At 43.2% G+C, this 72,089-nt stretch overlaps 1 long non-coding RNA gene across 1 annotated transcript; it reads left to right on the forward strand.

Moving 5' to 3' along the window:
- Nucleotides 1-32,848: 32,848 nt before the first annotated feature.
- LOC142827574 (uncharacterized) lies at nucleotides 32,849-39,696 on the forward strand. Its single transcript, XR_012902249.2, has 3 exons — nucleotides 32,849-32,958; nucleotides 37,046-37,141; nucleotides 38,773-39,696. It is a non-coding gene; the product is annotated as an uncharacterized LOC142827574 (long non-coding RNA).
- The last annotated feature ends 32,393 nt before the right edge of the window (nucleotides 39,697-72,089 follow it).

Raw genomic sequence — 72,089 nt, forward strand, 5'->3', positions numbered from 1 at the left:
CCTTTGTTGACCACCCTGTTATGCCTTGTGGGATGAGGTTTACCGGGGCGTTCGACAAAGGCTTTTGAAGTTGACCACTGAGCATCCAGACTACTGTGCTGAGCTGATAAACAGCTGATTGGCACAGCGCGGCAGCCATTTTGATGTAAATGAAGCGGTGATTATTTAAATCACTGCTTCATTTTGCTATGTCTACAAAACTCATCTCCATGGCTCCATCGACAGAGCCATGTAGTATAGACGTACCCTAAGCTATTTGGCGTTCTTCATGTTTGCAGTTTAACTGGTGGCTTAGAGTTATGCTTCTGTTTTGCCTACTCTTGATAAACACAGCTTCTTCTCTGTTCAGACAATGGTCACTTACAACTTACTGCAGCTACAAACCCCACTCAGTTTTTTCCACTTTAAGTTGCTCTTTCCCTCTAGTTGTTGTGTATTTTGAAGCATGTTAATGTCTGTCTATAACTGGGATAAATCGTTCCCTAGAGAGACTATCTCAGTTTCAGTCCATGAACTTGCAGATCCCATTAAGAGGTGAATATGAAGTTGAAGCTTGCAGTTCTGCTGCTGCCCAAGAGATTAAAAAAAAATAATTATTGCCACATTGCATCTGACTTTTATCAGGCCAAAGTTTGGAATTCAGTTGACTTTTTTTTCCAGATTGTGTAAAATAAAACTTTCTGTAGCAAAATCCTTCACTGTAGTCAATGAACTATCCAACTGTAATCAACCAAGTTACACTCAATATGCATTAGGCCTTCTGGTTTTGTTTTCATTCCACCCTAGGGCCTGAGATATGCTGAATGCCTTCAGCTGAAGTCAGTGGGAGTTCTTAGCAATTCTCAGGAGGTATACTGCACCCTGCAGAATTAGGTCTTCAATAATGTAGGAGATATAACAGTGTTTCTGCTGTGCCCTAAAATGTAATTACAATATATCAGGGAGCAAGAAATCTATTTTGCACCTGTTTTATCACAGGAAAAAAAGGCACAGGAGACATTTGGAGAGTGAGGAATACACCTGCATGTGAGTATATAACAAAACATTCTCTATTTAATCACTCGCAATAAGTCACTTTATAGCTGACAAAATTGTTTTTCAACTTCCTGTCACTATTGCCTGATGCATCTAATTAGTCCTGTTCTTCAACTGACAAATATCAGCTGCTCTTACTAAAAGACTGTGTCACCCCCAAGTACAGCTCTCTGGCAAAGTTAAATATCAACTATCCCCTTTTATTTCATGATTATTCAGGGATGCTAATGTCACCACTGAATGAACTGGTCTGTCACTGTCATAAAATATTAACAGCAGAGCTTCATAACCATACTACTTCCAGCAGCAACATATTATTCCCCCTGTGTGCTGTGACTGGCAGCTGGAAACTGTTGGCTTCTAATTAAAGTTTGAAATCTAGAAGCCTCTGTTGATTGGCTGAGCCTTGGTAGGGGGAGTGGCTATCAGGCAGTTTAGGGCTTTATAAAGGAGTGAGTCAGCGACCAGGTGATTGCAAACAGGGAGTTTAGAGTGGGAGTTGGGAAGGGGGCGAGGTACTCTTGTCTTTCCTTTAAACCCTTTTTTAGGGCAGCAGATATGAATGGTGATAGTTCTGATGTTGTTACCTGCATAGCATATGCCATGTTTGTCTTCCTCCCAGAAGAAAGAAGGGGTTTCATCTGCACTAAGTGCAAGCTGGTCACCATTTTGGAGGAAAAAATTAGAGGACTGGAGGCTCAAGTGTCGACTCTACTCAGAGAGGATGAAGACTTCCTCGATAGAAGGCAGAGTTTAATCCTGCAAGCAAGGCCGGCAGAAGAGCCAGAGAGGGCAGTATAAGACGAGGAAGGGAACTGGCAGCATGTAACTTCTAAAAGGAAAAAAAGGCCAGCATGGGAATCCCCCATTCCTACAGAGGTAAGTAATCGCTTTTGGGCTCTCTCCACAGGCTCTGTGATGGAGAATGCTTTGAAAGGGACCTCATAAGGAAGAAATCAGAAAGGAACCACTTCAACTGGAAGGCATGGGATGCATAGTCCTAGGGATGGGGGGTCCACGACCACCACCTCCAAAAGAAGAAGGCGGGTGGTGGTGGTTGGGGACTTCCTCCTAAGAGGGACTGAGCCATCCATCTGCCGGACTTGGATTCTTGAGAGGTGTGCTGCTTACTGGGAGCTCAAATTTAGGATGTGACTGAGAGGCTTAAAAAAGGAATCAAACCTTTGGATCACTACCCCTTCCTGCTTCTCCATGTGGGAACTAATGATACGACCAAGAACGACCTTGAGCGGGTTACTGCAGATTACATAGAGTTGGGAAGAAGGATGAAAGATTTCAGAGTGCAAGTGGTGTTCTCGTCCATCCTCCCTGTTGAAGGGAAAGGATTGGGTAGGGATCGTTGAATTGAGGAAGTAAGTGCATGGTTGCGCAGGTGGTGTCGCAGAGAGGGCTTTGGCTTCTTCGACCATGGGACTCTGTTAGGTGGATCCCATCTCTTCCTAACAATCTTGTGCCCAGAACAAAGAGAGGAAGGAGCATCTTCATGGGCAGGCTTGCAAACCTGGTGAGGAGGGCTTTAAACTAGGTTTGTTGGTGGACGGTGACCAAAACCCTGAGGGGAGTGGGGAAGTCGGATACCGGGAAGAAATGCAAAGAGAAATGAGCAACAAAGGAGGACCCATGATTCGAATGCAGAGGGTAAGCTGATCAACTGGCTATCTAAGGTGTTTGTACACCAATGCGAGAAGCCTGGGTAACAAACAGGAAGAATTGGAGGCCCTGACCCAGTCCAAGAATTACGATTTGATTGGGATAACAGAGACTTGGTGGGATGACTCGCATGACTGGAGCTCTTTCATGGAAGGGTATAAACTGTTCAGGAAGAACAGACAGGGGAGAAAAGGAGGAGCTGCACTGTACGTAAGAGAGCACTATGATTGCTCAGAACTCCAGTATATAGCGGGAGAAAAGCCTGTTGAGAGTCTATGGGTTAAGTTTAGAGGTGTAAGCAACAGCAGTGATGTTGTGGTTGGTGTCTGCTACAGGCCGTCGAATCAGGTGGATGAGGTAGATGAGGATTTCTTCAGACAGCTAAGAGAAGCTTCCAGATCACAGGTCCTGGTTCTCATGGGGGACTTTAATCACCCTGACATCTGTTGGCAGACCAATACGGCAGTACGCAGACAATCCAGGAAGTTTTTGGAGAGTGTTGGGGACAACTACTTGGTACAAGTGTTGCAGGATCCGACCAGAGGCTGTGCGCAGCTTGACATGCTGCTCACAAACAGGGAGGAGCTAATAGGGGAAGTAGAGGTGAGTGACAACCTGGGAAGCAGTGATCACGAGATGGTAGATTTCAGGATCCTGACCAAAGGAAGAAAAGAGAGTAGTAAAATACACACCTTGAACTTCAGAAAAGCAGACTTCGACTCCCTCAGAGACCTGATGGGCAGAATCCTCTGGGATGTTAACATGAAGGGGAAAGGAGCCCAGGAGAGCTGGCAGTATTTTAAAGAAGCCTTATTGAAGGCACAGAAAGAAATCATTCCAATGCATAGTAAGAGAAGCAAATATGGTAGGAGACCAGACTGGCTCACCGGGGAAATCCTTGGTGAACTTAAGCAAAAAAAAAGGGAGCCTACAAAAAGTGGAAACTTGGACAGATGACTAGGGAGAGGTATAAATGTATAGCTCGAGAATGCAAGGGAGTTATTGGGAAGGCAAAAGCGCAATTGGAATTGCAACTCACAAGGGACGTGAAGGATAACAAGAAAGGTTTCTACAGGCATGTTAGCAAGAAGAAGATGATTACAGAGGGTGTGGGGCCCCTACTGGATGAGGGCAGTAACCTAGTGACAGATGATGTGGGGAAAGCTGAAGTACTTAATGCTTTCTTTGCCTCTGTCTTCATGGACAAGGTCAGTTCCCAGACTAATGCACTGACACAATATGGGACGAAGGTGGACAGCCCTTGGTGGGGAAAGAACAGGTTAGGAACTATTTAGAAAAGCTAAACATACATAAATCCATGGGTCCGGACTTAATACATCCGAGGGTATTGAGGGAGTTGGCAAATGTCATTGAGGAGCCTTTGGCCATTATCTTTGAAAAGTCGTGGAGATTAGGAGAGATCCTGGATGATTGGAAAAAGGCAAATGTAGTGCCCATCTTTAAGAGAGGGAAGAAGGACGATCCAGAGAACTATATGCTCCAACTGCGGGCCAGGTATAAAGGCCAGGTATAAAGGCCAGGGAGACAGCTCAGTTGGGGCTGGCCTCCGGGAAGGGAGGAACTCCTGCCCAACCTCCGGAGTCACCGCTGGACCAGCTGCCGGAGCAAGAGCCTCCGGGCTTGCTGCCTCCAACGCTACAGTCCCCGGGCTGAGCGAGACCTCAACACCAACCACGGGGGGCAGCCCACCTAGCCATGGTGGACAACCCTGTCGCCGCTGCCCCACACGTCAGGCTTGCCAATGTCATGGCCACCGCCAGCCCATCACCTGTAGGTGGGGTCTCCCTCGGCCAGTGGGATGGGACAGGAAGCAACCCAGAGCAGGGGGCAGGGAACCCCCCAGTGGGCTTGGCGCATTTCGGGGAGAACTCCCTGCCAAGCTGGTGGTGGGAACCACCCACCACTATTGGGGCCTTGGGTTGGGGCCTGGTGGAGAGGGAGAGCCTGGGCCCCCCCTACCTCATCTTCCCAGAGCCTTGACTAGGCCTCAGGGCCTGCGTATATAAGGGACTAGGCCTCAGGGCCTGCGTGTATAAGGGACTAGGCCTCAGGGCCAGTGATTGTAATGGACTAGGCCTCAGAGCCTGCGAGTGTAAAGGCTCGACCCCAGGGCTGAACTGTGCAGGGTGGGGCACCCCGCGACAGTCTCCCACAACATTCTTGCCATCAAGTTAGGGGAATGTGGATTGAATAAATGGATGGTAAGGTGGATAGAAAGCTGGCTGGAAGGTCGGGTCCAGCGGGTAGTGATCAATGGCTTGATGTCAGGATGGCGGTCGGTTTTGTTCAACATCTTTATTAATGGCCTGGATGAGGGGATGGATTGCACCCTCAGCAAGTTTGCAGATGACACTAAGCTAGGGGGAGAGGTAGACACACTGGAGGGAAGGGATAGAGTCCAGAGTGACTTAGAGAAATTGGAGGATTGGGCCACAGGATGAGGTTCAACAAGGACAAGTGTAGAGTCTTGCACTTGGGACGGAAGAATCTCAAGCATTGTTACAAGCTGGGGACCAACTGGCTAAGAAGCAGTTCTGTAGAAAAGGACCTGGGGGTTACAGTGGATGAGAAGCTAGATATGAGTCAACAGTGTGTGTCCTTGTAGCCAAGAAGGCTAACGGCATACTAGGTTGCATTCAGAGGAGCATTGCCAGTTGATCCAGAGGTGTGATTATTCCTCTTAACTCGGCTTTGGTGAGGCCACATCTGGAGTATTGTGTCCAGTTCTGGGCCCCCAATTACAGGAAGGATGTGGATCCATTGGAGTGGGTCCAGCAGAGGGCAACCAAAATGATTAGGGGGCAGGAGCATAGATCTATGAGGAGAGGCTGAGGGAGTTGGGTCTATTTAGTCTGCAGAAGAGAAGAGTGAGGGGGGATTTGATAGCAGCCTTCAGCTTCCTGAAGGGAGATTCCAAAGAGGCTGGAGAAAGGCTGTTCACAGTAGTGATGGATGGCAAAACAAGGAACAGTGGTCTCAAGTTGTGGTGGGAGAGGTCCAGGTTGGATATTAGGAAAAACTATTTCACTAGGAGGGTGGTAAAGCACTGTAATGGGTTACCTAGGGAAGTAGTGGAGTCTCCATCCCTAGAGGTGTTTAAGTTCCGGCTTGACAAAGCCCTGGCTGGGTAGATTTAATTGGGATGGGACCTGCCTTGGGCAGGGAGCTGGACTTGATGGCCTTCTAAGGTCTCTTCCAGCTCTATGATTCTATGTAAAGAAATTGTCACTCTGGAAAGTGATGCAACAGCTGCTGCTATGATGTACTACCAGCTTATATAGAACGTTATTCATATCAGTAGCAAAACTCGAGGCAATGTGGTTCAGTGGCTAGGGTACTGGTCTTGGACTCTGAATCTCTGAGTGTTGTTCCTACTCTACTACTGACATTCTATATGACTTTGTCCAAGACATTTCACCTATCTCCTTTTCAAATGTAAGCGCTGTGGCAGAGACTGTTTGTTACTGTGTGCTCGCTCTGTGCCTAGTACATGGGGCCTTCAGGTGTGACTGAAATAAAGATAATAAGTAATATTAATGGTTGCAGACTTGGCCTACCATTTTTGTAGGAAAAATTACTAAGACCTGGATCAGAATTACTCTCATTCTTGAAACAGCATTTTGTAGAAGTACATGTTTGCACTTATGATTATTGTGAAGATAAAAATTAATAAAGATCAGTTTGTTTTGTATCTATCCCATGTGGGAAGTAAGTGCAAATAATTCAGCCAGGGTCCCTGCCATGTGTTGTGATGGTTATTTTATTATCGGAAAATCCTATATGTCTCTCTTGAATTGTGCTATATCCCATGGGCATAAAACTAACAAGGAAAAAGGGTGACATAATTTGACATTGGACAGCTTTTCAAGAAATGCTTTTACTTTCAGGACAGTTACAATCTAGCAATCTGAATCAAAGTTACTGAGGTGAATGGAATCAGTGTGAACACAAGAGCTTCCAAACTGGCAGACATAGTGGATATCCAATCATTCTAATTATTTCCAAGTAATTTAGCATATCTCTAATTATAATATGAGGTCATCTTAATTAGAATGACATAAAATAATGTCTAATTAGACACAATCTCCTCTTTCAGATACTCATAATAGATTCTAGTGGAAAACCTTTTGGCTTCTCTTATGGGCAGCTTTTTATTCTTAATTTACAATTTTTTGTAATTAATTTTTTTGAACAAACAGGGCAAATCAATCTATTTGAATCTAATTAACGTTTCTTTCTTGGCTTCCCATTTCACCTCCCTTCCTCCCACCCCCGCCTTATCGGTATGTTGTTCTAATTTATTCATGTTTGTTTGCAACCAGCGCATAATGATCTCTACTGTAGCTGGCAGGAGACTGCGGCTACCACAGAGGTTGCAGCTCTGGGGAGGAAGGTGCTGCTGTGTTTATTTTGTTACAATCTCCCGCTTGCTGCAGGGCCAGTAAAGGTGACAGTAGAGTCATGCAGCAAATGGAGAGAGGGCAAATATAAAAAAAACAACAGAAGGGGTATGTGTGTGTGGAATTAATGCAACCATTGAAAGGGAAGTTGATATGTATCCAAACAGGAAAATTGACAATTGCCTAAAAATTGTATTAAATTATATAAAATCATATAAGGATATGTCTCTCTTCTATGTTACTTTTCATAAGAAAGTCTTTACATATGTGACTTCTAATTTGGAAAAGACTTCTGAAGATAGACAAATATTCCACTTGTACTAGTTAGTGTTTGTACAGCTACTTTCTTTTTCCATTGTTTACATTTCACCATGACTTTACCTGCTCAGTGTGCTCTGTGCAGGGACCAGCTGGCAGGATTTCAGTCTAATAAATGCCCGTCTTGTTTCCCCTCAGGATTTAGCAGTTAGTGGTGAAAGGCAGCATTGTTCAGTGGTTTTGGTCATAAGCTGATAGCCAGCACCTGAGTTGTTCGTGGCCCAGTTCTGTCACTTTTGTTCTCTTTTTTTGTCTCTCTGGGCATTGATATTGTTGATGCCATGGTGGTATCTCAGGCCCAGAGGGTATTTAGGTGCCTGACTCTATCTAAAACCACTGGGAATTAAATGCCTAAATATCTTTGAGGATCTGAGCCTCTGTGCTTTGAACAAACCACTAAGAGCCACATTTTCAGAAGTGTCCTCTAAGTCAGAGTTTCTCTGGTAGGTATAGCAACTTAGTTGCCCAAAATCAGATACACCCACAATTAGTGAGCTCATGAAATGTTGTGCCTTTACCGTGCTATGTCACCTTTTTTGTGCCTGTAAAATGGGGATTATAATACTTACTTACCCTACCTCACTAGGGTGTTGTGAAGACTGATGAATGCTTGTGTAGTACTTTGAAAATCTTAATTGCCAAGTAATAGTAGCTCCATCAGAAGTTGATTTTTTTGTTACACAGGATTTTCATTTTGCCCATATTTTGCTCCTGTTGGGTCATCACATTCCAAAAACTGAAGTCACCTTGTACTCAATATATTCATGATTCAGTAGAATAGGGGGAGTTTATGTGTGCCCTATTGAAAGGCCAGAATGAGTGAGGGAGAGAGGGGATATTTTTGGGGCGGAGATAGTGTATTGCTATTTGGAAACAAAAAACTGGCCTACAATCCCAGCTTTGGGTTCAGGATGGGCTAGTCTCCACTTCCTGTTCTTCAAATGGAAACAATGCTTCAGTCTAATATACATGTTGATCTCATTATGGAGCCGCTAAAATCAATGGAGAGTATGAGTGCAAATTGCAGAGATTACTCTGAATCTGTATAAATATCTGAGGAAACAAAATAATATGGACAAATCATGCTCCCTTCACTCATCCAGGTTGCTCTTACTCATGTGAGCATTAATATTAATATAAAGGGGGAATGTTCAAGTCAGTAAAATGACTAGACTAGCAGTACCGCTCCTAGGAATTTTGCTGTGCTAGGCAAACTGCAGTACATGTGATCCCTATAGACTGTCCTCCATCTTCCTTTTCTTCATCAATAATTATCTCCTCACCTCCCTTTTTGGAAATCTGGGCCATTTGCCCTGTCTTATGGAGGGGAATATATTGTCCAGGCCTTCACTAGTAGCAGTGCTGATGTTCATGACTCAAAGGGAAGGCCCAGGTGACTCAATCCTTCCCCAGCTCCCCACTGCAGAAGGGTGATGCATACAGCATCCATTAGCATGCTGTGCTAGCCAGTCAGTAGGGAAACAGGGCTTCCTTTCCATTACTTCCCATGCCTTTGGGGGGCGGCTTGTGTCTGTGGGAACTATACAGCTGCATCTCTGGGTACAACTGTGCCTGGTTCTGGTCAATGGGTCCATTAATAGAAAGACTTTGTGTACCCTCATTTCCCAGCTGCACAAGGGGCACTCACATTCTTGCCTTTAGAGACTAAGATCTCTATGGCAGGGAATGTGTCTGTTAATAAAGTGCCTTGTAAAAATATGGCGCAATATAAATGTTCTGTAATAATATAGTTTCAGAAAGTGAGATGGGAAGAGATTATTAAGCTTAAATGCATTACTCTGGAAACACTAATTTCTTCTGCTTTGCAAACCTAGAGAGTGTCATGAAGAGTATTTCTATGTTTCTAGGTTTCTAGTAACTACACATACACGTGTATTTGACAAAACGGGAAGATGATCTGAAATTAGAATCTGACTCAGTGATGAGAATGTAATTTGCCAGCAAGCTAAATTAATACCAATGTATTTAAGCCATGAAATTACTTTATCGATTTTTTTCTGTGCAGATTTTACTTACAAAAGAAAGAAAACAACTCAGAATATTATAGTAAATATAAAATGATGGAAACATTTAACGTGTGGCATAAGGAAGTAGAAAAAAGGCAATTGTTTTATAGAAAGAGCCAGGCTGTGTCATTAGTTTTTTAGAATTCCCCATTCACGTGAAGTATTGGGACTGAAGAGTTATTTACCCCAAGTCCACTTTTTAAGAAAAGCATTCCTGTTCAGATATCACGTAAGCACATACTTAAAACTGTACATACACCTAAGTATATTCCTGAATTGAGGCTTATTTTCTTGGTCATACTCCTTTTCTCATTGAAATGAATGAGCAGTTTCCCATGGGCTTTACTGGATGCAAAACAGAACATAAAATGATTTGTTGGAGGTGGCCTTAGTCAATTTCCAGGCAACATTTGTGGTATAGCATCTTCTGAGGCAAACCATCTTTTGCTTTGCCTTTGCCATATGAAAAAAGTGTTCTGTTTGACCAAGAAAGAAGGGACCCTAGGCCATGGAAGACAACTCTGGAAAGGATTATTTAAGAAAAAGTGAAAGCTTGTGTCTTTGACAGGATTGGATTTGGACTCTTTAGAGCATTGGTGGAAATACTAACTACCAGACAAAATGCACAGACTCTTTCACTGCTAAATCAGTGTTAATCTGTCAGTTATCAATATTTAATAAAGAATAGAATACAACTGAAAATGTTGCTGGTATTCATGCTGTGCATTGATTCTCAGGGATTCCTCAGTGATGATTTTCAACCCTACTAATTGTGCACAGATCTGGAGAGCATTTGTTTTGCTTTGAATGTCTTCATAGTATGGGATAGCAAGGTGATGTCATCTGTGAAAGACCATTGCATACCCCTTGATTATTCTGTGATCTTTCTCATTATTTATTCCTCTACTAGATCAATACAACTTTTTTTCACGACAGCTGTCACCTTGATTGGCTTAAAAAATTAGCAGTTTGTAGCACCCGAGAGACTAACAAATTTATTAGGTCATGAGCTTGATTATCTTAGTCATTTCACTGTTATATATTACTTGGCATGTCATATTTTCATAGACACTTTAAATGATGTTAACAAAATTCAGAGGATTCCACAGTGGTATAGCAACCTGCATAAAACCTGTATCCATGGTATAAAAGACTTTTAGGAAACGTTTTGGGCCTGACATATCAGAGGTCCAATATTTTGTGTGTCTTGACAGCATTCATTGCAAGCACAGGAGAGTAGTGAAATCTAGATTTGCCTCTGTACTAGTAAAGCTGATCTCAAGAAACAGAAATATTATCTTCCAAACTAAATTTGAATATTTATTGCCATTGTAAAGTCAGTCTTACTACAGAGCACTACATGTGGAGACTTCAGACCTTACTATCTAAACTCCATGTTTTCATTAATAGCTGCCTTAGACAAATTATCAATATCAGATGGCCAGAAAAAACTGCAAATGAGTAATGCTGAAGGAGGACAAAAGAGAAACAGAAAGGACAGGAAATTCCAAAATGAAAATGGAGATGGCTGGGACATACCTAGAGTAACATAAGTTATTGGACTAGAACTCCAGAGGAAGAGGTGGTGAAGTAAACTAGGGATAACATGAAAAGGCACAACTGAAACAAAACTCAAAGCTATCAAAATGACCTGGGGAGAAGCTAAGACTACAGCCAAAGACTGGTGAAGATGGAAGGCAGTGGTGAAACTGTTGTGTTCCACATAGACTAGAGAGGCATTAATGACAAGAGAATTAAGAGGAATTATAAGTGAATGTGAGGCAAAGTTGACATCTCCGGGTAGGACAACTAACATGCAACAGATTGGTCATGAAACTAGAAATAAAAGAGCAGAAGGTGGGATTAGGAATAAACAGAAACCAAAGCTATTTGTTCAAGGCAGCATATGCAGCCACAAATAAATAAGGGGACAGAGAGGATGCATTCTCTAGGAATATCTGTACTGTAAGTCACCCAAATGCACTTAGCTGGATTCCCCTTTAAAGTGTGAAAGCCTAACTAAATTATACCAATTTATTTTGTTTTCCTCCATTCTATGTAAATTTTATTTAGCTGTAAAGCAGGGGTTTTAGACTGCTAGGGAATTTCATGTAAATTACCCCACAAAGCTGGAAGTCTTTGACCTCTGAGAAGGGGCAGTAAAGAAATGGTGTTGGGACGTACTCAGCTTTGATTCTCAGAGAATTCCTTTCCTAAAGGTGAGGTGTGTGTTAAAGGCTGCGGTCCAGCAAATGCAAAGGAAATGTCTCATCTCCACAGATGAGAACGATGCTTAAGGGGAATAAGATGAAAATATTAAGAGCACTTGGTGCTCCATCGTGGCATTAAGACTGTGCTTGGCATGCTGCAGTTCTGCACTCTGCTTCTCACCATGCAGGAAAAATGTGCAGACTGTTTCGCTCTCTGGTACTGGCTGTCTGAACAGACGAGTAAGGGAGGGAAGGGATAGGAGTGAAACAGGGCTTCAACCCCATCCTCCTTTGGGATTATTCTCCCTCTCAGAGGGGCAGGGAGAGAACAATCAATTTTTCTCCAAAAGTAGAGATTCTGATTCTGATTGCACCTGGCCCTCATAGAGCAGAACAAGATGGAGTGTCTCCCTGCCCCTCCTCCCCACATGTTCATGTGCAGAAGCCCGGGATGGTCACAATCTTGTTTTGCTGACAGCATAGCTATAAACATATACACTGGGTACAATGATGTAGCCACTCACCTATCACAATGCTGAATGTAACTCTGGCATAGATTCATACAAGTTAATATGCATTTCCCTTTACTTTGTCTTCTTTTAAAAGGAGTTTTAAGTGTACATGTGAGTATTCCAAAAGTATTAGTATAAATAATATTTAAAGACGTTTCTGGTCTTCTTATTTAGAATTTCTTCTTGGCAGATGTCTTACAGTTCTAAACCTTCCCAAGCTTGCCAAAGCTGGCTACGTGAGCCATTAATTCCTTCTTCTCCCCTCCCCCCCATTTCCAAAAAAAGCTAGTCACACTTTAGATAAATTTCACAAATGCTTCCAAAACTAATTGAAAAGTCTAAGAATGGTCTAGAGGAGAGTGAAGAGGGACTGAGTGGGATATTAGAATGGGGAAGGGAGCAGAAATATTTGATCCGTTATGACAAAAATAGGGACACAGAATGATTGTGGGGAGAGTCAGGGAAAAGACTGGTGAGAAACTATTAAAAATGGACACATGAGTATAACCCACTGGTGACTGTGTAAACTACCAGCCCCCTTTGTGCCTGATCTACAAAGGATCTGAGTTGTTTAAATCAAACAGTAGCCACTAATGCTTTTAGCTCTGGAGGCCTCAGTTCATTTTGTCTCTGGGATGTCAGTCAAGAAAGGGAGTTGAGACAGTAGGGGAAGATAACATCACAAGATAAATAGTTATTTGTTGCTGGCAGTGCAGGAGGTTTGTCATGACTGGGGAAGTAAAAGTACAGCACTGGTGCACCCTGAATGGGTTTCTATGGCATTTGGTCCTATGGTATATTTTGGCAAGAGGCAAGTTGACCTATGTACATATCAAACAAACAGAAAAAGGGCATTTTATGTAGCCAAGATTGCATCCTGCAGATTGAAGAAAGGAGGCAGCTGTATTGAGGTAAATTCATCTAGTTCTACAGCTGCATCACAGGGGAAGCAGAAGAGTTCTGGCTGCTGTTTTGTCTACTTCCCTGCCTAGCTTTGGGAGGTGTGGCCTGACCGCCTATCAAAGGACTACTCCCCTCCCCCACATAGCCACCTTGGGCAGCACAGGATGGCGGGGGAGAGGAGAACTGACAACCAGTTATGGCTCCCTGGTTCTCTTCCCAGTCCTTCTGCAGGATTACAGGTGCTCCTAGTTTGCATCAAATGACAACAGTCTGGTTCCCTAGAGACTATGCCAGCTGAAAATAGCCAGAGTGAAGTGTTATCCAAACACTCTCCTTCCCATCCTCCCCTGCATTAGTGGTTGAGGGAAGGATGGCATAGAAACCAGTCTATGCTGACTATTCAACTCCTGGGGATTCCCCGACATCTGGGGAGACTCCTATCTCTGGGAAGTCCCCTGAGAAGAGTTGTGCATGGTTTGTTTGTTTGTTTGTTTGTTTGTTTTGCTCCCTTTGCACTGCCTGAACCAAACAGGACAGAGAATGTGTCCCTAAATATTGGCCCCTTGACTTTTAGGAGATGTGGTATGCACACTGCAGAGACTGGATAGTATAGCTCTTTTAGAGAATGCTTAGATTTACCTCACTCTGTGAACCATATTTGGGGTCCTTTCCAATGGAGAGAACAAATACGTTCCTTCTTCACAAATATTTCTTTTGGCTTAGAATTCATTATTCCTCGTTTAACACTGCTGTGTTCATTTTCTTCAGAAACTGAGCTTTGATTTGGGTGCTACAAATGGAGCATATTGATTCTCTAAGTTAATTTCAGAACATTAGATAGCCAATTATGGTTTAAAAGTATTTCTTACTGAATGACTTCACAAGTGCACTTCAGATATACTTTTGGGTCAAGAGCAAGTGTGAGAAACAATGGGAACATTTTGCCTGGGTGAGTCACAATTCCCCCCCTTCTATTTTGCTACAGGAAAAGATTTGTTGAATAGTCCCATAAATGAGAGGACTGGATAACTTGAAACCACACACACACACACACACACACAGAGAATTAATCTGTATCCTAGGTAACAGAAGGACTAGGAACAATTGTACCAAGTATCTGAATTATCAGAACAGTGTTCCATGTCTAAGTGAGCCCTGGGTGAGGTGTTGATTTCACTCTGCAGAGAATATGGATGCTGTGCCAGAACCTGTCAAGGTTTAGAGAAGTGGAGGAAACACCTGCTACACCATGAACATTCTGGGTAGCAGTGGCACTGCTAGTGACAGAATCAGTCCCTTCTGGAGATGATTCAGGCTTCAGAGACACTTGGTAGTGATGACACAAATGCCTGGTAGTTACTGAAAGCAGAATTAATGAGCAGTGCCACTTATTTAGCGTATGGTTTGACAACAGATGCACATGCTGGTAATTAAGTATTTGGCTGAATTTCATTATTTTATTTTGGGACTTCTAAAATACACATCCATTACAACCACTAGGCACATTTACACAGTTTAAAATCTTCCCAAAGTCACTAATGTAACAGAAGTAGAAAAATCAACTTCAGTGAAAACAAACCTGTGCCAAGCCTTGAGAGAGGTTAGCTCAAGCACTATTTGAATTAATTTCAAGGTTCAGGCTGAGAAAAACCGTTAGGAGTTGGGCAAAAGCAGAAGAGACCAAGTGACCCCACCCACCAACTTCAACCCCTCCAGGGGAAAACTCAGATTTCTGGTATTTCCTCTTGTAAAAAGCAAACTAAATTCTAACACTGTCTGCAGGTGTACTAATGGAAATGCTTGTGCAGGTGTTTAAAAATGAAGTATTTAATACTGCCAGCCTGGGTTGCTTTTATGTGTATGTGCAAGTGTAGACCAGTCTTTAAACTTTTTACCCTTTACTGTCTCATATTATTTTTACTGTATGGGGCTTATGACGATTTATGATTTTGCATACAATCAGCGAGTTTAAGAAAAAAGTAAAGATATTATCTATGTAAACTTATGTTACTTACCATTTAAAATGCCATAATCACCTGTGATATAGTGAGCTAATTTATCATAGCAACAAAAGAATATGTATAGGGGACTTTAAAAAAAGAGGATAAGTTCTGGTGAGGCGTGCCTTTAATTTCTCATGCAAGTATTTTTTGCTTGGGTGGGTGTTGCATTAGTTATATATACAGCTCATGCATTAAGCTGCAGCTAAATGTGAGAAGAAATAATAATAGCTCTTCACATTGAGGTTTCCTCTTTTTTCAGTTCAGATGGTTTAAGACTTTCGACTATTATTTTCTGAGAACTGGGGAAGTATTTTGAATACCTCTATATGTAAGTAGTCATTGGGTTGCCACTAAACTGAAGTGAAAATAATGCTGATTTTACTAAGGGATTGAGTCAGATTGGACTTTCACTGTTTAGCTCTTTATTAGCAAATCATATTGCTTGACCAGCAGGTTAGTAAGATAAATAGATTTATTAAAAAAAAACCCTAGATGTAACTCTTTTAACATGGATGAAGTTATAGCAGATGTGAATTTGGCCCAGCGCTATGTTAATTCACAGGAAAGGTTTGGCATCAGTGCAGATTTGGGATAAAATAGAATGTAGTCAGGAAGTTTTTCCCTATAAACAATAGTGCACAGTCACCCATATTGAAACTGTAATACTAATGGAAACTAGTGACACTGTCCCACTGTACCAGAGGGCAAGGAAGGGATGAAAGTAGGTGGAGCCATGGCTCTGCACACATTCATCTGACTACAGTGGCTGGGGAGGAGAAGTCAGCGTGGTGCACGCACCTAGGCAATCTGGAAGTCGTTCTGCCTGTTTGAGTTAGAGTTCATGCTTTCTGTGAAGTCTGCTCCCAGACTGCTGCACTGGACAGCACAACATGGGGAGGAGGTGATCAGCCCACCGCAGTGAAAGAACAAGCTAAGGACTATTTAGAAAAGCTTGACATGCACCTAGTCTCTGGGGCCAGACTATGATGAGAGAACTGGCTCTGTGGATATGGGGAAAGTGATGGACATGATATTCCTTGATTTTAGCAAAACTTTTGATATAGTCTCCCACAGTTCTCTTGTCAGCAAATTAAATAAGTATGGCTTGGATGAAAGGACTAAGGTGGATAGAAAACTGGTGAGATCATTGGGCTCAATAGGTAGTGATCCAAGGGCTCACTGTCTAGTTGGCAGCCCAGGGGTTGAATCTGGGGCCATTTTTTTTCAACATCTTCATTAATGATCTGGATGATGGGATGGATTGAACCCTCAGCAAGTTTCTGGTTGACACTAAGCTGGGGTGAGAGGTAGATATGCTAGGGTAGGGACAGGGTCCAGATCTAGACAATCTGGAGGATTGAGCAAAAAGAAATCTCATGAGGCTCAATAAGAACAAGTGCAGAGTCCTGCACTAAGGACAGAAGAATCCTAAGCAGTGCTACAGGCTGGGGACTTACTGGGTAATTGGCAACAACAAATAGTTTGGTAGCATTTTATAGACTAACAAAACATGTAGATGGTATCATGAGCTTTCGTCGGCACAGCCCACTTCTTCAGATGACCAGGCTGTGCTCACAAAAGTTCATGATACCATCTACATGTTTTGTTAGTCTATAAAGTGCTGCCAGACCATTTGTTGTTTTTAAAGTTTATCCTGCACAGACTAACTCAGCTACCCCCTGAAGTTTCTGGGTAAGTGGCAGTTTTGCAGAGAAGAACTTGGGGATTACAATGGAGGAGAAAGTGGATATGAGTCAGCGATGTGCTTTTGTTGTCAGGAAGGCAAATAGCATATTGGGCTGCATTAGTAGGAACATTGCCTGCAGATCAATGAATGTGATTATTCCCCTCTATTTGGCACTGGCGAGGCCACATCTACCTGTTGTGTCTAGTTTTGCCCCTCCCCCCGCTATATAAAGGATGTGCACAAATTGAAGGGCTCATCTAGACTACATGGAACAGTTGAAAGAGGATATGCAAATTCCACGGCTTTTTTGGCAACCCCCCCTTTGTCGAAAAGCCACTCTTCCTCAAAAAATGAAGTTTACGCAGCTTTTCGACAAAGGTAAGTGGGTTCGCCGAAAAAGCTGCATCTAAACTACTTTCACTTTTGAAAGCTCTGCTTTTGAAAGTGCAATTGGAAGAAGATATGCAAATTCCTGTGGAATTTGCATATCTTCTTTCGACTGTTCCGCATAGTCTAGATGAGCCCAGAGAGAGTCCAGTAGACCTCAACAAAAATGATTAGGGTCTGGGGTCTGTGACTTGTGAGGAGAAGCCGAGGCAACTGAGCTTATTTAGTCTTCAGTAGAGAAGAATGAGAGGGGATTTGATAGCAGACATCAACTACCTGAAGGGGTGTTCCAAACGGGGATAAAGCCAGGCTATTCTTAGTCTTGGCAGATGACAGAACAAGAAGCGGTAGTCTCAAGTTTCAGTGGGATATTAGGAAAAGCTAAGATATTAGTTTGGATATTAGGAAAAACTATTTCACTTGGAGGGTGGTGAAGCACTGGAATGGATTGCTTAGTGTGGTGGTGGAATCTCCATTCTTAGAGGTTTTTAAGTCCTGGCTTGACAAAGACCTGATTGAAATGATTTAGTTGGGGTTGGTCCTGCTTTTAACTGAGGGTTAGACAGGATAACCCACCGAGGTCTCCTCCAACCCTAATCTTCTATGATTCTAAGTTTCTAGGATTATACTAGCTATGGGTATGTCTACACTACAGCACTAATTAGAACTAATTTAATTCAAATTAGTGCATCTAGACCTAAAAACTAATTTGAATTAGCGTTTTGCTAATTCGAAATAGCATGTCCACATTGAGTGGACCCTGAACCAAAGTTAAGGCTGGCCAGAACCAGTGCCAGCAGGGCATCAGGTTAGGACTGAGTGTGGAGCTGCTGCCTCAGCTAGCCGAGGGCTGTGCATAAAGGGACCCGATCCCCACCCCGGATAGACAGTTCTCAGGATTCCCCGCTTGCTTGTCTACCTCGATGAGGGACAGCAAAGCAGTCCTGTCTTGGAGTGCCCTGAGTGCCCACACTTGGCACATCACAGCACTCGGCCATCAGCCCGGCTGCACTTGCTGCAGGCTGCCATCTGGGTGGGTCAATCGGGGGGCTGTCAGAATCCAGGAGACTCTGCAGGAGAGCTTCTACCCCAAGGAGCCTGCAGAGCTACCCCAGTCCTCCCCATCGGGGGCTTGTGCCCCATTCCTCCCTCACCTCCTTCCACTTACACCCTCCCTAGCCCCCCTTCCTGATGTAAAAAATAAAGGACACGTGTGTTCAAAAATAGAAACTCTTTTATTTAACAAAACTGGGAGTGTGTGGGGGGGGATTAACCTCTGGGAAAAGGAGGTGAGAGAGGGGAAGAGGGGAAGGGGAAACCTGGGAGGAGGGAGCTGGAAGGGGGAAGCCAGGGGAAGAAGGAGGAGGGGAAGTATAAAACTATGGTACGCCATATCTTCAGTACTGTGTACAGATGTGGTCTCCTCACCTCAAAAAAGATATTTTGGCCTTGGAAAGGGTGCAGAAAAGGGCAACTACAATGATTAGGGGTTTGGAACAGGTCCCGTATGAAGAGAGGCTAAAGAGACTGGGACTTTTCAGCTTAGAAAAGAGGAGACTGAGGGGGGATATGATAGACGTCTATAAAATCATGACTGGTGTGGAGAGGGTGAATAAAGAAAAGTTCTTCATTAGTTCCCATAATAGAAGGACTAGAGGACACCAAATGAAATGAATGGACAGCAGGTTTAAAACTAAGAAGCGAAAGTTCTTCTTCACTCAGCACATAGTCAACCTGTGGAACTCCTTGCCACAGGAGGCTGTGAAGGCTAGAACTATAACAGAATGTAAAGAGAAGTTAGATAAATTCATGGAGGTTGGGTCCATGGAGTGCTATTAGCCAAGGGTAGGAACGGTGTCCCTGGCCTCTTCTTGTGGAAGGCTGGAGATGGATGGCATGAGACAAATCTCTTGGTCATTGTCTTCAGTCCATCCCCTCCGGGGTACCTGGTGCTGGCCGCTGTTGGCAGACAGGCTACTGGGCTAGATGGACCTTTGGTCTGACCCAGTATGGCCATTCTTATGTTCTGATGTTCTAAGCTCAGGGCTCAGGGTCGGGGATCTCACTGGACCACCTTGATTTTCATGCAAACCTGCTCCTGGGTTCACATGTGGCCTTTGGTGGCCAGGCTGTCAGCCATGCAGCTGTAGATGGCCGCATTCCTGTGCCTAGTGCAGAGGTCGTGGATGTTGGAGGCCTCCCCCCAAACCTAGATGAGGTCCACGATATCCGCACTAGACCAGGTGGGCGCCCGCCTCTTGTGGCCCTGGGCAGGCTGCTGTGAGCTTCCACGCTGGTCCTGGGAAGAGGCGGAGGGCTGGGTGGCAGCGGATGGCTGGCTCAATCCGTGCCAGGTGCAGGGTCTGCTGACTGGGTGCTGGCAGGCTTGCAACTGGCACGAGCACCGTATCCAGACCGTTCCACTTTAAGGGCTTGGGGGCTGGGAGGGGCGCAGAAGAGTTTCCCTGGTTTGGCCTAGAGTGGCCACCAGGGCAACCTGGGTAGGGCTAGCCTCCAACTAGTTCAAATTAAGTGGCTACACAGCCCTTAATTCGAACTACTTAATTCGAACTAGGTGTTACTCCTCGTAGAATGAGGTTTACCTAGTTCAAATTAAGCGCTCTGCTAGTTTGAATTAAATTCGAATTAGCTGTTTGTATGTACAGACGCTATGAAAGTTAATTCAGACTAACGGCTGTTAGTTCGAATTAACTTTGTATTATAGACATACCCTATGCGTATGTCTAGACTACATCCCTTTTTCGGAAAAGGGATGTACATTAGACGTATTGCAATTGCTAATGAAGCGGGGATTTAAATCTCCCACTCTTCATTAGCATAAAAATGGCTGCCGCTTTTTTTCGGCACGGAGCTTTGTCGGAGACAAGCACCAGTCTAGACGCTGATCTTTCGAAAAAAAAAAAGCCTTTTCTGAAAGATCTGCGTCTAGACTGGCGCTTTTCTCCGACAAAGCTCCGTGCGGAAAAAAAGCGGCAGCCATTTTTATGCTAATGAAGCGCAGGAGATTTAAATCCCCGCTTCATTAGCAATTGCGATACATTAATTTACATCCCTTTTCCGAAAAAGGGATGTAGTCTAGATGTAGCCTATGTGTTTTAACTGTATTGTATTAATAAGATGTTATCTTAAAAATACACCCAAAAATCTCTTAATCGCAAATGTTTTCGTTTTGTTCAAGGATGCTATTACTTTTACTTAATTTAGTCATTTTTTCTTTAATTTTTAACCTAAATTTTGTTTGATAAGTGTAGAGTATGAGTAGACTGGAGAATAAATTTAACTGTAGAATGATCAGTTTGGAGGGTATTTTGGCATCCAGTCAAAAGGATATGTAACCCTTCTGCCGGGTAGGCCTGGCAGTAACCAGGGCTAGGTTCAATATCTTGGGGTCCATCTCATATAGAACCGGCTCGAACCCCCCCCCCCAGTAATCTGGGAAATTCACATACCCTTGGGCGCCTCTGAGAGGCAATGCTTCCCCACTCGCAAGCACTGAGTCTGAGTGTAGGAAAGAAACATTTAATGAAACAGAGAGAGAAGTTATACAGCATTAACTTGGGGAAAACACCACAGAGTTCATAACCCAAACATGAGCCAAGCCCCTCCCACCACAACCAAGAATCACCCGAAGTCCAAAGAGTCCGACACCCCAAAAGTCTCTGTCCCTGGTCCGTGCCACCCAGAGTCCCAAAGTTCACTCGCAGGGTTTCACCTCCCAACGTGGGTAGAAATTGGGCTGGGGGGATTAATAGGGGGCACCTTATACAAAACTCCGCCACGTTCCACCAGCTGTCTCGTGCCATGCCACTGGATGCTCGGCTGGGTGCCTGTCGCCACTCCTCGCCTGCTGCCACTCTTAGTTGCCGCTCCTCGCCTGCTGCCACTCCACGCCGCACCGCGCCACGCCGCTGGTCGCCGCCACTTCACTGGCTGCAATAGGTCTGGCTCTCAGCCAAACCAGTGATTTCAGCTCTCTGTGATTTCAACTCTTTAGCCACCAGCTTGGACTGGCCAAGGAATCCAGCTTCCACTGGACTAGCAAAAGAAAAGACTCCTCAGGGAGTCTGCTTTAGGTCTGTCCTTAAAACAAAGGGGGAAAGGGGCAGGTTGGGCCAGTCTCATAGCTTGCACCTGGCAGTTGTGAAACAGGCTGACTCAAGTCTCCCAGCTCAGTTCACTCAAGTCTGGAAGGGGGGAGGCTTGTTCCTCCGAGACCTCTTACCATGATGGTGGTGTGTCTCCTGCAAGCATTGGTGGCATATTTTACAGTTCCCACATTTAGGGGTAGCATGCTTAGTGACCCCCACAACAGTCCCAAATTATTTACAATTCTCCACATTCCATTCCTACACTGATCCTCCATCAGCTCTGGCTGAATGGGATTTACATAGCCACACCTCGGATTCTCTCCTGAGCTGTATTTACATATCAACAGTTAACAGTTAATTACCTTGCAGAGCTAAACAATTGGGCTGTGTCTACATTGGCACCCTTTTCTGGAAAAGGGATGGTAATGAGACACTTCGGAATTGCAAATGCCGCGGGGGATTTAAATATCCCCCGCGGCATTTGCATGAACATGGCTGCCGCTTTTTTCCGGCTCGGGGCTTTGCCGGAGAAAAGCGCCAGTCTAGACGGGATCTTGCGGAAAATAAGCCCTTTTCCTTGAAAGCAGGAATAAGGGATCTTCCGGAAAAGGGCTTATTTTCCGCAAGATCCTGTTTAGACTGGCGCTTTTCTCCGGCAAAACCCCGAGCCGGAAAAAAGCGGTAGCCATGTTCATGCAAATGCCATGGGGGATATTTAAATCCCCCGCGGCATTTGCAATTCTGAAGTGTCTCATTAGCATCCCTTTTCCGGAAAAGGGTGCCAATGTAGGCACAGCCTTGTAGTGGGCACACCCACCCCTCCTTTTAGCTGGCTGATAGCAAGCAGCAGTTCAGCCTGGCTGTGTCTAGACTGGCCAGTTTTTCCGGAAAATCAGCCCCTTTTCCGGAAAAACTTTCCAGCTGTCTACACTGGCCCCTTGAATTTCTGCAGAAGCATTGACTTCTTACTGTAAGAAATCAGTGCTTCTTGAGGAAATACTATGCTGCTCCCGTTCGGGCAAAAGTCCCTTTTGTGCAAAACTTTTGTGCAAAAGGGCCAGTGTAGACAGCTAAGATTTGTTTTCCGCAAAAAAGCCCTGATCACGAAAATGGTGATCGGGGCTTTTTTGCGGAAAAGCGCGTCTAGATTGGCCACGGACGCTTTTCCGCAAAAAGTGCTTTTGCGGAAAAGCGTCCGTGCCAATCTAGACGCTCTGTTCCGAAAATGCTTTTAACGGAAAACTTTTCCGTTAAAAGCATTTCTGGAAAATCATGCCAGTCTAGACGTAGCCCCCTGTTTACAGATATATGAGGCAATAATTTGATTACATATATGCAAGGCTAAATGTGGAGTAATTCCACTGAAGTAAATGTAGAGGACCAGATCCTCCACTGCATTAAAGACATAATGTGGACTAATTTTGGGTTCTGTTCTTGGTTCTGTCATTGGTCCTAGGCAGGTCTCTGTGCTTCAGTTTCCCTATCTATAAAATAGGATGATCTTGATACTTCTCTGTGAAATGTACTAATTAAAACTGCTATATAACAGCTAGGTACTGAAATAATAGGGCAACTTTGTGTGCAAGTGGGCTTAGCCTGCTCTGAGAAGATCTCTGAATGCATAGAGCTCACTGCTATAGTGCTTTTAGGGCTGGCTAGATGAGCAGGACCATGGATCACACTGATTTGTTCCCCCTCTATGGCATCATGCATGCTATGAGTACTGAGAGAAATCAGTACCTGAGTTCCCCATGCAGGAAATCCGAATATGACGGGTAATTCCCAGTTTTTCCTTCTTATGCTTTCTTAGGGTATGTCTAGACTATATTGTTTTTTTGGAGAAGCTAGGCCAAAGGAATGTCTCGCGCTTGAGGAGAAAGTCGTGAGGTCTGAGAAGGAAAATCTGTTTGTACACGTTCAGCTCTATATGAATAAAAATCATTTTGCACTCATCCTTTAGGAGCACCCACACCCATATACACCAGAGATAACATTTACATATAAGAAGCTAACACTTGGGTGCCTATGTGTTAGCACCTTGAAAATGCGCGTGAAGTGGTTCATGTGTGCAAAGTGACGTGCACAAATGAAAGGTAGGTAGATGAAGTCTTACGAGCGACAAATGTTAAAAACTCATGAATCACTTCAAAAATTCATGAGATTTCATGCTTTCCAGCTTTTCTCTGCAACCACCAGGGCTAGAAATTTACATATTTTGACTGAGAGCTGAGACTGACTTAAGGAGCTGGGGTTTAAAGAAAACCACCACGTATCATGAGACTCATAATTGGCAACCCTTTGAAACTTTGCCTCCAACTGTCTGTAATGTACGGCGGACACATAACACAATATACTGCTTCTAAAGTCTGTTATTATGTTGACCTGTGTCTCAAGCAAAAGGTAAAAGAGAATTCGCTCGTTTTTCTTCACATCAAAATTAAACACCCTAGAATGAGTGGGAGGAGGCAGGATTGTTTGTGATGACATTGCTCCAGCTAGAAAAGCAGCGTCAACTCTGGGATACCACATTGTAGCACAGCTTCCTTTGCATTCAGGTGTGCAAAATGCTGCACAAAAAAGTGTATGCGTATTCGGTTTTGAGGTAAGAAGTGTCAACGTCGGGCTAGATAGATACAAGGCAAAGGAGTCATGTTATTGCATAAGACAAATTGAGATGACAGTTGCATTTTAGCTAGATCACTGAGAAAATGGAGGTGATAGTGTTAGATCTTGATATTCATAATTTAGCAAACTCAAACTAATTTCACTATTAACACTAAGCAATAATTCTTCTCCTCCAAGAGCCTCAGAGTAAAGTAATGTTGTTACCCATTTTACTTTTTATTATTAATGTATGAGTTCTTACTAGCTACAATGTTCTTTGAATAATTTGGAGAACTGATTTCAGGATTTTTCTTTTTAAAAAGTGGCCCTGATAGCTACCATGTATTCTGAGAAGACTTGCCACTATTTACTCATATCACCCAAGAGCATAAAGATCCAAGAGAAAAATAGGGTCTACTCTTCATCTTACTGATGTTACTGGGAGCTTTAATCAAGGGGAGTATGATCAAGGTTAAAATATTGACTGAAGGTTACTTTGGGTTGCTGTGCACAGATATTTTGAGTTTGGATTTTAGTTCTCTGCTTAGGGATTGCCTTTTCTTTTATCCATCTGAAACTATCTGTGAAGGCAGTTTGTTGTCTGACTATTACTCAGTATCACAAGGGGAGTTGGCGCTGTAAGGATATATCTAAACTCTTTTAGAAGTGAACCTCCCAGCCAGCTCAAGCTTGAGCTAAAAAACAGCAGTGAAGCTGTTACAATTCAAGCTGGAGTTCAGGCTCTGAAGACGTGGAATAGGGTGGGCTTGAGAACCCAAGATCCAGCCTGAATGGCAGTGTTCACACTGCTATTTTTAGTGTGCTAGCCTTAGCCCTGCTACCACAAATTAGCGTATCTGGGCTGGGAGGCTCACTCCTGCCTACAGTGTAGATAGGCCTCCAGGGCCTGGGGTGAGGTGTAGCCATGTTCTCCAGGTGAAGGAAATGAGTCCACCTGGGCCACATGATTGGATCATGTGACCCTAAACCAGGTCTGCTGGGAGATGCAAAGGACAGCCTGAGCTCAGGGAGCTATTTAAAGGGTTAGGAGGGTTATGTAAGCTGTTCTGTGCAGTGCAAGTGCTGTGGCTTTTGGCTAGGAAGCAGGAACCAGTAAGGAAGGCTGAAAGGAGATTGAGTCTACTAGGGGGTATGCAAAGTGGTCAGAGGGCTGAGAACTCTGTACCAACATTGGTGAACTAGCTAGGAAAACTGGGTGGAAGATCTGTCTGTTTTGAATTCTGTGTTGATAAACTAGGGTCCTGAAAAAGGCCAAAACATTGAGAACACCCACTGTGTGAAGTCTGACTAACTAATGAAAGGGGGGGGGGAGGGAATTAAGGTCTGAATCCAGCCCAGACAACTGCTGCTGGCTGCCCTGCTTAGCCAAGTAAGAAACAGCCCCCATCTCAGACATGTGCAAGAGCCCCAAGTGTGGTGGTTTCATTGTGTGTGACAGGAGAATTCCAGCAGCAACGCTGATATTTACTGATACTAAATATGCTTATCTGTGGGTGCCTGTGGGCTGATGAAGGACAAATAGCTTTCACTAAATCATTTCTTTGAATGTATGAGCTGAGTAGAGTCAGAGCTGTAGGAGAGAGTGTCTTAAACTACTGGATGCTGAGGAGGGGAAAGCAATCTGACTGAAAGGAGGCAGAAGGGGAAGAAGCAGCAAGGAGGGGGATAGTGAAACTTACATGGTGATCTAGAACCAAGAGGTGGAGAATATTACCTAGGGAAAACCCCTTTGGGAAACAGACATAAAATCCCAGCAAATAACACAATTCATTTGGGGGCACACTTCCAAGGTGCCTATGATCACAACAAACAAAATAAAGGAACTGGAATCACATGCACAGAGGGGAATTTCACACTGTGGTGGTAACTGAAACCTGGCAAAAATCAGGAGGTGAAACAATCTACTAAAGTATGGACTACTTAGAAGGAACTATCACAGAGGGGATAGAGAGTAGTCTGACTTTCAGACCTAAATAAAGGGCAGATATGATCTGCACATCTTGCAGGAGTGACGGGGTGGCTAAAATAACCATAGTCTTTAATGTTGTTTCTAGAGGTATTTTTCCACAGTTACTGACAGGTATAATGGCTAGTGTGGATAACTATTTGTATGCTAGCTCTGCATGAGTTAGCATGCTTAAAATAGCCACGTGGCTGTAGCAGCAGAGGGCATGGGACAGGCTAGCTGCCTGAATATGTATGTAGGGCCTTTGTATGGGAAGGTGACTAGCATGAGCGGCTGGCTGCTCCTGCTGCTGTAGTCACAGTGTTATTTTTCATGTCCTAGCTCAAGCAGGGCTAGCACTTTTATTTATACCCAAAGTGAGAATTCCAATTCACAGCTGCTATGTAAACATTCCCTGGGACAGAGTCTGTGGTAAAGGGTAGGGTGAGGGGTATGTTGCTGTATTTTCCCAGCAACATCTCAGGAAAGGAATGGTGGTGTATGAAGCTGTAAGTCTCTCTAAAATTCCTGTGTCAGCTCAGCTCTCCTGGCTGGTGTACTGGGTCTGAGCCCTGGCTCCCTCCATTCCCCATCCTTACCCCATGCCCTGAGCAGATGAATATCAGGCATGGCACCTCAATTTACCCTCTTCCAGATGTGTCCAAACCCAAGCTTTTGTCTAGACTACAAAATTAAGTCCTCCTCTGTCAGATCAACACATAGACACTGCAGTAATTACTATGGTTTTTCATGTCCATGCAATTCTTCTTACTGGGAGTGCTTGTATTGACTTGATTGGGGCAATGTTGGGGGTCTGGAAGCTAGAGATCTCTGCTCTGGAAGCTGAACTGCTCCCTGCTCTGGGACTGACAGCACAAGGCAGCTGGTAATCCGTGAAAGCATGTAAGTGGGAATCAGACACTCACCACTCTTTACACTTTTGCATGGATGTGATGTGAAAGGAACCGATGATTCTTGTTTTAATCTCTTATTTCATCACAGGCTAAGTGGGTAGGGAGAGTTTTCACAGTTGAGGAGACACATAACTAAAGTGCATAAAAATAAGAATGAAGTAGGGGTGACATGCCAAAGCCCACTAGCGAACTCGGAAATGTTAAGCAGAAGCAATAGATTGAGCAACAGCGCTGCAGACCAGGTGCCAGGCTTTCTCTCCTACACTTGGGGTCTGACCCTGCGTTCCATGAATACCCCAAATTCCAAGTGATATCAAGAAGAGTTTTGGGTGTGTGAGCAATATGGATAAGGCTCAGGTTGTAAAAAATTTTTGCACATTGTCTCCGGTAACATAAAAGCACTAAGGATGTGTGTCAGAGGAGGTTTCATGTATCAGTGGTTAATACTCAAATTAAGTTTCTAAAGAAACTGCTTGTTTGGGTGTAGGGAATATAGTATTGGTAAAATAAATATTAAGCTTCCTTCATCTTTGTGCTTGTTAATGATACTCTGTAAAGCTGAAATTGGAGTAAAGTCAATCTATTAGGATAAAAATATTACTTTTTAAATTACATCTATGAAATGTATTAGATTTTAAAATCATATGAATTTTAATAACTTATCTTTACTTATTATATATTTCCCTTAGCTTTGGCAGGCAAAATAAACTTAATCAGCTCAACTTTTATTTAGATCCTACTCCTCTTTCTGGTTTTCATACTTTCATAATATTGATAACACTTTGAGTGGATGTTTAATTCAAATACTATTACAAAAGTATTAACATATTCAAAAATCTCTGAATTCTAGGCTCAGTAGTTCTTTAATTACAAAATCTACAATTCACCTTAAAACTCCAGTTTCTTTTCAACAGTTTTCCCACCCCCATTCCATCTCAGTGGTTTCATGAAGCAACGAGGGGAAAGAATGAGGCAATGAGGGGAAGTGGAAAGTGTCCACAAATAAACTAAGGTTAACATATGTTAACTGTTCGTTTTAAGTATGGATCTTGATATCTAATGTCTCATAAGACACACGTTAAATGAGAGGTAAACATGAAGCAATTAATAAATGTATGTAAAATATCAGCTTAAAAGAGTAGATATGAAACAAATAAGAAAACTTCACATTTATATAATACCTTTTATCTAAGGACCAGATTCAGCTTTAATAGTCAATTAAATTGACAGCATTCATTTCAAAGATGGGTAAACTGAGGCATGGCAGGATTTAGTCAGCTAGTCAAGGTCACACAGTAGTCAAAGGAAAAGGTAGCAATAAAACCCAGGGGACATGACAACCTCTCTAATGCTAGACCACACCTCACTGCAGAAAGAAATTTTAAAAAATATTTAAATGTGAAAGATAGGAGGAGAATGAAAGGAAAATTGCATGAGGTTGAAATAAATAGATGCCAAATATGCTGGGCATAGGTGAGGTTGATAATGACAGCTTTTCACACCTTTGTTCACTTTTTAATTGAATTAGTAACATTTTCTGTCAGCACATTTGGAACAAGAGACAACTGAAAGGGACCACTGGGCCTGTGAGAGTCATTTGAGAAGAGGTAAATATTGCTAAAAGCTTTGTCTCTTTGCTTCCATTTTCAGAAAGGGAGTTGGGGGACAGATGGCAGAAACAGACAAAAATTTCCCAGGGGAGGAAAGAGAATTACTGCAGAAGATCAGGATCAGACCTGAACAGGTGATCACAAAATTGAAATGTTTGAAAACTTGATTTCCAAAGGCTGATACAATTTATATCCAGGGAAGATGCATGCCAGGTTTCTGAACAAAATGACACAAAAATAAAACAAAGAGTCGCAGGAGAACTGGGGAGTAGTTGACATTAATGGTTATCTAGGTAAGAATCAAATAGCATGAGGTATGTTATAAACTATATGGTTCTGTCCTAATCACAATCAAACTCAAGCGTACTAAAGAAATGTCTGACCAACAACAGGGACTGCATTTTTTTAATCACCTTAGTATAACAACATCTAAATTTGATGTTTCCCTTTTTAGCTAAGCAGTATGAAAAGACACATGGCCACAGGAAAGATACTGGAAAAACTGAGACAGAATGGAGAAGGGACAGCTTAAACCCTGTGATCTAATTATTCATAGTCAGCATGGATTCCACAAGGACAAAGATTCTACTTAGCAAATAAAATTCATATAATTCATTATAATTTTTGAAGGAAGTAATGAAAACTTTGATGGGCTGTGTCTTTGATTTAACTGAATCTTTAGCATTGTAAGTATAGTGGAAGAGCTGGTTAGTAAGGTAAAAAGACACCATTTGCAAAACCCACTGTCCAATACCCCAATTATATGTTTAGCCAAATTTATAAAAAAAATAGGGCGGTTTGGTCAGTAATAAATGAAAATAAATATTGGAGGATGAAAATAGGGACCAACACAGATTCGAGTGATTGGATGGGCTTGTATTCTTTAAGTATCTTTCTTCATGTATTAAATCTATGTTCATTCCTCAAAAGATGCAACTACTGGTGCAGAAGGTCATTTGTCCTGCAGGTTTTTTTTGTCCAGTTCAGGTCACAATAAATGCTTTGTTCCAGAAAAAGAATAGATTGAAAACAAGTCCTGTGTGTCTGATGTTGATGGAAAGCATGTGTGTGCCCAGTATCTTAACACATTATTTAAGGCTTTGCCACCCTTATGAAAATATTACTACTGTAATGTTGCCAGAATTTCTATATGCACGAATTATCTGTAAGGGCAACCACGTAGGTTAAATCTACCTCATGACAGTTTTAGCTGGTGCAACTTTAACTTTCTGGAAAATATTGCATTTTATACACCGGTCAATTGTTTGTCCTGAGTTGAGGCTGACAATTTTAACTTGGTTTGCTTGCGTCTCTTTAGAAACCTCTTCTGCAAGTATCTGAATATCTCTGTGGATTGGGAAATCCTGTTCTAGTACTGTTTGTTGAGTGCCAGGCAGCATGAAAAACATAGATACCCATTCCTGGCCAGTGGGACATATGCTCAGGACTCGTGTGACTTAGGCACAATTCTGAACATGGAGTGCTGCATAATGCATGCTAGCCATGGAGTAGCCCCTGGAAATTTGCAATATATACATATGAGCCACAGTTCCTTCTCTGCTTCCATGGGTTAGTGATTTATTGTTGGCCTATACAGTAAATTACTTTTCTCTCTGCACTGTCCCTTTTGCACTCTATCCACTCCCTGCCCAGCTGCTACAAGAAAAGAGTAGAAGGTGTGTAACTTTGTGCCATGGAGTCTAGACACCAGAATATAGCCTAACTAGGGATATAAGGCACTTCTTACTCCCCTGTATGGGCATGAAATTGGTCACAATCTAGCAACAGGAAGATAAAAGAAGGCAACTTCCTTCTCTCCACACTATGGGCCTAGTTGAAAAGTGAAGTGTAAAGTGGTGCAAGTTAGGGCCTTTTTTTTACCCACTTTGCTAATGTGTAGGAGAAGCTAAGTTGGTGTATTTTAGGTTAGGTAGACATCTATCTGGGATGGTCTAGACAGTACTGGGTCCTGCTGTGAGGGCAGAGGACTGGACTCGATGACCTCTCGAGGTCCCTTCCAGTTCTACTGTTCTATGATTTTGCTGGCATAAGAGATCCATTAAAGTCACCCCTTACCTTAATAAATTAGAATAGTAGTTTTTTACACCCAGTTTGCATGGATCTAATGACAACATAAGACAATGGTGAATCAAATCTCTTGGTGACATTGTAAACTGTAGAAACTTGATTGTCATTGGTGGGAGAGAGTTTCATTGTTCAGGTTTATTCCTTACAATGGACACTTCTATTGTTAGTACAGTATGAAACCAAATTCATCAGAAGGCTAACATCAGGGATCAAGCTGTCCCTGTGCTTTTGATCTTTCAGTTGCCTAAAAAACTTCATTCAAATTATCTGAATAATCAAGTAGGAGATGGATTGTAAATTACTTCTCTTGTGAAGTGTAGAGTGTTTTGCATAATTATCTATTGTAAATCAACTGTATAAAATAACCTGGCAAACCAATCTATCCCCTCAGCAAGACTTAATGACAACTTAATATTATAATGGTATTCATTAATCAGTTGTTCAGCTGGTTGAAGAGCAAGATTTAGCTTGACCTAATACTCTCTGACCCTCAAGATTATATTTATGTGTACTGTTTCTCATTGGTTGATTTGGTGTCTGGATACACAGAACTAGTGTGTGTTTGGAAAGGAAGAATCAGAGCCTGAGTTTGTACCATTTACTTACATGGGTCATTTCAGAAGTTGACTGAAGTCAGTACCACTCAAATCTTATAAGGGTCAACCGAAGTCAAAGTCCAGTGGAGTCAGAGAACTATTGAGTAGGCTGCTACAGTGCTGAGACCACTCACCATTTGCTATTCAGAACTGTCTCCTGCCCTGTTTCCTCCTGCCCTGTTTGACTGCATCCATCAGTTTTATCTTGTCTTATACTTAGAATATAAGCTTTTTGGGGCAGAGACTGGCTTTTGTTCTATGTATGTCCAGTATCTACCATAGAGTTGGGCAATAATTTTTGACCAGGGGCCACTTCAGAAATTTTTAAAGTGGCCCCAGGCTGCCTTGGAAGAGGCGGGGCCTCAGACAGAAGGGGTGGGGCCAGGACACTTCCGTTCTTTCCCACCCACAGACCCTGATTGGTCTGGGGGTGGGGGAGCATGCAAAATCTTTGCCCTCCTCCCCCAGAGAACCACCAGCTGTTCTCAATAGTTGGTGGTTCCCTCTAGGTACCCATGCCCTTCTAGGTACTTCGCATGCTCCCCTCTGCTTCCCCCAGATCAATCAGGGCATGGGGAGGGGAGGACATGAAGTCTCTTGCTCCCTGCCCCTGTCCTCCAAGGAAGTACCATGCTTAGAGCTAACCACCAACTGTTGATTTTAGGTGCTGAGCCCCTTGCAGGGCAGAAGGAGACTTCACGCACTCCCCCCGACCCTAAGCTCTGATTGGCTTGGTGGCAGGGCCTCCATGGGCTGGATCAACTTGCCTGGTGGGCCAGATTCAGCCTGCAGAGGCCCTTTTGCCCACCCCGACCTAGCACAATGGTCCAGAAATAGAGCTCCTAAGCAAATGATAAATAATAATAGCTGGAGAAGTTTGCCAAACCAAGTCTTATGTTTGCTTCAACCCTATCTTAGTTGGGAGTTGGACTTCATGAGCTAATAGATCTTTTTCCCTTCCCTGGGCTTATATCCCTTTGATTCTTTATACATTGTATGTTAAACATTCATGTCAAATATGTACCTTAATTGTGTGCTGCAAACCTCTACTGTGGATAAAGTACCAGTTGGGGATAATAAATAGGAACTAAATTTACATTCTTCTCTTTTTTGTTGGAAGCAATTTACATGTTATGCTGTTGGATCCTAAAGTAAAAGGAAATGTGCTTGACGCTAAAATTGGCTTCATGGCTCCAGTTTCCTCAGCTCCGCACCACCTGCCTCTAATCAAACTGTCCAATTACAGGAAACAATTGTTTTCTTGCTTTCTGGGAAGTGAAGAAATTCATCCACTGAAGGACTGTTTTCCAAATGTTGCTATTAACAAAACCACTTTCACAATTTGTTTGAAAAATGTGCTAATGTTTATGCATAGTACACTCAGATATCAGTATTATGGTCACCGAGAGTGCCTCTGTGATGTGAGAATAAGAATATTTCAGATCATAGCCATTTAGAGAAATATATAAACTTCACCAAAAGTCAATGGCAGTAACTTCACCAAAAGTTAAAGGCATTATCTTGGTACAAAAGTGAGATCAGGATCAGGCCCAAATCTACAAATACTGTGTAGAAGTACAGTATTGGTAATACACAGAAAGGAAAGTTGTCTCTTTAGAGTTAGTGCACCTGTGTGTGTGATGGATAGGAGGAATGCTGGCCAGCATTTTGTGACTAAAGGGTTAACTCATGTAGCTGGGGGATGTTGGCAGGGAGCCAAGCGAGCCAATGGGAGAGGCTGTCGAAATTTGAATTGAAAGATATACCTGCCTGCTGTTTTCTTTGTAGGAGTTTTAAACTAGGAACTGGTGAAACAAGATGAATTGGACCATGCAGACCTACCATGCCTACAAGGAATACCGAGGATAGAGGTGGACTAGACTTTGAAGCACAGATTGTAAGTAGATAGGAAAATGTCTATTTAGTTGCAATCAGGTTATTTTCTTTGTTTTGTTGGTTAAACTTCTCTGTGCTAAGTCCATGTGCGCCCCCTCATAACCTGCAGCCCATAAATACCATCTTCTCTGTGTTTTAATTTGCCCTTTTCTTAGTTGCTCTGTAACACCTAGCAACCAAGTATGTTTTATCAAATATATCTTTTTGTTTCATTAATAACATCACCTTTTTTGAGAGGTCAGCTGTCAGAGATTGCGGTTTGTTTTCTCTTTTTTTCTTCAAGCTCTCTTGTGGTAAAAGAAATTGGGAGCATACCTCTGGAATACGTTTAAGTGCTTTCTTCCTAGGTCCAAGAAGAATGGGGTTTTCACTTGATAGTGGCAGCCTATTTCCCAAGGCCAGGAAATCTGTGACTTTGGGGAGGTTTTTAAGCAGAAGCCTATAGAGGCAAGATATTTTTAGGGCTCTTGTGGACCTCCACCTTCTGCACTCAGAGTGCCAGAGTGGGAAACAGTCTTGATAGTATGAGACAATAGCCAGAAGATCATATGAGCAGCACATTGTACTTGCTGAAAGTACAATAAGTAACAGGCCAGTGTTTTGATCTATCTCTGATTAATTAAACTTTCTGTACAAAAATCTCATCTCTGACCAAATTCTGCAATCCTGCAGATGTCAATGGGGCTGCCTGGATGCAAGTAAACACATAATTTGGCCCTTTCATATTCAATGAAGAGGTATACAAATACACACTTTCAGATAATTATTCTTTTTAGCTAAAGGGCAGACAGTAAAATATTAACAAGATCTTATTATATAAATGAATGATACCTCTGCTCTTTGAACAAGTGTTTTGATCATTTGACTGCATATAGTAAGAGAGAGGAAAATGTGAAATAGCTTATTTGTAACAGAGGTATGATACAGTTACATAAAATCAATCATAGTAAAACACAGAGCTGCTATTCATTGTTTCATACTAAAAGAGGTGGGAGTAATTCTGTAATATTGAAGTTGATAAATGAAAATATTTCTTACACATCAAGTAGAAAGTCATCATCCTGTGGACTTAATTTTCATAGGGGATATATATTTATAAAACAATTGGCAGCATTGGCACAATAAGTTTAGGAAGGGTAATTTGTTATATACATTCTGGGAGACTGAAAGTAGTTTATAATTCATTGGTGTGTACATACACACGTTTACACACTTGCAGCTATGTTAATTGTATCAATAGATTGTGATAGCTGTTTGAATCAATAAGGACATATTGGCTTTATACATTAGAAAAAGGTTTGAAAGGTTTGAAAATTATACATAGCATACTACATGAGGAGTTATCATTGTGCTCATAACTATATTTGTTTATCTTTTCCTTTTTCATATTTCCCCATTTTTCTGTCTTTGAAATCGAGATCCAGAAGGGAACAATATTAGAGTTTTATATTGGTTGACAGGTAGTATATAGCAACTTTGGTTTATATGCTGAGTGATGCGGGTGGGTTGTGTATCAGTTTATCCCTGGTATTTCCAAGATTACTTTAGTCACACTTGAGTGGTTAGTCTTGCTGATTTTGTTTTGGTATGGACAGCATAGTTGTGTGCATGATAAGGATAAAAATTCAGCAAACAATATACTAAAAAATGCTGTGAACGCTGTATTGTTGTGAAAAGAGAAGCTAGGAGAAATTAACCTAACACAAACCAAATGTCCCTTGTAATGTAATAAACACTACAGAATATCTGGAAGACTTAACAAAAATGAAGTTGGAGCATTTACCAGCCATTATTGCTATGACACTATCTGTTACATTAATCTTATTATGTAATTAATTGCTCTTATTAATTTATGAGGTGTTCATCACCATGGTAACTTGGCTTTCCCCACACAGCTTCATGACTCTAGAAGAAAAGGGCATAGAAAAAGTTAAGCAATAGGCTGAATGCCAGAGATTTCAGTGCCCAGGAATAATGAAAAGCATAGATGAAGAGAGGCATCTCAATATTCATTCTAAATGAGACCAGGTTTAGGCTAAGATATTTCTAGAAGGAACATGTGTGTGTGCATGTATGGTGCAGTTCTGAACCTGACTATTGAGTGGAAGAGAATTCAGAGTTGAAGGGTGATTCTGAATTGTGGAAAGATTTTATTAGAAGTTCTCATATGGAGGTATATGTACGGGGTGTCTGAGTTCAAGGTTGAGATGAGGGAGCAGAAGGATCCTGGAGAGGTGTAATGTTTTTTGCAAGTTTGAATGCAGGAGAATAACCTCAGCTCCTGATTTAGGTACAGGTGAATTGGTAGAAAGGGAGTGGGTGCAGGGGAGACGATGAAGGGTAAGAGCAGGATTGGAGAAGGAGAAATTACGAAGTGGAGAGATGAGTAAAGAGTTCACAGAGGGATAAACATGATCATGTCCCATCCTGTCCTCTACTGTTAATTATCCAGTTCCTTACACTGAAGGGGGACTGGACTGAAGGAGAAAGTTCATTACCTGGTAGCCTGACTACTTAGTTTGGATCTCAGCTGCTTCTGTGCCACCTTCCAGCAATAAACCCGTGTCTGAGTGCATGATGGGGTGTGTGAGGCAGGGGGGTAGGTAAAGCAAACAACTGATGGATTATGAAAAGAGTAAATCAGACTGAGGCATCCATGTGGCAGTTATAAATACCGAATAATCTTTTAAAATTATAAAAAATTGCTTGATCTCTTCTGTACAGTAATTTGAAGGAATTGATCATTGATTGTGGTACAATACCTGGCTAAGACCTGCTTCCATACTGCTGCTTATTTTTTTGGTATGTGTCGCACCAAAAAACGTGGTGGTGTCCCAGGGTTCTGTGCCTCATGGGAGATGTGCTAGGAACTGCCTTACCAAGTAGTGTTGATACTGTCTACTGCCTTCACACGTTGTCAACATCCAATTCCATTCACCCATCTCTTCCGTTCCAGCTTGGTGAAAGAAATGGGACTGAGTGCGTAGTCTGGCTCCCACCAGTTCCTCAAGACTGCCTCAGAATCTGTAACACAAGAGAAAAAACAGACTCCGAAGTGGGGAGGAGGGTGGGTAGTAGAGCACCCACGAGGCCCCCCTCAAAGAACGACAGTTACTGCACCGAGGTGAGTAACTTCGCTTTCTTCTTCGAGGATGTCTCCGTGGGTGCTCCACTGTTGGTGACTAAAAAGCAGTAGTTGCCAAATCGGAAGGCGGGAAAAAATGGAGTCACTATCTTTCCGCTGTGGAAAGCTCTGCTGATGTCACTGCAGAGTCCCACTGTCTCCTCAGAAGAAAGGAGTAGTGTTTGATAAAGGTGTTGTGTATGGACCATGTGGCTGCTCTGCAAATGTCTATCAGGGGAACTCCCTTAAGGAAGGCCATAGAGGTTGCCATAGCCCTAGTGGAATGTGCGCGAGGGTGCACTCGGAGCAGAATATTCTTGGAGGCATAGGCCTCTATTATGCAAGTAGTTATCAGTTTAGAAATTCGTTGGGATGATAAGGGCTGGCCTTTAGATCTATCAGCTAGGGATAGAATTAGTCGATTAGTTTGTCTAAATGGACTGGTATGCTCTAAATAGAAGGCCAAGGCTCTTTGAACATTGAGTGTGTTAAGGGCCATGTCTCGTGGAGAGGCGTGAGGTTTCACGTAGAATAGCGGGAGAATAATAGGGTCGTTCACATGAAAACTCGATGCTATCTTAGGAACGAATCTGGGATGAAGTCTGAGGACTACCCCTTCTTTATTAAAAACGGTGTATGGGGGCATTGCCATTATGGCTGATGACTCACCCACTCGACAAGCTAAGGTAATGGCTAATAAAAAGGCCATTTTCGTCGTCAAATTTCATAAAGATATGGTGGCGAGTGGCTCAAATGGGAGAGTCATTAGAGCTTCTAAGATGGTATCCAAGTTCCATACAGGAGGAGTGGGATTGCGTGGTGGACTGATGTTTGTGAGGTCCCTGAAAAAATGTTTAATGATTGGGTGGGCGAAGAGGGAGGTGCCGTCAAACAGTTGTCTGAATGCAGAGATCACCGCCAGTTGGATTTTGAGTGGTGCTAATGAGAGTCCTGTTTGTTTTAGGTGGAGTAAGTAATCCAGGATGTTCGAAAGAGTCGTTGACTCTGGGAGCTGATTGTGGGCGTTACACCAGGATGTGAACCTGTGCCACTTGAAAAAGTAAGTTTTTTCCTGGTTGTAGTCACCTAGGGTACGTCTACACTACAACGTTAATTCAAACTAACAGATCTAGACTAAAAAACTAGTTCGAATTAGCGTTTTGCTAATTCGAACTAGCATGTCCACATTAAGTGGACCCTGAACCAGGCTTAAGGATGGCCGGAAGCAGTGCCAGCAGGGCATCAGAGGAGGACATAGAGCGTGGAGATGCTGTCTCAGGCTAGCCGAGGGCTGCGCTTAAAGGGTCCCGACCCCCACCCCGGACAGACAGTTCTCAGGGGTGCCCCGCTTGCAAAGCAGTCCTGGCTTGGAGTGCCCGGAGTGCCCACACTGGGCACATCACAGCACTTGGCCATCAGCCCGGCTGCACTTACCGCAGGCTGCCATCTGGGAAGAGGGGGCAATCGGGGGCTGCAGGAGAGGTTCCAACCCAAAAGCCCGCAGAGCCAGCCCAGTCCTCCCCATCAGGGGCTCATGCCCCATTCCTACCTCACTTCCTTCCACTTATCCTTCTCTAGCCCCTTTTCTTGATGTACAAAATAAAGGACAATTGTGTTCAAAAATGGAATCTGTGTTTATTGAACAAAACTGGGGGAGACTGGGAAAAGGAGGTGGGAGAGGGGAAGAGAGAGGCTGGGAGAGGGGAGGGCAACTAAAATGATCAGGGGTTGGGAACAGGTCCCATATGAAGAGAGGCTAAAGAGACTGGGACTTTTCAGCTTAGAAAAGAGGAGACGGAGGGGGGACAGGATAGAGGTCTCTAAAAGCAGGAGTTGGGTGGAGAGGGTGTATACAGAAAAGTTCTTCATTAGTTCCCATAAAGAAGGACTAGAGGACACCAAAGGAAAGGAATGGGTAGCAGGCTTCAAACTAGTAACAGAAAGTTGTTCTTCACAAAGCAAAGAGTCAACTTGTGGAACTCCTTACTGCAGGAGTCTGTGAAGGCTAGAACTAGAACAGAGTTTAAAGGGAAGTGAGATAAAGTGATGGAGGTTGGGTCCATGGAGTGGTATTAGCCAGAGGGTAGGAGTGGTGTCCCTGCCCAAGGATTGTGGAAGGCTGGAGAGGGATGGCACGAGACAAATGGCTTGGTCACTGTCTTCGGTCCATCCCCTCCAGGGTCCCTAGGGTTGGCCGCTGTCGGCAGACAGGCTACTGGGCTAGATGGACCTCTGGTGGTGCCAGTGTGGAGGTCAGTGCCGGCTGAGTCTCCAGTGCCGGTGCAGTCCCTGTTGCAGCTGTAGCTGCTGGTGCCGATGAGGCTCTCGGCGCCACTTTTGCTGTCGGTGCTGGGGGGATGGGCACAGGTGGAGCCAAAGCAACCCTTGTTGCAGCATAGTGTGCTGCGTGCCCCATCTTCGCCGGCTTAGTTGCCGCTGTAGATTTGGAGTGCGCCGTAGCCATGCTGGAGGTTCCTGGCTTGTCCCCGGAGCTAATCCTGCCTTGGTGGACTTCAGGCAGAGATCTTGTAGGTGACACTCGTGGTCTCATGGGGGAAGCTGCCGGAGGAGAGGTAGCCCTGCATTTTGCGGGCTGGTTCTCGGAGACGGAAGCAGGATGCAGAGGCTGCAGGGTTTTATCAAAAAGAAGCATCCACATCCTCATGTCCCTGTCCCTTCTGGCTCTTGCAGGGACTTAACTGCAATGCTGGCACTTCTGGGGAATATGGGCTTCCCCCAGGCATCTTATGCAGGACAGGTGACCGTCTAAGGCAGGAATTACCTCCCGACAAATGTCACATTTTTTGAATCCAGGCAACGGTGGCATGGTAAGTAGTGTGCCGTAGCGGGAGGCTTTTTTTTTTTTTTTTTTTTTTAAAAAGACAAGTCGTAGGGGAGAAAGAATGATGTACAACTGTGGAAGAGGGGAAGAATGGGGTCGGAGAACGTGGTACTGAACTTAAGAGTGAAATTAATTACTAATCTACAACAAATTTGTCTCTCTTTTCTCTCTTTTTTTTTTTAAACGAGGAGAAGCAATAGAAAAAGGAGAGAGGGAGGTGAGAACTAGGCACAGGGTAATTTCACTACAGAGTGGGTCAGTGAGGAGAAGAGCGCAGTTCCCCCCGTCTGCAGCCTGAGGTGGTCAAGAGGATCTGTTGGGAGCCAGACCACAGACTCAGTCAAAAGAGCGCGAACGCCACAAGGCACAGTGGCGCATGTGCGGTCCAGCAGCATACTGCTTCTGGAAAAATCTCCGTTCTACGGCGCTGGCACAAGCCCAGCACCAACAGTGCAGCACCCACATGGACATCCTCAAAGATGAACATTAGTTCTTCTTCGAGTGGTCCCCGTGGGTGCTCCACTCTAGGTGTCGGGCTCGTCCCGGCGCCGCTGATCGGAGGCTTTTCGTAGCAGTAACCGGCCGGACCGCGCATGCGTGGCAGGCTTCGCACGGTTTCTTCAGTCACGCGGTCCGGCCCCTCCTCCAGTTCCTTTCAACCGTCCTAGGTTGCTGACGGAGATCGGACTCTCTCCTCAGAGACAGCTCCTTTAGATAGAAAAGTTAAAAATTGTCACGAGTTTTCCTCAGTTTATAGTTACAGTTAGTTAGTTAGTTAGGGTATGTCTACACTACCCTCCTAGTTCGAACGAGGAGGGTAATGTATGCATACCGCACTTGCTAATGAAGCCCGGGATTTGAATTTCCTGGGCTTCATTAGCATAAGCGGGGAGCCGCCATTTTTAAATCCCCGCTGCTTTGAACCCCGTGCAGCGCGGCTACACGGGGCTCGAACTAGGTAGTTCGGACTAGGGTGTCTATTCCGAACTACCGGTACACCTCATTTCATGAGGAGTAACGGTAGTTCGGAATAGGAACCTAGTCCGAACTACCTAGTTCGAGCCCCGTGTAGCCGCGCTGCACGGGGTTCGAAGCAGCGGGAATTTAAAAATGGCGGCTCCCCGCTTATGCTAATGAAGCCCGGGAAATTCAAATCCCAGGCTTCATTAGCAAGTGCAGTATGCATACATTACCCCGCTAGTTCGAACTAGCGGGGTAGTGTAGACATACCCTTAGTTAGTTATTTGTTAAAAAAAAAATTCTTAAAGTTGGACGTAGCTAGTTAAGCTTACTGTTTTTTTCTAGTTTTCGTTATCTTTAAAGACAGAAAATTCAAAATGCCCGGTTCACCGGGGTTTAAGAAATGTTCGCTATGCAAAGACCCCATGCCAGCGTCCGATGGCCATGACGCATGCATACGTTGCTTGGGGGAGTCCCATGTGCCGAGCAAATGTGCCCATTGTTCCAAACTAACGGCCAGGGCACGTAGGGACAGAGACATGAGGCTGAAGCTTATTCTATTTGATAAGGCTCTACAGCCTTCTGAAACGCCTCAAGGAGATTCCTCTAAGACTCGCAAGAGGATGTCTCCACCGCAGAGCGGGTCGACTCAAAAGAGAGCTAAAAGAGTCTCCCCAGCGCGATCTCTGGCCGCGGTCCCTCGATCTAAAATCAGTGAGGGTGACCAGCCAGGTACCTCTGGAATGGGTTATAAACCCACGAAACAAAAACCAGACAGGAGTAAGTCGGTGGAACGGTCGTCTTCAGTGCCGGCACAGTCCACTGCCACCAGCACTACGAGGCAACACTTGGCACCGATAATTCAAGGCGGCAACCTATCAGTCTGTCCGACCCTAAAACGTTGGCACCGACGGTGCGGAAGCACGCTATGGCACCGCAGCCGGCACCGACTCAACCAGCAGCACCGGCAGAGCAGGCGGCACTGACGCGCTGAATACCCACGGCACCTGATGCGGTGCCGAGCGACAGTCACACCTCGGTGCTGGGGGCGACACCGCAAGTTGTTAAAAAGGGGTTTGCGGCACCGGCGGACCGCAGCAGCTCGGTTCCGCCTAAGGCACTGGAGGGTCAGTTTGCCTCCCCATCAGTATCGGTGCAGCACTCTCCAATACTGCTCTTGGATGATGATGACGATCACGTCTCCAGGCACTCTCCCATCGAGGAGCCCTGTGCGGTACCTACAAAAGCCCAAAAGAAGTCGGTTCCTCGAAGATCGTCCCCTTCGCCATCACCAATATTCTCGCCGGCACCGTCTCCCTCTCCCCCGCGATACCATTCTCCGAGGGAGCCTCGTTATTATTGCACCTCACGTTCTCCGCACCGTTACTCGAGGCCGCACTACACGCATGTCTATAGGCATCCCATACCACATTTCGGGATGTACACTCCTAGATCTCGCTCACCATCGCGCTCAACTTCGAGGTCCTATGGCAGCAGATACAGCGCTGTCTATTCGTCCAGGAGACCATCTCCTGACTGCTCTTATCGCCATCGAGAGAGGGACTATTCTCCTTATGCCTACACAAGGTCTCGATCTCCTCATTCTTGCCGTTGCCATACCTTGTGGCATAGACACCAGTCCCCAGTGGGTTCTCTGCAACAACTGGTTCAATCCCCAAAGATTCCGGTAGCTGCCCCCTCACCTCCTTCTCAGATGTCTGATCCTGAGGAAGGTCAAATTTCGGACGAGGATGTTCCTTCGCACGCAATATCTCCAGCTGACGCTGCCTCATCCTCTCCAGACGAAGCGGTATTTCAAGGGGATAATTCACCCCCAGACGACGGTTGGGAATTCCAAGATCTTTTTAAATGAGTGGCGTACACGCAGAACGTTCATATGGCGGACGTTCAGACGAAGCAATACAAGTTACTTAAGAACTTGCATCCCAAACAACAGTCTAGAGCAGTGATAGAGCAGCACTCCCAATTGATGAGGCAATTCTTGAACCAGCCTCAGAAATCTGGCACACCCCGGCCTCTGTCCCGCCTACGTCAAAGCGGGCGGAGAAGAGGTATTTCGTACCTTCCAAAGGCTTGGAATTTCTTTTTACACACCCCCAACCGAATTCCCTTGTAGTGGACGCAGCCCTTAATCGTGCCAAGAATCCGCAGGCAAGGAATGCGGCAGCGGAAAAAGAGGCCAAAAAATTAGCTATCTTCGGTAGGAAGGTCTATTCATCGTCTACCCTCCTTCTTCGCATTGCCAATTATGCGGCACTACTGTCCAATCACGGGTTTGACAACATTGCCCAGTTGTCAGGGCTGGCCCAGAATGCCTCCAAAGAGGATAAATCCATTCTTCGTGCAGTGGTACAGGAGGGGTACGCTTGCTCCCGCGCCAGTCTACAGATAGCCATGGATGTTGTGGACACGGCCGCGAGATCAATAGCCACCGCGATATCCATGCGTAGGGCTTCGTGGCTGGCTGCTGCTGGGGCTCCGAGAGACTTGCAGGCAAAAGTCGAAGACCTCCCGTTTGACAAATTGAAATTGTTTGCTGATAAAACAGATGAGGTGCTCCACACCGGAAAGGACTCCCGTACGACCCTTCGTACACTGGGCATGTATGTTCCACTGTTCCGCCGCCGGAGGTTCTTCCCATATCAGAGGCGATATGACTTCCAATTCCAAAAACAACAACAACCTCGCCCATTTGATCACACCCGATCCAAGCAGAGGCCACAACGTAGGCGCCCGCAACCTTCTAGGGCGACCAACGTACCACACGCCAAACAACAGGTTTGACTCGTCTGTCGAGGGCGCAGTCGTACCAATCGCAATCGACATCACTACCAATACCACTCCCATCTTCCATCATCGTCTTCGGCCTTATTATCATCGCTGGGCCGCAATGACCACCGACAAATGGGTATTGGACATAGTAAAATCAGGTTTCACCATCCCCTTTACTTCAATGCCCCCTACCCACCCACCAACCCGTCCCTTTTCAGGGACCCCTCTCATGATACTCTTTTGCGACAGGAGGTTCTACGCCTGCTGGCCATAGGAGCCATAGAAAAAGTCCCGAAAGAGTTCTGGGGGAAAGAGTTTTATTCCCGTTACTTTCTGACGGAAAAGAAGACAGGGGGATGGAGACAGATTCTCGATTTGCGTCATCTCAATCGTTATCTGCAAAAAAGGCGTTTCAAGATGGTGACGTTAGCGACAATAATTCCATCTCTGAATCTCAGCGATTGGTTTGCGGCCCTCGACTTGCAGGACGCATATTTTCACATTACAATCCACCCAGCACACAGACGTTTTCTGCGCTTTGTAATAAACAACGACCATTTCCAATACAGGGTTCTCCCCTTCGGTCTGGCGGCAGCTCCCAGAGTTTTCTCAAAGACTCTGGTGGTAGTCGCGGCATATCTACGATGACAGCACGTCCTCATATTCCCCTATTTGGACGATTGCCTCATAAAGGCCCCAATACACCAAGAGACCATGCACATGATATCGTTGGCCAGAAACATGTTCGATTCTCTCGGCCTGATAATAAACGAACAGAAGTCGACCACTGTCCCGACACAGAATATAAAGTTCATTGGCGCAGTCCTAGACTCCGTCACGGAAAGGGCATACTTACCTCTAGACAGGTTCCAAGCAATACAGGAACTGGTAAAGGTCCTCGATATCGCTCCGACTGTGTCCGTACATATGTGTCTGCGTCTCCTGGGCCACATGGCATCCACCACCTTCGTGGTTCCTCATGCAAGACTTCACTTCAGAGATCTTCAGCACTGGTTACGAAAGGTATACTTACCACAGAAACACAGCATCCACAAGACAGTCACTCTACTGCCTCACATTCACGACTCCCTGCGTTGGTGGAAATGCACAGAAAACCTCCTTTTCGGAGTCCCATTCCGTCATCCTCAACCTTCTGTGCTTATAACGACAGACGCATCTCTCATAGGCTGGGGGGCGCATATGGGCAACGACTGCATTCAGGGCAAATGGTCCTCCATAGAGAAGACATATCATATCAATCTCCTGGAGTTACGTGCCATTTTCCTAGCATGCAAGCATTTTCTTCCATGCATACAGCACACTGCTGTCAGGATATTCACAGACAATGTGGCAGCAATGTACTATATAAACCGACAGGGGGGTGCCAGATCTCGTTCCCTCTGTGCAGAGGCAGTACGGTTGTGGAACTGGTGCATAAGGAACGGCGTAACCATCATAGCGTCGTACTTACCTGGCATCAGCAATGTCATTGCGGACTCGTTAAGCAGACGATTCCCGGTAGATCACGAGTGGGAGATAAGGGCAGACGTTCTTCAGCGCACCTTTCGCAGATGGGGTATGCCGAAAGTAGACCTTTTTGCCACAATGCAGAATGCCAAGTGTCCCCAATTCTGTTCCAGAACGGGGATCGGAAAAGGATCTCTGGGCAACGCTCTTCTCACTGCTTGGACCGGATCGCTCCTCTATGCATTTCCCCCGACAGTTCTAATACCGAGAACTCTCGAGAAAATAATACTCGAACGAGTGACAGTCATCTTGATAGCTCCGGCATGGCCAAGACAGCCGTGGTATCCACTATTGCACAGGATGTCGATATGCCCACCGTGGACACTCCCTCTTCACCTGGACCTGTTATCTCAGCAGGAGGGAGCTCTCCTACATCCCAGACTCGAGTCACTTCACCTCACAGCGTGGTTGATAATTGGCTCAAGCAGGACGAGTACCTTTGTTCACAGCGAGTTAAGACGATTCTTATAAGCAGTAGAAAAACTTCTACTCGGAAATCTTACCTGGCAAAATGGCGTAGGTTTCTTCAATGGTGCCGAGCTCGAAACGTACAACCTGTTGTTTCTCCTCTCCAACACATTCTGGACTATGTCCTTCACCTTCACGACTCTGGTCTCGCTATGGCTACCCTGAGAGTTCATTTAGCAGCAATCAGTGCCTTTCATGAACCTCTTCAAGGTTCCCCGATTTTTTCCCATCAAATTACAAAAAGATTTCTGAAAGGTCTAATGAACTTGTACCCACCTCACAGACCCCCTCCACCAGCCTGGAGCCTCGATTTGGTCCTACGCACAATTATGCACCCCCCCTTTGAACCGTTGGCATCAATACCGCTCCGAATGTTAATGATGAAAGTTGTATTCCTACTGGCTATCACTTCCACACGTAGAGTGAGCGAGTTAGGGGCGTTGATGGCGAGTCCGCCCTACACATCCTTTTCAAAGAGCACAGTGACATTACGCCTACATCCAACATTCATCCCCAAGATCAATACTTCTTTTCATATTAATGAACCTATAGTTTTGACTGCCTTCTATCCCAGACCGCATGCTTCTTCATCAGAGACCTTGCTTCATATGCTCGATGTGCGACGAGCACTCGCTTTTTATATAGAAAGAACGCGCTCATGGAGATGTACGGACAGGCTACTCGTGTCCATAGCACAGCGCTCCAAAGGCAATCCTCTTTCCAGTCAACGCATAGCTAGACTGATTACCGATTGCATTTCGACGTGTCACTCGCTCAAGGGAAGGCCTCTCCCTTCTCAACCTATTGCTCATTCCACTAGAGCGATGGCCACCTCCACTGCCTTTGCCAGAGGCGTACCTCTCAGCGACATCTGCCGAGCAGCCACCTGATCCTCTAGCACTTCTTTCGTTCATCACTACGCTATAGTACGACGTTGGCCCCGGACGCAGCTGTAGCGTCCGCGGTTCTAGCCTCTACGGAGGAACATTGACCCCGTGCGCATCTGGACTACTGCTTTGTAGTCACCTAGAGTGGAGCACCCACGGGGACCACTCGAAGAAGAAGGGGAAGTTACTCACCAGGTGTAGTAACGATCGTTCTTCGAGATGTGTCCCCATGGGTGCTCCATGTCCCGCCCTCCTCCCCGCTCCGGGTCTGTTCTTTTTGTCTCATTACAGATTCCGGACGGTGACAGGAACTGGCGGAGGGGCCGGACCGCGTGACTGAAGAAACCACGCGAAGCCTGCCGCGCATGCGCGGTCCAGCCGGTTACTGCTACGAAAAGCTTCCGATCAGCGGCGCCGGGACAAGCCCAACACTTAGAGTGGAGCACCCACGGGGACACATCTCGAGGAACGATCATTACTACACCTGGTGAGTAACTTCCCCATTCCATAGACACACACAGAAGCAGTGGCTATTTCCCTTTGGACACTGACAACACTGGACAGCTACTGGTGACTTGCAAACCAGTTTGGGCTGGGGAAGTTCATTGCTGTGCTTTTGTTAATGCAGGTTGTGAGACTATCAGCACTCATCTACCCACGGGTGATCACCATCACCAGAGTTTTGGAGATAATAGCTGGTTGTATTTCTGAAATCACATTCCCCATAAAATGAAATTGTGAGTCACATATAATTCAGCTAGTCCTTACACAAATTGTGTAAACTGGGGAGGTCCTGTGATCCAGCACTGTTATCTTGAAGCACCAATCCCTTTACAAAAGAAAGCTTATCATCCTTAGTGCTTCTTTGTTAATGTCTGTACTACTGGTAGCTAACCTGGCCATCAAATTGAGATAGAACACTTCATCCAAAGTTTCTTTACATTGACGGGAACTTGGACGCAGCAGGAATGACTGCCCCCTGGCATTTCCATGCCGAATCCCTTTACAGAACTGAATAGTTTAGGAACAAGTTGTAAGTAGCAACACTTATCTTTCCATATGAGCAGCAGCTAATGATAGAATTCCATGTTTTCGTCCAAATATTGAAATTCAAGGGTGGTAATCCCTCAGCAAGGTAAAGTGCTTTCTATAGTGCTAGATATGGAACATCTAAATCCTGACAGAAGAGGAAGAGACTCTCAGCATTATTTCTACTTGATATTTCTCAGGGTTGTGAGTGTTTGTGAAGCAAAAGCAATTGGGCTGTCCAGGCCATGAGGAAAAATTTCAGAAGTAACAGCACCCAGTCTATGGTGAAGCATCACAAACCAATTGCAATGGTAGCAAGGCATAAGGACATTGGCTGATGTCAACAGTTTCTTTGTTTCTTTAACTGCTTATTTATACTCTAGACTATTTTCACCTTTTTTTTCTAATAAAAGTTAATGTAAAGATGCCAATCTTTACTGTCACCAAATCAGGCAGAAATTTACCATAGTAGTTTAGTCCTAAAAATGAACATAATCTGACATGTTCTGTGGTGGTGGCACTTGAACTGCCTTCTCTTTCTCTGATTTCCTTAAGCCCATTGCAAAAAATTCATATCCACAATAGTCAACCGAGGGTTTGAAAAATTCACATTTTTCAATGTGGCCACTATTAGACCAATGGATCCATGTAACCCAGTACCATGTTGTCTCACCACAATCAGTGCCAGATACTTCAGAGGAAGTGAACAGAGCAGTTTTTAGTGATCTATCCACTGTCACCCAATCCTGGCTTCTGGCAGTTGAAGGTTTAGACACATTCAGAGCATGGGGCTGCATCTCTGACCATCTTGGCTAGTTTAGATTCTCTTATTTTGTATGTAGTGTTGGGATTATTTTTACCAATGTGATTTGCAATGATAAATGCAAAGTAAATTTCACCAGTCATTTTGTCATTCAGTCACCCAGTTTTGTGAGGTCCTTTTATAACTTTTTGCAGTCAGCTTTGGATTTAATTACCTCAAATAATTTTGTATTGTTTGCAAATTTAACCGTCTCACTGTTCAACCCCCTTTTCCAGTTGATTTATAAATATTTTGAACAGAACAGATCCCTGCAGGACTGCACTATTTACCTTTCTTCAATGTGAAAACTGACAAGTTTATTCCTACTCTTTGTTTTCTATATTTTAACCAATTACTGATGCCCGAGAAGACCTTCTTTGTTTTTCTATGACTGTTGCACAGTGTTTGGTGATGGATTTTATCAAAGGCTTTCTGAAAGTCCAGGTACACAGTATCCACTCATTCAGCCTTATCCGCATCCTTGTTGATTCCCTCAAAAAATTCTAATGATTGATGAAGTGTAATTTCCTTTTATGACTCTTTCCCACTATAACATATTTATGTATGTACCTGATAAATTTGTTCTTTACCATGGTTTAAATCAATTTGCCTGGTACTGAAGTTAGGTTTACTGGCCTGTAATTGCCAGGATCACTTGAAGGATGTTTTTTAAAAAATAGGCATTATCTACCCTCCAGACATCTGGCATGGAAGCTGTTTTAAGAAACAGGTTACATTCCATAGTTAGTAGTTTTGTAATTTCATATACACGTTTCTTTAGAACTGTTGGGATGAATACCATCTGGCTGAGGAGACTTATTGCTGTTTAATTTGTCAATTTATCCCATAAAACTACCTCTCCTGATATCTCATTCTGGAACAGTTCTTTGGATTTGTCACCTAAAAAGAATGGCTCTGCAGTGAAGATCAATGTAAAGAATTAATTTAACTTCTTTATAACAGCCTTCTCTGAGTGCTCCTTTATCACTTTGATTGTCCAATGGCTCCATTGATGGTTTGCATTATTATTGCATATTCTGTCTTGGTAGCCTCTCTAGTCTACCCAAGCATTTCATAATCACTGTTGCCATCCCTGTCAAGTGGATGGTAATATATTCCTTCCACTCTTACTGTCCAAGCATGGAATTTCTATCCATAGAGATTATATAGTATAGTATGATTCTTTTTTTTGATGTTTACTATATTTGGTTCTATACTTTCTTTCCCATATAGCATCATTCTCCCATCGGTGCGACTTACTCGTCATTTCTACATATTACATACTTTGGTATTATCATGTCCCGTTGATTATCTTCAGTCATGTCCCAAAGTACTCTTTGAAATGATCCCTTGATCCTTTTTTTTTTGTAAGAAGTATGTTCTCTAAATAGCATTGATCTTTGTTTAGTTCCTTCAGTTTGCCAGCGTGTTAGATTTGGACCTGAGAGAGATTGAACTGATAGCTGTCTGTTGTACAGACTCTGTTGTCTGACAGCAAAAAAGAAACTAAAACCAAAGGGAGACTTCTCGCTGGGAAAGGAGAGTACAGAATGTTCAAACATTTAAAGGAACAGGACACTGCAGGGTTGTGGGGAGGGGAGGCTTTTACAGCTGGTTTCTGGCAACTGTGATTGTGTGTGGGTGTTACGTGTGTGCCTGCAGTTAACCATGAGTAAACCCATTGTTCAAAGTGGTTATAGTTTGTGGGGGTGGGGGTACAGGAGCCATTTTAGTGCTGTTCAGTATGAGGTGGCACAATTACTTCCTCCCCCACCCCCATTCTTTGTGCTGTCAAGCCCATAGGGAACTTTATCTACCCTTGTCTTTTTCTGCCTCAGTTAATAAAATAATCTGTTATATCTGTGCATGTTGCCCTTTCCACATGTCTCCAGTTTCCTATATTATATTCATACACACCTGTGTGGGAGCTGGGTTGAGGGTATTTGGCCACTGTCAGAAGACAGGATACTGGGCCAGATGGACCGTTGGTCTAAGCCAGTATGGCTGTTCTTATGTTCTTTCTTATAAACATATAAGCGACCTCACTTTCACACGCAACCTAAGAAAGCTCATCCATATACTTATTTGGTAGCTCAGCCTCTGGTAGATCAGAATTTTATTAGCTTTTGAAATTAACAAAGTTGTTCAAATTATAAGATGTGAATTTAGCCTTCCATCAAACTGAGTAGTTAATGGGATTCTGACCTGCCGACTGTTCATGAACTCCTCTCTGTGACTATTAGTTGTTTGAACAGTCCAATTACCTCATTTTTATGGTAGTGTATCTGCTCCCTGACTGAAATACTTTAAACAAGCAAAAAATAATAGTAAACAACAATTAACACACTTTCTTATCATTTTCCTTTCACAGGACTTTCCAGACCAGTCACTCATGATTTACAGTATTCATAAATATGCTGATGATTGCCCAGCAGCAGTCTGAATATTGGAATAGAGGCTCTCAATTGCAGGTATTGATCTCTAAACGTTTATGTTCACAGAAATATTCACAAATCACTTTCTGTAGTGTTCTATGAACTCTGGAACTTAATGAATGTTGTGAGTTAAGCCTATTGTTTGGTCAGTATGTTTTAATGGTTACAGTGGGATGCAGTAAATTTGGACTGTAGGACTTTTTCCTTTACTCTGACCCTGACTTATAGTGTAATGTTGAACAGTCACACCTTTTCAGTCTACCTACCTGTAAAATCATATGAAAAAAACATCTCTGAATGCTTGTAAAGTATAATTAATATTTGTTAAGTCTTTAGTGATATTTGGATGAAAAGTGCTTTACTTTACAAGAACAAAGTATCAGTAGAGTAGTACAAGCATTATTATGTTAGCAACAATGTTTTGTAAAGGGAAATACTGAGTTTAAGTATCTTGGGGAGCTAATCATTTTCTAAATGTATTCAAGAAACCTAACATGGACAAAATAGGACAGCTATGTCAAACAAATAGCAGCAGTGTAAACTTTATTAAAAAGATTCTTTGTGGTGTCAGGCAGGAAGTGAAACTGCTTTTAAATTGCAAACATTTCTCATTCATTTCATGCACCAGCAGTCATTGTAATAGGTTTCTGTGTGGTTCCCTTGCCCCCCAATAGCTCAGATAAGTAGATAAAAGTTCAGACCTAGGTGTGGGAGGGGGGATAGAGGTCTCATTTGCCTTGGGTTTCATCAGCTGGTACATTTCATTCCTGGTTCATAAAGTAATATTACAGTCCTTATAGAATATGTGAGTGCATAGCAGATGTGTATCCCAAACACTTATTACAGGGTTGTCCTCTTTTATAAACCAGTGACATCATACCTCACCAGCCAAAACTCTCAGTTTTGCACTATTTAGAATTACTCGCCTGGCTGTAAATGTCATCTTAGGCTTCCTATGGGCACTACAACTCAGCAGTATTGAACAATGCCTTTATTCCCAGTCAGCTAATGGAGGCGAGGTTGTTCTACATGAGTAGGGTTGCCAGATGGTTTAACCAAAAATACCAACCCCCCCCCCCCAAAAAAAACACAGGGAAAAAAATTAAGTTGAGGAAAAAAAAAGGGAGGAGACCAAAGCTGTTAGTTGTTGGAGGGGGGAGGGGCAGAGGGGGGGAAAGGACCCCGAGAGTTATTACACAAAAAGAAAAAAAAAGAAACAGCATTAAAACAGTATGGCCATTAAAATAGCATGGCCCCTTTAAGAAAAGTCTTTAGGCTTTTTGCCAGCAGCCATCTTGTTTTCTTGATCGGAGCCAGAAGGCAGCTTCACTGTGGAACCAGGTAAGCGGGGGGCGGGGGGGGGGGGGGGGGGGGGGGGAGAGAAAGGTTGGGCCTGGTTGCTGTGTGTGCGTAGGCTTGCCAGGTGTCCGGTAGGTTTGCCGATTTAAGTGTCCGGTATTTTCTGATTTTTTTTTTTTAACCGGACATGAGGTGAAAATACCAGACTGTTCAGGTCAATATTGGACACCTGGCAACCCTAAGCATGAGGCCTGGGTAAAAAATTTTCATCAAGCAAATTTTCCACATAATATTAACTTTTTCACTAATATGGAATATTTGTAAAACCCAAAACTGAAATAGTTTGATATTGACAATTACTATGGGAGAAAAACCCATTTTTTGCAACCAACCCTACTCACTACCTCACCTGAGTTAGGCTCAGAAAGCACAAAAATTGGGAGAGTTAACTAGATATTTATTTCTGATGGAAATAAAATGCACTTGCTGAATAATATGGTTTATGGGATTGCTATGAAAGGGATAATTTATAAAACCAGTAGGTTTTAACTTGTAGGAATAGTTTTACTCCTCGAAAACACAGCAGTTTCTAGGTGCCAGTACTTTACTGTCTGGGTATGAACAGCCAGTAACAGTTTATTTTGACAATACATAATATGGAAGATCAAAAGGAAAAATCATGACAAAAAAATCATGACAAATTTGGAAACTTCAAAGCTTACAAGGTTCATAATAGACCTATTTTAATGCTTTTGTGAACATTTTCTTTCAAAATATTAATGTTGGTAAATGGGGAAAAACGGTGTAATGATTTTGATAAAAATGTCATGTAACTTTTTGCAAAAAAAAACCCATTGATTTTTAAAGTTTTTTTTCTGGGGAGGGAGAGGGGGAAGGAATTGCCCAGCTCTAGTGCTTAAGACCCTGGTCTGGGACTTGGGAGATTTGGTTTCAATTCCTCATTAATTAATTAAAATTATCTTCAGAAAGTTATGTAGGGCTAGTTTTAGGCACCTCCATATGTTTAAAAATCTGCCTTAAAATTATAAACGCCTCACTTTAACACCTATAAAAATAGAGTACCATTATTTCCTTCCAACACAGGGGGTCGTGTTGGCAAATACAATGAACATCATGAAATGCTCAAATGCCACAGGAACCAGGGTCATCTAAGAAGATGAGCTAAATACCCACATCTGCCTAGGAAATTGAAAAGCCTGAATTTTCACTTGGTTACTCTCTGCATCCATGTATACAAAATTTCTCTTTGCCCTACAGACATGAAAGACAAGTATTTCTTTAAAATCAAGGAATTCATCTACTTCTCTGCTTTAAGGGCCTGATCTAAAGCCCACACAAGTCAATATGAATCTTTCAATTGATTTGAATAGTGTTTAGATCAAGCCCTGTGTAAGTCAGGTATTGTGGATTCCTCTGTCTCCCTACTATTCTAACTATTCTTTGTCTACTTCTGCCCCTCCCCTATCACTGTAGAACTGACAGGCCTGAGATTTTTGAAGCAGACCAGTGAGCTGGAGAAATCTCACAAAATCTAGAGGTTCAAAAGGTCTATGGGAATCTGCTTGGCAACCACAACTTCCCTGGGGATTTTGGGTATTGAATAACTCTCCTGCAAAGTGCTGAGCCATTTCTGTTTCCCTTAATTTCCGTGGGAGCTGAAGGCATCCAGTAACTAAAAGATGCTATTCAGAAGTATTCAGGATCTGGCCATCAGCACAGTACTTCTGGAATGAAGGCTGTTATATCTTCATAACAGACAAAATAATAAAGAGAACCTCCAATAATCATGAGTAATAGAGCACTTAAAACAAGAAAACTAGTGAAGCTTGTCTGTCATTTCTGAGTGACCACAAGTTGTGCCCCGCAACCTCAGGCACTCCTGCCTTACAGGATGTTGGAAACTTGTCTCATTAAGGCTCATGAGTTATTAGAAATTACAGTGTGAATAGATGGATGGACCACTTGATGATTGCCTTTTCCTGTTCATTCCCTCTGGGGTACCTGGCATTGGCCACTGTCGGAAGACGTGGTACTGGGTGAGATGGTCCTTTGATCTGATCTGGTATAGCCATTCTTGTGTTTATAAATAAATGTCAGTTAACCAAGGAAATAGGCGAACTCAGAGTCAAGGTGAACAGATCAAGATACATTATTGATGAAGAAAGGAAACAAAACATTCTGAACTGGAGCAATCAGGAGCCCATGAAAATGACCTCTTGCTCCATTTTAGAATCTGTTTAGTAGGGCTGCTTGGGAATTATTTTCTGCTGGAATAACCACTTTCTGCAAAATGTCAACTTTGTTGGAAAATGTCAGTTTTCTACTAGAAAACCATTTCCAGTGCTGGGAGGCTTTCACTCCTGTTCAGTCCTGGTTCCAAGGCAGCCCACCAGGGCTTAAACATCTTAGCTTTGGGGTAGCATCCCAGGAGCTAGTCATCCTAGCTAATGTATTTGGTTTGGGAAACACCAAAGTGTTACTGTAGAACATTTTGGTTTTTCCAAAACAAAATATTGCAGAATTTTTAGTTCCCTAAAGAATTTGGAGTTTTTGTTTTTTCATACTGACTTTGGGTGAAAAAATTGCAAAACCTCAAAAATGTGTGTGGAGCAGAAATTCTGTTTCCCAGACAACTCTTGTTTTAATTTCTTTTCTCATCACTATCTTTTTTCAGCAGTTGCCTTGCGTAGAATGGAGCCTAAAAAAGAAAGCTTTTTTTCCTCAGTTACCTACAGCTTTGATTATCAATAAGACATGTGTGGGTTTTTTAAACAGTTGTTGTCCAAGAATTGGTTTATAGCCACTTTGCTTCTGAATGTCAGCATGCCCAAGGAGAAGATTCTATCAACTTCCCAGAGGAGTGTGGAAACAGAAATCAGAAACTGACTAGTACAAGGTTAGCAAAATTACTCTTAATTATCCTTCCACTCCCAGCATATTTTCTACATCCAGTTTTGCTCCCTTTTAGTACTATAGGCAGAGGAAATCAGCTCGTGCCATTAGTCCTGCTTAAAGAATCTAATTTTAAGATGCTATTTAGATTTTTAAGATTTTTATGTTTTAAGTATTGTGAAAACTGGACCTGATATTGACATTTTTTATAAAGTGCAAAATGGTTTCATTTTAATATTTCTTCATACCACTGTTTGTCAGTGATTGTTTTAATTATACGTTGATTTTCTCTAAACTGGGACTCTCTGGTCCGGCAACTTTTGTGGTCAGGCAGGACCATGAATGATGCGGGACTACAGAGTCCCTGTGGAGGGCTGGTCATAGTACAGCAAATGCTTGTTGAGCCTTTCTTATTCTTGCACTGATGTCCTCTTCAGTTCCCCCATTCTTGTATAACTCTCCTCAAGTATACAAACTGGTCTACCTCTTGCACTGCTTTTCCTTCAATTGTAATTTCACCTTCCTGTCTATTGTTAATGTACATCAACTTGGTCTTCTTTTGACTAATCTTGAGGCCCACTTGCTCAACTGTTTCCTGTAGGGCATCTGTCTTCTCTTGCATATGCTCTAATTTGTCTGCAAGCAGGGCTAAGTTGTCTGCAAACTCTAGATCTTCAAATTTCCTAGTTTGAGTCCATTGGAGCCCCCTTCCTGAGTCAGAATATGCTGTTTTTGTGACCCAGTCTAGGACAATCAGGAAGAGTGGAGAAAGAAGGCATCCTTGGCGTACACCTGTTGTGACCTGGCATTTTTCCGACAATTTTCCATCATGGATGACCTGGCAAGAGTATTCTTTATACAGTTTCTTGATGATGGTAATCAGTTTGCCTGGAACTCTGTAATGTTGCATGATGGTCTACATGGACTGCCTGTTTACACTATCGAAAGCTTTCATAAAGTCTATGAAATTGATATAGAGTGGTGCTTGCTATTCAATGCATTGTTCTACGATGATCCAAAGTGTTACTATCTGGTCTGTGCAATATCGTCCTTTCCTAAAACCTGCCTGTTCTTCTCTTAGTTTGTGATCTATGGCCTCTTTCATTCGTTCCAGGATGACTCTGGTTAATACTTTACTTGGGATGGACAGGAGAGTAATCCCACTCCACTTTTCACACAGTGACAGATCACTGGATGTAGGAAGTTTCACTAGCAGCCCTTTTCTCCAATCCTTTGGAATCTCTTCTGTTGTCCATATCAGATTTAATAAACAACCCTGATAATAAAACCTTTGGGATAGCAGCAGAATTTTGCTTGGAACCATTACTGTCCAATTGACCAAAATGTTAATTAGCCCAGATACTGGCAACAGACTTACTGCTTATTGACGGCCTTATTAGTGGAGAGGTTTTACTATTTGATGGCTCACCAGAGTGTGTGAATCTTGCCTCGCTTGATATGAACCTGCAATTGAATACCATAGATGTTGCCCAAACCAAATCAAACCCAATACTTATTGATGCATTTCATCTTGCTAAGGAGCCTTGGACTGTAGCTCTCCCAAAGACTGTATGTAATGGCTTCTGACAGGGCAGGTTTGTGTTAGCCACTGATGATGCTGGGCTAGAGGGAATGAGATGCTCTTTGATGTTGTTGTCCCCAACAGTCTAGCAGCAGTGGAATTTGAGACCATTGTTGAATTTGACAGCCATATGAAGACCAAATCAATGCTTGACTCTTTTCGGCCAGTCCGACTATAATGATGAAGCTAAACAGCTTTGGCTTCCAGTGGACGTTTTCCAGAAGCATGCCAGAATTATAGCTTTTACAGGATATGAGGCTTTACCACAAAATGAAGAGCGATTTACAGGTTGAAGAGGTGAATCAGAAAGCAGACTCTGAATGAATATTGTTCTTAAACAAAAATGTTAACACACATTTTCTTCACAAGATTTTTGTGCTGTTCCACTTTCTGTGATGTGCCTCGAGTAATAACTGGAAGAACAGCAGCCTGGCATTTTTTCAGTTTGCTACTGTGTACTGGCACTTTTGTAAATAAAAGAAATACGTTTCTAGTCCTTGTGTTTGCAGAAAAAAGCCTATAAAGATGAGCAGGGTGGATCCTAAAGACTGCAATACCAGAAGGCCAAAAAAAAAATTAAACCGTATAATTATAGGATATTATTTATATTGTTTGCCTGGTCAATATTGTAGGTCTCTGTCTTTTGCTCTAGTGGCAGAGCTGGTTGTGACTGCAAAACCATTTCAGTTTTAACATTCTGTTTTCATACACTCAGAACTCTCCCAACTTTCACCTTTTGGGATGGGTGCAAGGAGAATCAGCCCTAAATGTTGATTGGATCATATGATTGCCCAGGTCCCACCCCTTCCCTTGCATCCTCCCTTTTACTCAGCCTCAGCTTGCCGTGCCATCCATGCATCCGTGCTGGGTGGCATGGCTGCAAGCTTTGGCCTTGTGCTACAGCTGAAGCGCTGCCTGCTCCTGTGTCCCGAGTGGTATGGTCAGGGGTAGAGAGCTGGGGAGGATGGGTAGGAGGTGATGGGTTCTGGGGGGCGATCAGGGGTGCTTAGATAGAGGGCAATGTATCCTAAGGGTGGGGAGCAGCAGGGACTGCATAGGGGACATTGGGTCCTTTGGGACTATTTGGGGAGGCACAACCTCTCCAAGCTTTCCCTACCTAACCCTCCCTATAATTTCAGGACCTTGATGTGGACCACAAGGCAAAAAGTTTGCCCATCTCTGCCTTAGCAGCTGAACTCTATGCAGAAGATCAACACATTATTATTTAGCATGAGCTATTGTTTATATTGAGCTACTGGCAAAAATATCCCAGTTATCTTCCAAGTAAATCAGACGCAGTCTCTGTCATGGGGAGCTTTTGTTTGTTGCACAGGGCTCCAAGTGATGATGCTGTCATTGAACGCAAATAATATGAGAATGGTTCTCAATTAATTTAGTGTGGAAGATTTTGATAAGATGTTAATAATATGGATTTCATGTGAAATTTTTGCTTTTGTTTCAGAAATAAACATTTGCAAAAAGTTTAATCTGTATTTATCGAGCATGTTGTAATATTGACACATTAGCTGAATAATAAAATGATGCACATGGACAAAGGGGTTTTCACTTTACTGCAAGTTAACCTTTCTTTTTCTTTTTCTTTTTCTTTTTCTTTTTCTTTTTCTTTTTCTTTTTCTTTTTCTTTTTCTTTTTCTTTCTTTTCTTAAGTGTTGAAAGGAAGGTTTATTCTAAATTAAAATGAGATGTGATTATTCCTGCAGAGTGGTGCTGTTCAAAAATTTCATTTGTGTCATATTAGATTTCCCTTCAAGGGCTTGTAAGATGAGGCTGTGGTGAAATGTTTACATATTGCAAAGACAAACTCATTTTGATTATTTCCTTGGTGCCTTCAGATCTTTGCAAAGTGAATGGGCTGCAGAGCATGGAACAATCATTTGCAAAATCTGCAGTAACTTGTTTGACGCTCTGTGTGTGTGTGTGTGTGTGTGTGTGTGTGTGTGAAATATATATAAATAGTGATTTATTTATTTATTATTTTAAAGTGGGGTAACAAACTACCAATTATATCCAGAGATTGCATTTATAAAGTGCTAAATACTTTCCATTTATAAAACAGAGCAAAAAAATGTGAATCATTGTGTATTACAGCTTTCCTGCGTGGTGTGGCAAGGTGCGCCAGAGAGATGTCAATTTTTATATGGGGTATGTACTAAATGGCCCATATAGGCCATGCTGGCATGCTCTAAATGTTCCTTAATATACATTAACATTGTGCAGTTTTAATATTTAACAAGGATTAGGAAATACTTAGTGTACACATCAGCTGGGTGTACACAGGCCAGTTAGTGGATAAAAGTTTGAGGCTCATTAGAACTGAAATCCCTCTAGGCAGGGCTAGATTATGACAGGAGCTTTAGGGGCTGCATCCCAGGGCCCCAGGCAAAGGGAGACCTGCTTAGCCCAGGCATGTAGCCACTAAAGCCCATGTATTCTGTGGCACTGCCTAGTGGGGTGGGGAGGGAGGAGGAGAGAAGTGGTTCTGCTCACTATTGTTCCTCCTGACCCCCCCAGCTGGAGCCCCACCCTAAGGGGGTTCCTAAAACCTCTATTAGCACCAGGCCCCTCAGAAGTGTTAATCTGTTCCAGCCTCTGGGGCACAGTGCCTCATGATGTAGACAAGCCCTTAGATCCATGCATGCAGACAAACACCTGGGTCCCTCTCCCATCCATAATACTTCCCATGTTTTCTGCACATAGGATTGCCAGGTGTCCAATATTCACCCAGACAGTCTGGCATTTTCGCCTCCTGTCTGGTAAAAAAAAATTAGAGAATCCCAGACACCCTTCAACAGAATTTTTTTCCAGTGGGTTTTTTTTTCTGGGGGGGGAGGGGATGTTCGGTATTTTTGTTTCAACCATCTTCCCCCACTAATCTGCAGCAAAATCCTTTCCTTCCCTCCTCTCTCCTCTGTCTTTCTTTACTACCACATTGCAAAATCCAGCCTCATATTACCTCCCTGTATCCTCCCCTGCTGTGATTCCCCCTTGGTTTGCCCTGCTACTTGCCTATCTGCTAGAAAGTTTTCAGCCTCTCAGGGAACAGGAAGAGGTTTGCTGTTCACGTCTTTGTGCTCCCTCTGGAGTGCAGCCATAGCTGAGACATGCTCTGATGCCTCACTGTTGGTTCTGTGAGGTTTCCTACTGCTGCTGTGAAGGGCCAATATCCTACACTGCAACAATGCAGAGTGGGAATGTTTTGCCATCAGAATGAGACTAGCTGGGAGGGGACGGAGCTAGGGGTGGGAGATTTCTCTCCTAGTTTTAAAGAGAGAGAGTGTTATTGGAAATGACCTTTTGTGGCCTACATGTCATTGTTTCTGCAGACTGAGCTCTTTGCACACATCAGGGCTCTCCTTGCATTTTGATCTCCCTTAGAAGTTCTCTGTGTGTTACCCTCCCGTCTTCCTCTATTTCAAGGATTCCCTCCATTACCCACCCACTCTTCCTGTCCTGGGCTCTATGTATTCCCCCATGTTCCCTCCCCATATCAGAGGCTCCTATTCTACTCCTATACCACGGGCTCTGTGAGTCTCCCATTCTTCTCTCTCTAACACTGTTGCTATCTATTCTCCCCCATGCCACGGTCCCCTATTCCCACTCCATACCAAAGGCTTTTGTCTGCACCCTCATCTTGCCTCTTCCCCCACCTTCTCCAGTCTTTTCATTCTGTTTAGGAGATAAATCATTCATGGTTTCAGTGCTTTAATCTGGATTGGGATGATGTGCAGAGCTGAGATGTGTTAACAGCAGGAAACTATTAATGGCTGCCATCAATTGGTTTTTCTACAGACAATTACAGATGCGGTTAAAGAAGCTGCTGGTTCTGCTAACCATGTGCAAGAGGCTCCATGTCATGTGTCCTCATTTCCCTTTTTGATTTTTTACCAAAACCAGGAGGGATGTGCCCCATGATATTTAGACATTCCCTGAAAGTTTAGAATTAATACGATGTGGAGTTCAAAAGTTGTCAAACAGAGACACCATTGATTGTATGCAAGACCTCACTTTGCCTAGCCAAATACTGGAAGTCACCCAATGTTGCTATTAATGTTATATGGTTTGCCTATCGGAATGTTAAAACATTTAGAGCTGGGAGATATGCTTCTTGTCAGCTGCTATGGAGTTTTTTTTTTTTTAGAAGTTGAATGTGTCAGTTTTTCTCACTGGATGGTTTTCTCAAATAAAGACTACATGGTACTAAAAACATTAGGAGGCAGCTGTCTAAATTGGTTAGGCTGGTTGGGACCTCCTGGGAAATGGGTCCACTTTCTTCTACTCTACTTTCAATACTCCTCTATCCTACTCCACTCCTCCTCCTCTTCCTGCCACTCCTAGCCTGACTCTCTTTTTCTACTGCAGAGCATCAATGGTTTCAGTCTGGTTTCAAGGTTACTTAAAAGTAGATTTCTCATATCTTTTGGGAAATTCACACCTAAGCTTGTGGAATTGCAAAAATCTCGGTGTCTGTAATAAGGCATTGGAGAGTTATTCTTTCTGTTTTTACGTTGACGGATTGGGGATTATTTTGTATCATTGCCAAAAGCTGCTACCTGTAACTTCCAGGCTCCTGTGCAAGGAAGTTCGTCCGATAGAAGTAAAGTATTAAGACTTGATGAATGCATATACTTAAAACTGTACTTTGGGATTTCATGGGACTCGCATCTAAATCTTTGCTTATATCATAAATGCAAGCCCAGGTAGTTAGAGACTGATTTTATCACAAGAGATGTACCATTTGCAGGTAAGAGAAATGACCTTTTTTTCCTCTGTACAAAATATATTAATATTATTCCCAAATAAAAATGTCTAAAATTATTTGAACAAAAGGATTGTCAAATGAAGCTATGGTGAGTGAGGGCATAGCTATACGACAGAGTTTAAAGACATCTAATGTAGCTCCCCAAAGGATGGTAGAGAGTCCTCCTGTCTACTCTTCAGCCCCCGCGAGTGTCAGAAACCATCTGTGGGAGAAGCGCTCCTGCCAATTTAGTGCTGTCCACTCCAGCACTTATGTCAGCGTAATTTATGTCACTCAGGAAGTGAGTTATATTATGTTTACATAACCGCTTCTATCCCCAGGGCTGGCCTGAGCCATTTGCACACCCCGGGCCCCGGAAGCATGGTGCCACCCCTGGGAGTGTGACGCATGCACAGCCCCGCCCCCGGGCACACGGCACCCTCCAACCCCGGGCACACGGCTCATGCATGGCACCGCCCCAGGCACGCAGAGCATCTGTGGTGCCGCCCCCGTCTGGCCCGGCAGCCCCACGTGGCACCCCCTACAATGGGGCACCCCAGGTGGTAGCCTGGCTGGACGGTACCTTGGGCCTGCTCTGTATATCCGTCAAACTTATGTCGCTCAGCAGTGTATAAAAACCATCCCCCTGAGTGACATAAGTTACACTGAGCTTCTCCTGCCAACACAGCTTCTGCCAATGGGTGAGCTCTCTTCCCCATTGGCATAGAGTGTCTTCACCAGATGTGCTGGAGTGATGCAGCTGTATTGCTACGACTATGCTGCTGCAGCGTTGTACCTATAGACATGGCCTTATTCACATGCCTGAGTTACATAAGTGATGCCAACATAAGCTGTAGTGAAGACATTGTGTGGTAGGTAATGTATATAGTGAGAAATATCTGCAGGTGAAAGCCAAGTAGATATATAAGATTCTTGGGCCTCTTCTTTCTTATCTAACCTTTTAAGAATACCATTAACAGTTTCCTGTTTATCCTTCAGTTACAATCCTCAGTTCACCTTGAAGAAGCTGATTGTTCTGTGGGAAGACTAATTATGAGCCATCTCTCACTCCCTCTCAATAAATGGGCAATCAGCCCTGAGGTTTTCTTCCCAGTTCTGGATTGAATGGTTGCTTTATGTCACAAAACATTTTTTTAAACAGGTGGTTTTGCTCATGGTGTTTGCTTTAAATGTAAATATACAGATCTAGGTTGGGAATTTTTTTGCACCCATTTTAAGATTAAAACTTTGAAGAGCCCCAGGGGGTTTATGGTAAGCTAACACTATACATAATTACACACAGTAGGAAATCTAGGGACTTCTCTCTCCTGCTTCAGTGACCTGACCAGCTTGCTTAGCAATCTTACAGTGTTATGTTGTAAGGATCAGGAGCTTGGAAGGGAGCCAGCAGTGGTGTTTTGAAGCAAGGTTACTAATGACTCCATGAACTTTTTTCTCTTCTGGTTTGGCACAGGTAGCAAAACCAACATGTCTCAACGTGTTTGGCACATAAGTCCTGTCAGCTGTCCACTTCCCCCAGTGGAGGGAAAGCAGGCAAAATAGATTTGCCCTTTCCTGGCAGCCCTGCAGGTGTCCAAGTCTCTGAAAGAGTCCCAAAGGTGTGGGTGTGCTGGAAAGAAAAATCCCCAGTGACTTTACCCGGCTTTACTTGTGGTGGTTACTCACAATGAAGTCATGTTTTATTTCCCCAGCTCTGCTTGTACAATGCTACATCTGCATTTTTGCATATGAGTGAAACTGCAGCTCGGGACTGACTCAGGGAGCTTTCTCTGCAGAGTAGTTTTGGTGAGTAAACTGAGATAAAGAGGAAGCTGGGTTAATCCAATAACTCCTCCCTGAAGGGCAGGAGCCAGCTAACATAGCTCAAGATACAGAACAGAGGAAGTGCCTTGTTGACACAGGCGATCAGTGCTAAGTGGCTGAAATGGATATAATAATATTAGTTTGGAAAGCAAAGCCCAACCTCTCAAGCCTTCTAAATTCACCCCTTCATGGTATGTGTGCTTACTTTAACTCCATTTGATCAGCCTCCCTTTGCAATGGGAGTTCACAACTCTGTCTCATTGTCTCACAGTGGTTGCATCACTGCAGTACAACATGGACTATGATATGCTAGTGAGTGGGAATTATTAAAATAAACTCTGACTCATACTTAGCCATTCTTGGGAAAGATGGCTATCAAGGGTTTATTTCATACAGTTAATTCTCTTAAATATTACATCATTAGATATCTTCTGTGAGTGATGTAGAAATCCTGTGGGACTAATGATTATTTATTTTCATGGGAAATTCACATGGTAAATGGTGTAGGAAAACTTGCCACTGCTTGGTAGGATATTTTAATCTGACAGTTAACCAAGCATCTCTTTGAAATCCTGGATTTTTCCTGGTGCTCTGATGTTTCTTTATCATGACTTTTATTATATCTGTGGTATTCTGCAACCACTGGTTGAAGCAAATCTTGGACTTGATCATGTGTGGAGGTGGGGGGGAGTGCTTTAGAAGGGTCAGCTGTTTGTAGAGGGAAGGGGCATTAGAGGCATGAGAGTAAGAGGACTTTTCATTATTGTTCAGGGACACTTGCTAGCTTGGACTGTTGGAGCTTGCAGGCCTTGACTGGCTTCCTACACCTAGCACAAGCGCTAGATTTCCCAGGGCTGCTGAGAAACCCATTTCCATAGTGTGAATAACGGCTGAGAGACTGGGCATGGCGCTATCCCCTTTAACTTGGCCCTTTCGGCATGTGAAAGGGGCTGTGGGGGAAGGTGCTATCTCAGTGTGCTTAATTTACCTGGTAACATCAAAGACCAGTGCTAGTTTTATGATTTTGGAGGCAATGAGAGAATTACTTAGGAGATGTATCTGTTTCTTTAGTTGCCTGCTTTTCCCCCCTTAACCAGAAAACTCTTCTCTTTCAAACCTTATTCCTCATAGGTCCACCACTGCTCCCTTCTTTTTCCTCTTATCAAGGACATGACCAGGATGCAGGACATTGTGCCTAATGGTTGGAGCTATGGAGCCAAGCTAGAGTCAGTGATAAGGTACCATGGGATACTCAGCGGTGTAGTTAAGAGCAGAGCCAGTGATCACAAGTTGAGTGCACAAGCCAATGGGTGCACCAGAGATGTGATTAGGAAACAAAACCATGGGTCAGAGCCAGAGGTGACAAGGTTGGAGAAGCGAAGGGGCTGAAGCAGGCGCAAGAATAGGAGGTCTCGCAGGAAGCAGTGCCTAGTGCAGCTGTGGGAATGCATTGAGTTGAGCAGCCAACAAGCTCTAGATTGTTGCTGGGTCAAGTACTTGCTAGCTCCAGCCCTCCACTAGCCAGGAAGTGCAGTCAATCAGGCAGCCACTGCCAGTATCTGCTGTGTCCAATGTGTTGCTAAGAGACTGACTGCTGATGCTAGGTCTCTGACATCACTTCTGTCCTTTCCATTTTCTTTTTTTTCAAAAATAAGAGTAAACTACTTGCTGCTCCCAATCTCAGCAGATCACTGAATGAGGGGCACAATGTATAGGCTCCCAACCTTAGGAATGACTCTGGATATGATTAAAAACAATTGCTAAATCTTATTGGAACCACAATATAAACCTCCTTCGTTCTCCTCCCAAGTGTCTCCTATTTCCTGGATTATTGTTGCCAGGTTACCTTTTTCTGCCTCTGTTTTTAGGCAAAGTGGATTGGTAAAGAAGGTTGAATAATACAAAGTGATTTGTGAACATGTTCCCTCTCAGAAACTGAAAGTTTGTTTTGCTGTTTAGATGTTTTACTTGCTGCAAGGAGGTTTCCCTGATGTGAACCCAATGTACAGGGCCCACTCTTGTAAGTCTCAGAAAGGCTTGGAATGGCTTCTGAGTATTTCTGGAAATGTTTATGAATTCCAAAATGGTCTCAAATTTTACCATGGATGATTTTTCATCTGAAAATTTGTGCCAGATGTGGTGTTTGCAATTGATTATTCTCTAAAAGTTCCAATCATCCAGTCAAGGAGCAGAAGCAATATCTTTTGATGTAGATAGCCATTCACATATGGTGCATAGCTGAGGTGTATTATCCTTAAACAGCCTGTAAGCTCAAAAGTGTTTACATGAACTCTTTGGTGAATAGTTACATATACTTTTGTGGTGGACCTCAAGATTAAGTCATGAACAATCTGCAAACAGGAAAAAAGGGGGGAATTAGTAACATTTTATAATTGCAATGAATAATTTGACTATCTGTAACAATAGATTAGCTGCACTTCCAGGTCATGGGACTGGAAATGGTTAAACCTGGGAAAAGACCTAGAATATATTGCATCAGCAAACTAGTACATTATTTACACAGGCAAAGTACTCAGCTGTAGGGAAACCTATTCCAGAAGGTGCTAGTCTGAGCATGATCAATGTTGTCTTGGAGTTTATGTAAAATGTAGGTTCAGGAGATTATTGGGCACAAAAACATACTTTGAGAATATTATAAACTGTAAACTACCTAAGAATGTTCAGACTGTTTGATTACTCAGTCTGCTGAAAATATTGCACACATTTCTTTGGAAATAGAAGTTGGCTTGTGCCATGGAATGATCAACAAATTCCAGTTGTCCCATTGTCTCTCTGGACTGGGCTGTTAAGTTGGAAAGAGCTATCGTACATGAACCTCCCCTCCCCCGCTTTTACATTTATTTAAGGGGTTAATAATTAAACTTCAATGAAGCTTTGTAGTCTATTCAAACTGTGATCCTCTCCTCAAATATCATTGCATGTTAGCCTTTTGTTGGTAATTTCATCCGTACTACTGACTGTACTGACACAAACAATTTGGGATCCAGCTTTTTCATGATAGTTTGGACATGAGTTATGAAAGAATCATTGGATCAATATCACAAGTCATAGAAATCATGGTGTCCCTAGCCTCTGTTTGTCAGGTACTGGAAATGGGTGACAGGAGAGGGATCACTTGATGATTACCTGTTCTGTTCATTTCCTCTGGGGCATCTGGCTTTGGCCACTGTTGGAAGACAGGACACAGGGTATTAGCCCCAGTGACTACAGCTTGTGCAGAAGGGCCATGGACACCTGGGAAGTGGCGTTAAAGGCTGCTCCGGCTCTCTTCCCCCTGCCTTCACTATCCCTCACTGGCAGGCAGCCTGAAGTTGGGGTCCCCTCTCTCCCTCCCTCCCGTGAAGGTGGTGGGGCTCTGTCACTCCCAAGGTGGCAGCAGCAGTGCAGAAATAAGGGTGACAATGGTGCACTAAGTCTGCTGTGACAAGTGACTTTGACACCCTTATTTCTGTGCTGCTGCTGGCGGTGACACTGCCTGCAGAGTTGGGTACCAAGCTAACAGCTGCTGCTCTCCAGTCTTCCTTCAGCATTAGGAGGTGGTATACGTACTTGTGGAGGGGGTAGTAAATGACTACAGACTCAAAAGTGTGGAGTGAATCAAATACGTTTGAGACCCGCAGCCTTATACAAATATTCACCTGCAGGTGCACACACACAGGTGCTTTGTTATTTTCATAATCACTAACCTACTCACCCACCAATCCTCAAAGTCAAGGATATTTGTAACACAAACATGAAAATCTTTGAGTCCATGACTCCCGTGACAGTGGTGACATAGAGCCTTACTAATCATCAAAGAGGACATTGGAAGCAACTTTTATCATTTTTATGGTATAGTGTTGCAGAAAGAAAGGAACAGGGGAAATGTATCCTAACAAATTAGGCTGGAAGAATCTTTCCCCCCATTGTAACACATCTTTTCTAATTTTTGTCCATTGTTACTCATTTACAGCTCGATAATGCAGTGTATTGACTTAGTGGGAGTTGAGGGAACTTGGCACCTTGCAGGATCAAGTAAAGTGAAGATGCTATTAAAAAGTGACTCATTTGCTCCAGACAGTGTCTTGCTAAATTACTGTCTACCTGGGAATAACACTTGGTCTTAGAGAAGGTAAATTGATAAATCCTGTGCATTGATTTCTCAACAGCAGTAATTTCTCTGGTACAAAACAAAAATATTTCCTGTTAGAGTAGACCTCAAATCTTCCAGTGAAATAATGGGTTCAAGCTGTCAGAAATGCAATGTCTGCAATATCTCAGGGAGAATCTCCTATAGGAACATAAAGTAGCATGCTAAAAGAAAAACTTTCAAACCAAGCCTTTGTTGCCTTGTGAAACTTCTTCTGAAATACAGAAAATTCCTGGAGCATCATAAATGAAGAACAGAATACAATTAAATTGAAATTAACTAAGACCAGATGCATTTGTGATGGGAAGCAATATCCTAGGCTGAAGGCCCTCCTGCCCCCAAGAACCTGGTATGTTGTTCCAAATAGCATCCTGGGAAGTTGGCTAAAGTTAACCAATGTTACTAAATGTTACTTTTAATTTGAAAGGAATAAAAGGCACTTATTTTGGCCCTTGGTCTCTGCTGGAGTCAAATCTAACAGCAAAACTAAGCTTTCCCATAAAGATATATTAGATGAAACTCAAACTCTACCAAATGAGACCTTTATACTTCCACCTGCACATTATGGCTCTAATAAACACGTTATCAGCTCATGAAAATGATGGTAAACAGGTGACAAGAGGATTTGATAAGTCAGCAGCAAAGATTAACAGTTTTTTCTCAGGGAAAAGCTGTGAGAGATTCTCTTACTTAAAACAATTGCAGCATGAGAATTTACTGCACTTAAATCATTACTGGCAATTAATATGTGTCAGAAAGGTTGCAGCTGGCTCCAATTACAGGTGGAGCTTTTAGAACTTGAACTTAATTGTAGGTGAGATACTAGAAGGCTTGGTAATGCATGTTAGGATGAGGAAACTCCATTCAGAAAGAGAACAAGTTGCGATGTGGTCTGGATTTTGACTACTTTCTTTAGCTTTAGTCTTCTCCATTGAGGAAAAACTTATGGCAAGGCTTCTGGGAGCTCAATAGGGTTTACTTTGAGATATTTCCTTCTACTTTTTTCTAAGGCCTAGTCTACATTTCTGTGAGCCATCCATCCAAGTTATGCAAATTCATTTATGTTATTCACATAGCTGAAGTTGATGTACTTAGATCTACTTACCTCGGTGTCTTCACTGCAGTAAGTAGATGGCAGATGTTCACCTGGCGATCCCGCCTCCACTTCTGATTCTGGTGGAGTACCAAAGTCGACAGGAGAGTGCTCATCAGTCACTTTATTGTGTCTACACTAGACATGATAAATCAACCCTCGCTGGATCAATCACTTTGCATTGAAAAGAAGATGTGTAGCCTGGAAACCCTATGCAATTTATCTAACTCTCTGTGGGTATGTCTACACTACCCCACTAGTTGAACTAGCGGGGTAATGTAGGCATACCGCACTTGCAAATGAAGCCCGGGATTTGAATTTCCCGGGCTTCATTTGCATAAGCCGGGTGCCGCCATTTTAAAATCCCGGCTGGTTCGAACCCCGTGCCGCGCGGCTACACGCGGCACAAAGTAGGTAGTTCGGACTAGGCTTCCTAGTTCGAACTACCGTTACTCCTCATTCCACGAGGAGTAACGGTAGTTCGAACTAGGAAGCCTAGTCCGAACTACCTAGTTCGTGCCGCGTGTAGCCGCGCGGCACGGGGTTCGAACCAGCCGGGATTTTAAAATGGCGGCGCCCGGCTTATGCAAATGAAGCCCGGGAAATTCAAATCCCGGGCTTCATTTGCAAGTGCGGTATGCCTACATTACCCTCCTAGTTCGAACTAGCGGGGTAGTGTAGACATACCCTGTCTGCCTTAGGTTTCTCTATAGGGCCAAACCTTGGACTGTGGGATTGAAGCATAGAAACCAATCCTTTCTCCTCTAGTTCTGGCATCTGCTCAGGAGCTGTGTTGTCACTGTGCCCAAGTTCTGTGTCCCCTATTCAAGGGGCTAGGCCTATGACATTATTGTCCTGTTAGTCCTCTGTATTGCTCATATTCCCATCTACTGTGAAACTCATTAAACTTGCTATTTCAGGAAAGCATGGCAATGGTGCAAGTACCATTAATTTACTTAAGCGGCCCCACCCAGTCAGTCAGGAGCCCTGTGTGTGTGTGTGTGTGTGTGTGTGTGTGTGTGTGTGTGTGTGTGTGTGTGTGTGATTAATCACCTGTGAAGCTGTGCTGCCACGCAGCTTAGAGGGAGCACTAGTAATAACAGGAAAAAGAAGTCAGTGCTTTGAAAACTAAACAGGCTCTTTGTTAAGAGAACTGTTTAAAGAAGTGCTGCAACTAGAATTTTAGACATCTGCACTGATTGACTTCCTGGTGCCTCCTCCAAACTCTTCTCTTGCAACCTTTGGTTCTTCCTTCAAGTTCCAGGGCATTGCTAAAGGTGGGATGATCAGTTTAAAAGCCTAGCTGGGTTTTCTTTTTTGTCCTTTATAGTTTCGGAAAGGGAGAATTAACAAAACAAATGACCAGGAATTGGAGAAGGAGAACCTGTGAATCACAATCTACATGTTGTTGAAACAGTGTCTTCCAAAGTTGAGGGAGGAGTGATTCTAGTGGTTTACCAGATACATGTCTAACATTTGAACCAAGAGAATGCATTTTCCATGGGAATTGCTGCATTAAGAAACTTGTAGACTATGACCACTGGTTTACATGTTAACCACTGTTAACCTTGTGCTCTCCTATCTGTATCTTGCTGTATATTAAGATTGTAAGTTCTTTATGGCAGGGTTTTTGTTTGTTGTGTTTGTACAGAGGTAATCACATGGTAGGGCCTATGATTGGAGCCCACACAAGACACCCATGCCCCATAAAGCACAATTCTCTTTTGCTGTTTTCTCACTGTCAATTATTGATCTCTGAAATGCTGACTTATGAATCTGGATGCTATGGAAAAAAATAAATATATTAAAATAATAAATCCCACATCCTGTAAATCTTCCTCCTTTTGTACTGTGTTAAGCTTTTGTATCTCAGTTGGAGGCTTTGTCACCTCTCTTTAAAGTCAAGCACCAGATGCTTGGTCTTTGGAAGATTTTGTGCTATGCAACAAAATTACAATGATGAGTGTTTTAGATCTGTAATTGCATTCTATGATTGCAGTTCCATCCCCAATTATTTTCCCTTTCATTAAGTTTTTTTTCAGAACAGTAGTTGTACTAACTATTACTATTGGTATTTTTATTTCATGTATTTTACTATTTACCCAGGGCCTGATCTTTTACCTTACTACTGTGCATGGACATGAGCTATGTTTTGTGCACCTGGATGGGAAGCAAAGAAGTTGAGGAGCACTGGCGCTGAGGTATGCTCGCTTTTCCCACAATTCCACTGACGTGTCTCTGAAGATACACAGCTAGTGCTTTGCTGATCAGACTATCTTGTCAAGTCAAAATATCATCAACAGGTAGAAACTGTCAAATACTAGAGAAGTATCCTAGACATTTCTGGAAGATGCTCAAAACATGTGGATGCTTGTGTAGCAGCTGCCTCTGACATGCTACAGAACCTTCAGCAGCTTCAGTGGAGACATTGGAACATCACGCTTTCAGAGGATCTGTAGATTCTTCGAACTATGGCTAAGCCAATTGTATAGCAGTGAAATATGGGTACCAAAGAAAGCTCAAAGAGTGGTGGATTGATATTTTTTATTCTTGTCATCAGCTACTCCAAACTAAGTGGCAGGGGGGAAAAAGTAATAAGGATATTTGTAACCAAACCCAAGTATTTGTTAGCACTGGTTTGGTTTTAGCAGCAATATTGGTCTGGACATATAGTTAGGATGATAGTCAACTGAATTACAAAGTGTATTTTCAAAGGAATGCCACTACAGGATTGGTAATCACCAGAAGCTTCCGTGGTGCAATCAGATTACTAATGATGGATATAGGCTGACCATCCATCCAGACCATTTTAAGACACTAACTAAAGATCAACCTAAGTAGTGCTCAAATCTAGAAGGAAACTACATCCCTTTGGGATCAGGCTTGACACTAATGTTGGTCATCAGTACATGTGGGGCAATGCCGCTGTCCATTGTACTGTTTCCTCACAAACTCACCTGGGAGCATCATCTTCACATTGAGCATTCCATGCTGTGGAAGTCAGACTTTGGTATTTCTTGGGAGGCAGTATTACTAATCTCAAGGAATCATTTGATTGGCCTAAAAAATCAGGCCACTGGCTTAAAAACAAGGAAAGCTCTACAAATTATATATATATTTAACCTTTCACTTTTGAAGCCATTATGATTTAGATTTTCAAGCCTTTTTTTTCAACACTGGGGACTAGAGATTATTTTATGTTAAAAATGAAAGAGCAGATTCTGACAAACCACATGATTACAGGAGCTGCAGCTTTAAGACAGCTAACTAAGATTGCAAGTCTTGTGATAATTGTGAATTGGCAAAACTTGAGGTCACCTCCAGTGATCTCTTCTCCTCTCCACCCCCATCCAAGCAGGAAGGAATTCATGTGTACAGAAACCTCCTTACTCATAATGTTTATGTTTAATGTCCATCTTGTCTCCTTGTGCACTGAACAGAGGTACTATAGAGTATATCCCTAGTTGCCAAGCTGATGTTTTTGAAACCTTATGACATTTTTTAAAGCTGCTTTTTCTAAAAATAGGCCTAGTGAAAAGATGGATTCTTATTTTCACAGGTTTTGTACTTCCCTTTGTGGGAGGTTGTCCCTGTTTTGTTTTCTCTTCCCTACCTCTACCCTCCGCTCCATACTCCCTTTACAATGTCTACTCTGTTTTTGGGCAATGATTATACTCTACTCCAAGAGCACCATTAATAGAGATTTGCTTTAACAACCAATGCTTTTGTAGTATTTTTTAAATCCCTCCACTGGGAACAGCTATCAGCTCACATAACTAATGTTTAAACAAGGGACCATATTAAGGAGTTACTTAACTTATTTTCACATATTTTAGAAGATTATTATTATTATTTTAAAATCCTGTTGTGTTGTGTAAGTCCCGCCACAAAAAACAAATGACAATGAGTCACGGCACCTCAGTTCTTTTCATATGACAGAAATTGAGATAGCTGGGTGCAGCCCTCTGTACACTACTGTTGTAATTAGCCATATGCATAATCCTGATGGATTACATTTAAGGTTCTCTATGCATAAATCTAGTCACACAAGAACAAGAGCTGTAGAGAAGGAACAGCATTAGGTGTACACTTTTTCACATTCCTCCTCTTACAGCTTCTGGGCTGTCAAGATATGGCAAGTCAAAGAAAAGTGATTTAAAGTAAAGAGTTAGATTTTAAATGTTTCATTAAAATGCATTTCAAAATACTTCATCGAAAGTGGGAAGTACTTTAGAAACTATGATTCTGCTATGAAAAATGACCATAAAAATAGCATTGTTAATTTTAATAAATATTTGTTGTCTCTAAATGACTTCCAAAGCAACTTTGGTTTATAAATTAACTAAAAGTATATCTTTAAAAATTCTCTACCAGACAAACTCAGTGTGAGACTGATAGTCCTGATTGCACTCCCTTTGAAATCAATAACAAAACCCTTATTGAATTCATTGGGAGCAGTATCTGAAAATCGTTCCTACTCTGTGTCATTTAGTTCCTCCTTGAATTGCATAGGTATAACTAGGGAGAGAATTTGGTCCTGTAATTTCATTTTTTCTAGTAGTGATTTCATGGTGCAACAATAAAAATAAAAGTTCACTCTCTTTTAGCAGCTTACTAGGCTAACAGGAATATAAAAATAGTTATC

Source organism: Pelodiscus sinensis, chromosome 3 (assembly GCF_052426305.1).
Source record: "Pelodiscus sinensis isolate ZL-2025 chromosome 3, ASM5242630v1, whole genome shotgun sequence".
In the NCBI taxonomy this organism is placed as follows: domain Eukaryota; kingdom Metazoa; phylum Chordata; order Testudines; family Trionychidae; genus Pelodiscus; species Pelodiscus sinensis.